General features: G+C 41.3%; 3 protein-coding genes across 6 annotated transcripts; all 3 read left to right on the top strand.

The window, feature by feature from the left end:
* The first annotated feature begins 2,506 nt into the window (after positions 1-2,506).
* Positions 2,507-30,389, top strand: LOC125295725. 4 transcript variants are annotated; one of them, XM_048245168.1, is made up of 20 exons: positions 2,507-3,003; positions 17,438-18,614; positions 19,436-19,497; positions 19,648-19,689; positions 19,936-20,279; positions 20,488-20,874; positions 21,043-21,077; positions 21,190-21,309; positions 21,615-21,734; positions 23,505-23,546; positions 23,657-23,791; positions 24,579-24,698; positions 24,829-24,854; positions 24,972-25,455; positions 27,837-28,127; positions 28,253-28,304; positions 28,905-29,099; positions 29,238-29,366; positions 29,678-29,799; positions 30,159-30,389. In XM_048245168.1, the coding sequence occupies exons 1-20, from the start codon at positions 2,891-2,893 to the stop codon at positions 30,216-30,218; spliced, it is 4,056 nt and encodes a 1,351-aa protein (XP_048101125.1). In that variant the 5' UTR covers positions 2,507-2,890; the 3' UTR covers positions 30,219-30,389. The 4 variants fall into 4 exon arrangements, with proteins under 4 accessions (XP_048101125.1, XP_048101106.1, XP_048101095.1 ...); XM_048245149.1 differs by having other exon boundaries at positions 2,508-3,003; positions 19,939-20,279; positions 28,253-28,346; XM_048245138.1 differs by having other exon boundaries at positions 2,508-3,003; positions 28,253-28,346.
* A 7,594-nt stretch (positions 30,390-37,983) lies between these two features.
* paip2b (poly(A) binding protein interacting protein 2B) lies at positions 37,984-41,578 on the top strand. Its single transcript, XM_048245126.1, has 4 exons — positions 37,984-38,106; positions 39,404-39,561; positions 40,607-40,780; positions 40,902-41,578. The coding sequence occupies exons 1-4, from the start codon at positions 38,100-38,102 to the stop codon at positions 40,956-40,958; spliced, it is 396 nt and encodes a 131-aa protein (XP_048101083.1). The 5' UTR covers positions 37,984-38,099; the 3' UTR covers positions 40,959-41,578.
* Positions 41,579-42,924: 1,346 nt separating this feature from the next.
* On the top strand, positions 42,925-47,287 carry dok1a (docking protein 1a). Its single transcript, XM_048245111.1, has 5 exons — positions 42,925-43,148; positions 44,394-44,702; positions 44,932-45,010; positions 45,242-45,414; positions 45,932-47,287. Exons 1-5 carry the CDS (start codon positions 43,092-43,094, stop codon positions 46,775-46,777), a joined length of 1,464 nt encoding a protein of 487 aa, XP_048101068.1. The 5' UTR covers positions 42,925-43,091; the 3' UTR covers positions 46,778-47,287.
* The last annotated feature ends 13,661 nt before the right edge of the window (positions 47,288-60,948 follow it).

The raw sequence follows: 60,948 nt of genomic DNA, 5'->3' as shown, positions 1-60,948 counted from the left end.
CAACTCCAGGTGCGCACAATGTCCAACAGAGGGGGAAAAAAGGAGTCGCTCCTCGAAACAGAAAAATGCAATAATCCAATAGTCCCGTAATCAAAAATCCACAAACATAAACTGTAGGCCTACAGCGTAGGAAAAATAAACACCGCGGGCTCACCACACCTAAGGCCTGAATGTTCGAAATGTCCCGCCGCTTCTCCGTTTCCCAGAGAGTAGCCACTCCAGCGGGAGAAGCGTCATTCATCGTCATTCATCATTTTTTCGCACGAAATGTGCCGAGAATAACCTGCATGCAGCGTCTATTTCATTAATCTCTGGTAAACGTTTACTCTCCCAAAAAAGCAATTCCCGTCTGGTCTTCCCGCTACCCTTTTAAAACCTCCATCCCCTCAGGAATAGGCCAGGTGCACATCTCACGTGACCTCTCTACGTACAGGTACCAGGTAGCCAAAACAAAATACATTTTCATTTTAAACAAATATTTCATTACAGTTCAGTTCAGTTCTGTGTAATATTCATAAAACTCGAAGTGAAAGCTCTTATCAACATCATATCAGGCAGGAAATTAAATAAACATTTCAGTTATTACCCTATCTTATACATTATTCAATTCATAGGACAATAAACATACAGGTTACACCTATACAGCAGAAAGCCCATATGGATTTCCATGGGGTCTAAAGGGCAGCTCTATCTACAGCCTGGTATAAAAATTTTAAACTGCTTTAGACTATCCTGATTATGTTTCTGTTTCTCATCAGTAAGCCTGCACATGCAGCTTTTGTGTTTGTTTGAGTGGGCACACATCTCATTGATATTGCAGCTGGATTTGAAATGTTATGTGTGTCTTTAAGTCATATAATATGAACCTCCACAGAGGCAGTCTGTCTCAAGTCCCATTCATCCATGTATTTAATTTATTCATTTATTTGCTTAAATCATGCACATATGCAAATATGGGTCAGCACATTGTTTAGTGCAGGTGTGTTGAGAAGATGAGCAGAATTTCTATGTAAGTTCTAAATCCTTCAAATTCCACGCCATTTCTGTGACACTTCTAAAACACTCTCAGAGCCATCTCCAATTTAAAGTCAACCTCCAGTTCTTTATGCTCTATCCAGTCCTTTATGTTCTATCTATTGCGGGCAGCCGTGGCCTACTGGTTAGCGCTTCAGACTTGTTACCGGAGGGTTGCCGGTTCGAACCCCGGCCAGTACGCACGGCTGAAGTGCCCTTGAGCAAGGCACCTAGCCCCTCACTGCTCCCCGAGGGCTGCTGTTGTTGCAGGCAGCTCACTGCTTTGGGATTAGTGTGTGCTTCACCTCACTGTGTGCTCACTGTGTGCTGAGTGTGTTTCACGGATTGGGATAATTGCAGAGACTAAATTTCCCTCAATGGAGGGAAAAGAGTATATATACTTATACTTAGATGTTAACAAAGGCCTTGCACCAAAGCCATTTATGCTGGCTTGTGCTGCTCTGATAATGCTCTGTCAGTCATTATCACCACTTGTTCTTTCTGTATAGTTGCCACAGCACTAAAGCATGTTTATGTTATGTGTTATGGCAGGAGATCCAGTATGTGTGCCATTCCAGAAGCACTTGTGGAATGTAATGGACACAGGTAAATGGTGAAATCAGTTTCCAAATCAATAAAGAACATTTTCATAATATCAAGATTTCCAAGAGCATATTACCTACTGAACTAGCACTGCAAGCACGGTCAAAAAACTGTGATCGGTTCTCTAATCCTTCCATCTGACAGTTCATCTCTTCCAATGCGTGTTTACACATGGATTTACACAAATCTATATCAAAAATCCCAAATTTCACATTAGTATCAACTTAACTTCCATGCAATAATAGAGACATAAAAACTTAAACATTCATACAGAAATAAACAAATATCAAATATTATCTATGGCTCTAATATTGTACATATTCTATAGTCCAGTCAGGACAAAGTGCCAACTCCACAAATCTTCTGAAAGGAAACATATTCTCCGCTGGCTAAAGTCATGTTATGACACTGGACCAACCTATAGGTCTTGTACCTCTTCATCAGCCTACTACAGTAAGCTGAGCTCTTGATTTAACACCCTCTTGTTGTCCTGATGCTGCGCGGAATGCCATGGGGCAACACCACCCTTGTCCCCTTACCATCGACTGCTTCTGACCACTAGATTGTTGCAAAGTTGTCTGCTCATGTCTTTTTCATTTACATGTAGCGCGTCTCCGCAAAGAAAAATATATTATGGCTGACGACTAAGCTAATGTAGTCTTTCATATACCATAGTGACTACTAGTATACTGCCAAAAGACTGTTGACATGACTGGCACTTTGATAATTGTGTACACTGTCGAGTTGATGATATATTAGGTTGTGGAAGGTCCTGCTAAATCTGATACCACATGCCTGGGGGAGGGGGCTGACAAGGGAGGGTAGCTAGGGGTGGGGGGGTGACAAGGGAGGCTAGGGGTGGCAACACCCGCACAGGGTGTGATATCATGTCTGCTGCCTCTGCCCTGTACAGCTGAGGAGCTGGCATGGGGGACCAGAGTCAGGAGCGTAGGGTGACGTGGTAACTGGGGGTTCTGTGGGGGAGTGCAAGGGGTAAATGCGTGACTAAAGATGACTTGGACGAACAGACAGCCTGACAGGATAATAAATGTGACCATTGGAGAGAGAGACAGCGAGAGATTCCTAAACAGAGCCCTTGGTGAAAAGAAGCTGACGCGACTACACAGAGACTAGCTGCGGATAATGGCTCAATAAATGTGGAATTCATTGTGGTTTTGGAAAAGAGGCGTTAACAATTAGTTTTCTTTTTCTCTTTTTTTTTCTATCAGTAATTGATTACTTTTTTTGGTGTGGACTGCTGGGATAGTTTTTTATGCTTCCGTTGCCTTTGGAGACCATGAAGTCACATAAAAAATCCAGAGGTCAAGCTCTGGGTCAGGAGAGCAACAACACCTACTGCAAAGCTGTGACCAAGACAGGAAATCGGTGAGTGGGCTCAGACACATGGTGATGGGAGATTAAAAAAAAACAATCCTCATCATTTTGTCACTGTTCAAAGAATAATTTTTTCAATGTTCTTGTTTTTATTACAATGAGCTGAAGTCAAGTTTGATACTATATTACTAGTGCTAGGCCTAAATCTAAATGGAACTATTTTACATGCAGTATAGAATATGATAAGTCATTGCACAAAATGAGACTTGTTCGAAGCACATGGCTCTGCACTGAGAATTTCACATCCTTGAAAAATACTTTTACAGAGAAAATTGAATTGTTATGCTGTTCAAATGATCAAGCTTGTGCAACAAGCTTTCTATGTTATGTTATGTAAAATAGGACTTAGCGTGTCAGCAGGCCTACACTAGTTCTATTATAGAACTACAACACATTTTTCAAGGATCCAAAGTGACATGATTGACAAAATCAACAACAATTTCCTTTTGATAGATTTTACAGATGTTATAATTTTACTAATTTAGAAAGAGCTATCTTTCATGTCATAATTATAAATGAGATGTCAGAGAGATATGATCGATCCGACTGCAGTCAACTTGTATAGAGGTGTATAGAGGTCAAATTCAGGATACACTGTTGACAGAGAGGGAAAAAAAACAATATATTCTGACAAAAGTGTACAAAACCAATACCTGTGGTTATGGTGGCTTACAATATGTCAATTTTGTATAACAATGTATTGCTAAAATGCACTCATTACGTACAACATTATAAGTAATTTTGGCCATTTCGGAGTCTACACAAGAAACATGGACCTGTCAGAACATGTGTATTTAAGAGTCCTTTATGACAGGTTACGGAACACTATGCACCATGTCAGAAACACATGACATGCCTCTGTGCTTGCGTCGCCTTACAAAAATTTGGACAACTCGTTTCACTATACAAGTACTTGTGTTTTATGCATTTGCACCCTATGACACCCTATGAATTGACCCTTATAACTAAAGTATCATATTGTGTAGTAAAGCTTCTGTGGTTATGGCAGTGACATCAATGATGACATCTTGAATACAGTTTCTTTTAGTTGCGATTATATAAATATTTATAGATTTATGTCGATCATTATGAGGCTTTAAAAATACTTTATAATCTTTTTATAATGTGTTTCCAATGCCTCATATAGGCAGCAAGTATGTGTGAATAACTATGAATGGATCAACACATGCATATTCAGTTTTATACAAAAGTCAAAGAAAGTGATGTCATGATCCAAAACACCCATTGACAGCAATAAAGTGCATGTGTTGCTGAAATACCATGAACATCTGTATTCAGAATTAAACTGAAAGATAAACATTTTGGGGTGTTGTATCAAACACTATACACTTTCAGTTCTGCACTAATTCCAAATGTCAGACAAAAAATGACATTTAATTACATGTTATTATTAAAATGACATTCGCACTGATATGTAGGATAATATATACACAATGAAAAACAAAACTTGTGCTCATCTAGAATATTTCTAATATTTGTTTTTCTGTTGCATATTCTAATCGAGTTTGCTATCCTGTGTAAGCTCCCATCACATCTGTGTATCAACATGATTTGGCTGAATTAAGGCGTCATGTTAGAAACTTTCAGAGACTAGTTTTTCCTGAATAATTTATAGCCTTGGTTGCTGGGTTATCTGGTTATCTTTAGGGAGGGCACAAGGTTGGTGGTGTCAGAGGCGGTGGGTTACAAATCACTAGTTTTATGATGTGGGCCATAGCAGTGGCATGGGTTACACAGTCACCCATGGGCGGATTATGAACTTTCGGGCCCCTGGGCCTAGATGTATTAAGGGCCCCCCACTTATTGTCGTATATGTGGGAGGGGGGGGTTTGGGGGTCCTCCCCCAGAATTTTTTAAAACATTTTTTGATGTGATTTCCTTTATTCTGGTGCATTTTGGGGATGGCCAATACTAAATTCAATCAGATTCATAGCCTACATCCTGATTTGTTGATATTGAGGCAATGATTCCATGCAAAGGCTTGGGCTTCAGGGCCCCCTGACCGCTTGGGCCCCTGGGCCTGGGCCCGGTAGGCCCGTGCAGTAATCCATCCCTGCAGTCGCCTGCTCAATTCCCGTTTTAAATACCACGCTTCGGTAAGCAGTCATCTGTGGCCTTGAGCCGGTTGATCTGAACAATGTCCTTTTTCTAGTCAGACATTTAGAAAATTTAGAATGGTGTGTGATACAGGTTGCCGAATGCAGGGAAACAGGTGAAAGGCTGCAGGAGGTCTTCAGCGGCTTGTAAATTCCACGTGTGGTTTATAAACATCGAAGTTCAGGTCAAGCTATTTCCACAAGCTTGGGGGCAATAAAAGAGAATAAATCATCAATCATTTTTGTGTGACTCATGCAGCACAGGGAGATAAATCAATTGGATCTCAATGGGGAGGTGTGTGTACATACACATGCCTACAGTATATGTACAGCCACAAAATATGACCTTTGCTTCATTACTTCATAAAATGACCATATGATTGCGAGAAAAAGGAAGATTAATTTCAAGGAGCCCTACTGAGGTTCTCTGAATGGAACATTTGTTGTGGTTTCCTTTCCTTTCAGGTGCTGTTTTCATTCCCTTTTATGGCCAATTTCAATTGAACCAAACATCTAAAAGCTAACTATTATTTTCTCAAACTGAGAAGAAGTTTTTAGAACATCTATACGTCTATTAAACTTATTTAGAATAACGTGCACTTTCAAGAAGTGTCTGCAATGTTATACAAAAAAGAACCTTTTAGAGCTTGTCTGGGTGTCCTACAGTATCTTGCCAGGCTCACCCCCTATCCCCTGCGCTTATAAACATTGCCCTTTTCTGTAGGTATGTTTTCACAGACAGAACATCATGGGGTCTTCTCACTAAGGACGTCATGTCCTCCAGAGATGGGAATCGCCAAATCACGTCTGTTGGCAGTAATCAAACCTTGACACAACCTCAGACATCCCCCCCTGAAACTAAGCCTTGGTGGCATTTAGGCGAGCCATCTTCATATTACTCTGAGACCGGTGTAGGCCCTCGATGGTGTTATATCCATCAAAATAAATCAAATCTATTCCAGGAGCTTAACACCAGGTTGTGTGGTCACAGGGCCCAAGAGGGCTCGCGGACTATGCAGCTAATATGGCCCATCATCACGTTCCTGACCAGTTTTATTTGGTGGATTGCCCTTCGTTCTAATGTCACATGGCGCAGCACTACATTGCACGATCAAGGAATGCCCTCCGTCTTCCAAGAGTGGACGTAAATCACTTTGATTCACTGGTGTAATGAGGGCATCTCTCCAGCATGCCTGGCATAGTTATTAGCTGCACTTATAATCTGTTTATAACACTTGGGTTTAGCCAGTAAGCCTGTTAAAAAGATTTAATCCATTGTTCGACAACTCTTGGCTCTGTTAGCATAAACACTCAAAGACCACTGTTCCCCTGTCCAGTGCCTGTTTGGCCACAGCTGGCCTGAGGAGTAATATGAATGTGTAGCATTGCATCTTTTGGGTGAACCTTATGCTTCCTTCGGCGTGTGATAGGCTAAAAATAAGAGTCTCCTAAAAAAGATTTACGGCCTCAGCTATACAGGCAGACACCCGAGAGACAGGCATAGCTTATGCCTGGCATAGGAAATAGAATGAGTTGGAGTTGATAGAGAGAGAGAGAGAGAGAGAAAGAGAGAGAGAGAGAGAATCATTAAGCACTTTGATTTAAAGGCCTTTTCGACATTTGGACATACAAAGCTCATTTTTACAAATGACTCTATGACCTGTTGAGGTGGTGATCGGTTGGTGAGTGTTAACGTTTTAGAATGAGTCATGGTGTGTTACCATTCCTCTAATTTACACCCTTGTCCAACACGTGCCACTGAGCTGGCTACACCTGTTGGATGCTAAAATGTAGCTTTAGGAGGGGGCAAAAGAGTGTGGGGCAGATGGGGTTTCTAGATCACGGCTCCCATGTTGAATTCACAGGGCCAAGTTATGTAAGGTAAATTAATGTAAGGTAAATGTGCAATTCTTACTGGAAAATTAATTCCTTGAACACTACTTCTATGTCAGCCTACTTTGTGATACAATGCCCCTTCCTACAGAGCGTGGAACATGGTAAATGACCATTACCAGTTCAACACCAGATGGGAGCCTGATAGGCAGTGTTTGCCCTGCTGCTGCTTGTTTGGCTAAACCAGGTGGAGGAACCCAGACCCCACGCTGTGATGTTTGTCCCCGTTTGCCTGTGGTGTGGTTTTCAGCCCGTCTTCACCACATCACTTCAAAGAGTCTCCCCATGTCATACAGTATATTCAAACGCCTTGAAATTCACCTCTCCAAGTCATAGACAGCATCTTGACACCCATAGAAAAACAATGACAAATTGAGTTACATCATGTGTTTGATATGGCCTACCACGTTACAGTTAATGTTAATGCAACTTTAAAACAAATAACTTTATGTTAGGTAATATATCTGCACTCAATTTTTATTTTGGTCTCTGTTGATGCTTGGGAAAAGAAAATTGCTGGAAAAAAATATTTTGGAATCCAAATTATACACTATTATCTTAGACCTACAGTGCATACGGAAAGTACAGCGCTTCACTTTTTCCATATTTCGTTATATTACAGCCTTATTCCAAAATGGATTCAATTATTTTTTTCCCTCAAAATTCTACACACAATACCCCATAATGACAACAAAGAACAAAAATATGTACAGTATTCACAGCCTTTGCTCAATACTTTGTTGTGGCACCTTTGGCAGCAATTACAGCCTCAAGTCTTTTGGAATATGAAGCCACAAGCCTGGCACACCTTTCTTTGGCCAGTTTCGCCCATTCCTCTTCACAGAACCTCTTGAGCTTCATCAGGTTGGATGGGAAGCGTCGGTGCACAGCCATATTCAGATCCCTCCAGAGATGTTCAATGGGATTCAAGTCTGGGTTCTGGCTGGGCCACTCTAGGACATTCACAGAGTTGTCCTGAAGCCACTCCTTCGATATCTTGGCTGTATGCTTAGGGTCGTTGTCCTGTTGAAAGATAACACAGTCTGACACCTGACACAGTCAGACCAGAGATTTTTTTTTTCTGGACACCTCCCTCACTAAAGCCCTTCTCCCCCAGTCACTCAGTTTAGAGAGATGGCCAGCTCTAGGAAGAGTCCTGGTGGTTCCAAACTTCTTCCATTTACGAATGATGCAGGGACTGTGCTCATTGGGACTTTTAAAGCAGCAGAATTCTTTCTGTACCCTTTCCCAATCCTGTCTCGGAGGTCTATGGACAATTCCTTCGACTTCATGCTTGTTTTGTGGTTTGACATGCACTGTTAACTGTGGGACCTTATATAGACAGGTGTGTGCCTTTCCAAATCATGTCCAAATCAACTGAATCTACCACAGGTGGACTCTAATTAAGCTGTAGAAACATCTCAAGGATGATCAGTGGAAACAGAATGTACCTAAGGCTAATACTTATGTACAAGTGATTTCTTCATTTTTTGTTTTTAATACATTTTCAAAAATCTCAAACAAACTTTTTAAAGTTGTTATTATGAGGTATTATGTGTAGAACAAAATATATATATATAAATTAAATAAATAAATAAAACATAAATTTAATCCATTTTGGAATAAAGCTGTAACATAACAAAATTTGGGAAAAGTGAAGCACTGTGAATACTTTCCGTATGCACTGTATGTTATCTTTTTATTTTTTATTTATTCATTCATTTATCTATGCTGGTTGGCTAGCAACATAAATTGAGCACAACTGTCTTATGCTTGGATCAGGGTTTGTAGCTGTTTTTTCATGGAGAGTTACACTTCAGATGCCATGTATAAGATATATGACACTTGACAACAAGGTGAAGGATTTACATTCTGTCATGTCAGGGATACAGAAACACAAATTATTGGCTGTGCAGGGTGCATTCTGGAAGAACTCACTTCCAATGTACCTTTTGGCTGTTTCTCCAGAGGTAGGCTGCAGGTCATCTCTTGGCTTCTTTTCTGAAAAGGCCTGTCCTTTTTTGAGGATAGGTGGCATAAGAGGGTAAGGCCTGAAGACGTGTCCCTGGATGAGGGAAGATTCTGATCTGAATCAGATTGTTATCCAATGTACTTTGTCAGCAGACCTGTAACCCAGCACAGATATCAAGTTCATTGGCCAGACCTACATTGGCCAACAGTTGAAACATAGACACATAATTTGATGTCAAGTCCATGGGCAATGGGCTGTGATGACTCCCCTGGCGTGAACGTCTAAGTTAAAAGATAATAACATGACAACACAGCCTTCTTTCATTCCCCCATATACAGACAAGTGAGCCATTATTGGTTAAATAACAATCTCCATAATGATCCAATAGCACCACATGAAGCTTACTATTCTACTAACATCTGCCAGCTAATCCACAAATCAAAATCCACATTGTGGTAGTTGGATTAATTATAACCATGTCACAGTGATGTTACAGGACACGTTTACTGCTTTGATGTCAAGCAGCTGAATGAAAGAATGAGAGGCCAAACAATGACAATTTTCAAATGCACAGAATGACACTGATTGTCAGAGGCGGACAGAGTACACAGCTTCATTACTTGAGTAAAAGTACAGATACCCTTTGCTAAATTTTACTCAAGTACAAGTAAAAGTACAACAGTCAGATGTCTACTTAAGTAAAAGTACTGAAGTACTTGTTTTTAGTAAAATTACTTGAGTATGAAGAGTACAAGAGTAGCCTACAGTACATTTTCTAAATATTGCATTACTACTGCCACAGTGCTTACATTTATGTACAGAAACGTCCTATGGAGTTATGAAAAATGTTAATGTTAATACCTTGGAGAATGTAAAATGAATTGGAAGTAAAATCAAGTAATTTTAATCTTTTTACCATGTTGCCAGGGATGGACAGTATTTCTAATACATGTATTTAAAATACACATTTCAAATACAAAATACAATTTTGTAATTGAAACACTTGAAGCGAAAACTATCATTAACTTGTTCAGAAAATTGAAATAGTCTGGCGAGGTGGGGCCACAGGTTGGCACATTCCCGGGATGGACCTGCTGCGTCTTCATCCATTGTTTCGTCCATGGTTTCATCTCTTATCTAAATCTGACCATGGAGTTGATTTTGGCGGAAAGCTGAAGGTGATTGCTGATAGGCTGTCCAATCAGTGGCGCCTGCACAATCCAATCACATTTGAAAGGGGAAACAACAAATTGAGGGTTTCTGAGATTTTTATTTTTTCCTTCTTTTTTAGAAATAGTAACGGGTACTAACGGTTATGGATAAAAATGTAGTGGAGTAAATAGTACAATATTTGCCTCTCAAATGTACTTGAGTAAAGTCATGAGTACTCCCCAAAAATGATACTCGAGTAAAGTACAGATCCCTCAAAATTGTACTCAAGTACTGTACTCAAGTAAATGTACTCAGTTACTGTCCGGCTCTGCTGATTGTAATTCACCCATCTGATATGCACAAAAATGTTTTTAGTTTAGCCTACGTTTAAAGAAATCAACAAGCTGTATTCTCATGGATAGGTGTTTGAATTACGTCTTTCTCTGCCTAATGAATATCCATGGGCACAGCATATCAGAGGCCATGGTGAGATAGCAGCAGGTCTCAGGGCTTAAGAGAGGTTTAATTTATACTGGACAAGTATGTTTTTCACCTCGTTGATCATGGTGCTAGGAGAGATGCCAAATGGTAGGGAACAGGTGTCAGGGAGTGGGCGCTGTAAGACTGAAAGACAACCCCATGGCATGTACTGAAATCAACACAGCTCAAAAGGACAGGGCTGGTGGAAAGGAAGGGCGTAGAAAAGCTGATAGGCTAGTGTTACAAATGTCCGTGTTGGCCAAACAAGCAGTCGACATAAACAGACATTAAATTCACAGTGGCAACTAAAATATATTATATCAGTACTTGCAACATAAGACATTTTGACGCATCTAATTCAGTTGAGACTCCAAACTGATCTCTTCATTTAATAAACCATACATGCATTTTCCCTTGTTATAAACCATGCTAAAAGAGAGAGTACAGTAGAAATAAAATCCCAAAACATTTAAGCCAATCAAAGGACCAATCATGTAAAGGTTGTTTCAATGAATGAAACATGTATAATCCAAAATGTTGTGAACTGACTAGATTTCTTGGAATTGTTAACGTTAAATATAAAACACATAGGCTAGGCTACATAGAAAAATGAGCAGAATGTCTTTGATTTTAAAGCGATGGTTCGGAGTAATTTCACTCTAGGGTCCTTTGCACCATGACCCCGAGCCAAACACCCTCCCAGAACCTGTTTTCCCTTGGTCGAACCCTGATCGAGTAACGCTGTCAGAAACGAATGACTTTCTGCAGGCATAATGGAACCAACTTAGTATCTCGTAAATTACCCCACTAATAATGCCCTGAATGGTACGAAACTTCTACAGTAGTACAACTATGTTCTTTACTCATAAAACGAGGCATTGAAAAGTTTGTAAGTACACCAGGAGTTTATTTAAATAACACTTGCCTGATGGATGCTACTATCTGCTACTATCTACCGCTGCGTTGACGTTACTTCCGTGATTTGGGAAAAGCCTGTAAAAGTCCTGGCAGGAAGCATGCATAATGATGTAGATCCAGGAATGCACTAATATTTTGTTCGTAGTACCAGTTTGCAACAATTATTAGTTAACACAAAGTTGCAAACACTTCGAAAAAAAATATTAAAAACTGGATATACCAAAAAACTTTAATGTATCGCTTCCTGCCAGGACTTTTAACTTTAATGTATCGCTTCCTGCCAGGACTTGTATCATAAATAAATGTGAGGAGGTTGCTAACTTTAAAGATTGCATCTACAATCGAAACTATCTACATGCAAATTGAATGGCCTTATGTCCGGTCTAGGCCTATAGATGTCTGCTTTAGTTGACAGCATGGTCACTAGATTTTAATCGGTAAAGTTATCTGTGGTATCTGATGGTATCTGTTAATGTTCGTGCAAATAGGCAGATTCATGTCCCTTGTAGTTTGCAACTGCGAGGTACATGGCAGGCGCCCCACAGAACGGTTTCATTTTGAGAGGTGTATATCCATACACCCCCTCTGCGATACCGAGGTTAGTTTAATTTGATATTCGGACAGATATAAAAAAAAAAATGTATGCAGCCAATTTCACCCCGTGTTTGCAGACAATGTACAAACAGATGACCTGTCTACTTGCTCCCAGCCGACCTTAGGGACCGTCTAAAAAGTACCTTCTGAATTACCTTCATAGTCTTTTTTGTCAATAGCTTTGACATCATGTGACCTAGTGACTCCAAACCAATTAAAAATAGTTATCCTATATGGGACTCATCAGACACACCTATTTTTATAGTTACTGTATGCACATAGTATTTTATATATTCTTTTTTTTTATTTATTTTTTTTTATTTGCAAACATCATTGACATTACAGAAAATGCAACACTACGACATGCACATGAATACTACATCGACAAACAGGCGTACATTACATAAACACATACTGTAACTTAACAAGACATCACATTGACTTGGCTTCCACAAACATAACACAACATAACATTAATAACAGAAAGGCTAAGGATGATTTTCGTCCAGGATGATTACAGATATGATTATCAGGGATGAAATTGATGACGGAATGAAAAGAAGGGGGGATGGGGGTGCGGATGGTAGCTCTAAGAGTGTGAATGAGGTGGTGTTGGGATGGGGGTGGGGATGGGGGGTGAGGGGTAGTGAGTATGTGAGGATGTATGTGTGTGTGTGTGTGTGTGTGCGATATGTATAAGGCTGGTTTGCTGTTGGGCCAGGAGGAGAGAAGCTGGAACATAGAGGGGAGAGAGGGAGGGTTTCAGAGGAGAGGAGTTGTAATTATTCTATTAATGATAAGTATAATAATAGGAATAACTGATTGCCTGGTTGATTGCCTGACTGATTGCCAACCTGGGCACCCATTAATGGCCACAGTTCCACCCAGCCCCTGCAGTTATACTGCGACGAAGCTGACAGAGGGGAGGACCTGCGTGCCACCCATCGCCCCAGGCCCCAGCATATGCACACATCACCCACTACCACGACCAACCACACCTCGCCCCCCAGACCTTCACCCAACACGCCACTCTTGACCTAAATATGTACAGTATGTGAATGGCTAGATTGAGGGGTCTATCTAGAGTGTAGCATTAAAAGAAGTGGGCATGCATGGTGAATATCTGTCAGGATTTCCCCATGCACACCACACTTACCCTGTGTAAGATGTATGCCTCAACAATGTGTGCATTAAAATAAGTGAGGCATGCAGATAGACACCTGATGAGGCATCTACCTGCACTCCACTCTTACCCTAGCCTGTTTTGTAGTTTTTGTTTATGTATGTCACCTAACATGTAGTGCGATTAAAAGAGAGTAAAGCGTGCTCTGTGCTTCCAGGACAAGGCGTGTGCATGAGCGTATGAGGAGGGTGCACACCGGGGGCCCAGGGCCAATAGATAACCCACAGGACCCAACCAATGCCAAAACCACACAGCGACCCGCCAGGACCGAAGTCTCAAGCCATCCAATGGGGCCCCGCAGAATAACGATGGGAGAGGCAGAGAGAAAGAGTGAAATTAGTAAAGTTATCAGAGAATGTAAATAAAAGGGGGAGGGAAAGAAGGGGATGCTATTTATATTACTACTACTACTACTACTACTACTACTACTAATAATAATAATAATAATAACAATAATAGTTCCAGCTACCCTCCCCTGCCTAGTGTTCGATGATATGTGTATCTGTTGATGAAGTGTGTTATGATCGTGTGGAGATGGAACTCAGGCAAAGAGGGTCAGGACTGTAAGTAGGTGATAAAGGGGTACCAAGGAGAGGTTGTATCCTGAGTATGGATTAAGTTTGTAGTTGATAGGTTTTCTAATGATATATAATCTGTTAACAAGTTTTTCCAATGAGTGATGTGAGCTTTTTTCTTAGATTTCCAGTTCATGAGGATTGTTTTCTTGGCGATAGTCAGCGCTACCAGCAGTGTTTTATTGCAGGAGTTGCTTAAATTGACTGTGGATGTATCACCAAGTATGCATAAGGAAGGGGATGCTGGGATGTGACAGCCAAAGATGGAAGAGAGAGATTTTGTGACACTCACCCAGAAGTGGTTGATTGGAGTGCAATGCCAAACCGCATGAATGTATGTATCTGGGTTATTTTGTGTGCAGTGAGTGCAAAGATCCGAGCCAAACCCCATTTTTGCCAATTTATGTGCAGTGAAGTGGAATCTGTGAAGAACCTTGTATTGTATTAGTTGTAGATTACTATTCTTTGTCATGAGGTAGATGTTTTTGCACATTTTGGTCCAGAAGTCGGCACCGGGAGTAATTGATAAGTCTGATTCCCATTTGTGATATGGCAGGCCAATTGTTATATAATTTTTAAATTTAGGATAGATGAGCTCTTTAATTTCTGGATGTTAATTTTTTGATAGATGATTTAATTTGCAGGTATTGTAAGAAGTGTTTACTCTCGATGCGTGCTTCTGGACCAAACAGGAAAATGAGGCCAGATTATTGTCTTGAAGAATGTGTTGAAGGTGAGTGATGCCCTTTCCCATCCATGTGTGAAAGTTAAGTGTTTTTTATTGACGGTGAAATCTGGGTTATTCCAAATCGGGTGCTAATTGATGGTGCTATAGGTGAATCAGTGATGTGGTAGAATCTCCACCAGGCTGTCAGAGTAGCTGAAATTGTTGGGGCTTTGAAGGATGGATGTTTTTTGACCGACTGACTGCAGAGAGGGAGATCTGAGATTTTAATTTCTTTACAGATTGGTTGTTCTAGGTCTAACCAGGTGTTGTCTGAGGGGGTGGGGGTGTAGCCATTTGTGGATGAAGTGGAGCTGGTTGGCCAGGGCATAGTGCTGGAAGTGTGGGGCCTCTAGTCCTCCCATTGCTTTTGGTTTTGGAGAGTGGCGAGTTTGATCCTTGGGGTCTTATCTTTCCAGTAGAATTTAGTGATTAATGAATCGAGAGACTTAAACCAGAGGGTGGTGGGCTGGGTTGGAATCATAGAGAATAGATAGTTTATTTTGGGCAGTATTGTCATTTTGATTACTGAGATTCTGCCCATGATGGATAATGGGAGGTTCTTCCAGCGTTGAAGGTCATCATCTATTGAAGTGAGTAGAGGGGAATAATTTAGGCTAAATAAGTCTGACAGCCTGGGGGAGACTTTTATCCCTAAGTAAGTGATATAGTTAGTGCAGAGTGGGATAGGTGAAGAGTTGGCTGTCACATCCCAGCTGTTGGGATGTAATGGGAGAACTGCAGATTTATTCCAATTGATTGAGTATTCAGAAATTTTAGAGAATGTGTCAATGAGTTTGATGGTTTCTTGCAGAATAGTTATCCTATATGGGACTCATCAGACACACCTCTTTTTATAGCGACTGTATGCACACTGTGTTTTATATGAATATTTTAAAGAAAATACATTATTTCCCATAAGGAATGGTCTCCTTTTTTTCAATACCTCCCAAGTCATGTGACCTAGGGACTCCAAACCAATATAGAATAATTATCCTATGATTCCAAACCAGTGCAGAATAGTTATCCTATATGGGACTAATCAGACACACCTCAAATTAATATGATTTTTGCACTATTCCTAATGGGAAATCATGTATTTTCTTTAAAACATTCATAGAAAATACAGTGTGCATAAAGTGACTATAAAAGGAGGTGTGTCTGATGAGTCCCATATAGGATAACTATTCTGCATTGGTTTGGAGTCACTAGGCCACATGATTTGGGAGATATTGAAAAAAGAGGACCATTCATATAGGAAATAATGTTGTTTTTTTTTTACAAAATATTCATATAAAATACAGTGTGCATACAGTGACTATAAAAAAGAGGTGTGCCTGATGAGTCCCATATAGGATAACTATTCTGCATTGGTTTGGAGTCACTAGGTCACATGGCTTGGGAGGTATTGAAAAAAGGAGACTGTTTCTTATATGAAATAATGTATTGTCTTTAAAATATTAATGTAAAATACAGTGTGCACAAAGTGGCTATAAGAAGAGGTGTGTCTGATGAGTCCCATATAGGATAACTATTCTGCATTGGTTTGGAGTCACTAGGTCACATGGCTTGGGAGGTATTGAAAAAAGGAGACAATTCCTTATGGGGAATTGGTTTGGAGTCACTAGGTCACATGATGTCAAAGCTATTGACAAAAAAGACTATGAAGGTAATTCAGAAGGTACTTTTTAGACGGTCCCTAAGGTTGGCTGGGAGCAAGTAGACAGGTCATCTGTTTGTATATTGTCTGCAAAGACGGGGTGAAACCGGCCGCATAATATTTTTTTTTGAATATCTGTTCGAATATCCGAATATCAAATATCAAACTAACTTCACCTCGGTTCGTCACCCAGTTTCATGCGCCAGTTTCATGAGCTTTTATGACAAAACCGTGACTGTGGTAGTTAATAAAAACTACATCGTAATAGAAAACTGTTAGCTTTCCTGGTATTAAATGACAAATGGTATCAGTTAGGCGTATAACACAAGATAAATTGTGCTGGCGACCCAAATAAAATCTCCAGACTTTGGGAAACACTGGCTTACTTAGATCGTGTTTTCGTTGATCATTTAATCGAGTCTGAGACTTCACAGAGAATGTCGATGCGTGCCGTGCAGCCACTGGTTAAGGTTAGTGCTAAACAAAACCAGAAATAACGGCGATATTCACACGGCGTTGTCAATAACAACATTTATCAAATGTGTCTATGTCAAAAATTGTGAAATAAAAAATATTGTAGAAGGTAAGAACGATAATAATATATCCGAGTCTCAGAAACGTGTTCGTTCGTTAAAGGCATTTTAGTCTGTTCCATCACAACATCGAAAATGGCTATGATATGCCATGTTAGGCTAACGTTAGCGAGATAGCTACCATTTACAATTTTACAAGTTAGCTTGAAAGTGAAGTCTTGAGGAACATCTAAGGAAGTTCTTTCCTAATTATTCACTTAAGCTGCGTTCATGTGTGGTGATCATAAGGTGATGATCGTGACATGTTCTCTGGCATGTCCACCTCTTCATGCAAGCCAACTTCAGATAACGTTGACGTTAATAGTTTAAGTCAGCTAACTGATAAAAACATCTCGTGTCTGGGAGCATAAGTAAACATGATCACTATGGCATATGACAATAACGTTATGCCTTGCGATGAAAAGTTAATTTGTTTGTGTCTTCGCATGTTTGGACGTCTGGTCGTAATGTCTAACGTTAACGTTACTTCAACAATAACTCGGTTTGGACAGGAAAGGAAAAAGCAATAGTATGCTATATTCTCTGCTCATTATGCTGTGCCATGATTTGCTCTCTCCTCTTTAGACTCTCATTGCAGACACACACACACTCTCAGCTGGTGGGCTCTCCCCAATTCGGCAGTGGTTTGTTGAACAACCCGCTTGTCTTTGCTCCTACCGGAGCCGCCGTGCTCCAACTGGCGCAGATTGAGGCTCAGCTCGCCCTCAACCAGCTCAGTGCCCTCAGCATCAGCAGCCAGCACAGTAACAACCCGGTGGCCCTGCTCGGCCTGCTGCGAGCGGCAGCTGCCTCGGCCTGCCCCTCTGCCGTCTCCATGTATCGGCAGCCCCAGGGGGCTGACTTCGCTCGGCCTCGGCACCTGATGCCGGTGGCTGTCAACCAGGACAATCACTCTATCTCGCAGGACTACCAACGGTCGGCCTTTCCACCCGCCATTCCTGAGGACCTGGAGGTTGCCAAGTACCAGAGGATTAATACTGGCTTTAGACAAAATGCCCCGGCTGTGCAGGACATGTGCTTCCCGCCCAGGCCCACACAAAACCTGGGGAAGCCAGGTGGTGAGGACTGGGCCCAGTACAAAGCCCCAAGCTCACAGCATGCTTCCTCTACAGTGATGGACCAATCAGGGAGCTCCTCCTGGAACACGTCGCGGTCAGCTGGGGAAAAGTCTACCTCTGACTCTGTGGGCAACTTGCTGGCCAGTTTTGGTCTCTCTAGCAAGGATCTGGAGCTTCTCAGTCGCTACCCTGACAGCCAGCTCACACCAGAGTCCCTGCCTCTTATACTGCAGGACCTCAAGGGCCGCAAAGCCGGCAGGAACGCACCAGTGTCTCCGCCTCACTCACAGCTCTCCATGCTTCCTCCTCACCACAGCCCGAAACCAGACCCAACCCCGGGCACTGCTGCCCACGTGCCCAGTTACCTGAGCATGGCCACACAGGTCCCAGGGAAGGTCATCGAGTACGGCCATGCCAGCCAGGAGAGCTTCAAGCGCGTGCCGTTACCCCCCTCTCCCACCAAGCACAAGCCAGAGGCCACGGTCAACACACAAGAGGCAAGGAACTATCTGCAACACCACAGGAAGCCCAGCCCCGGCTTAAGGTCGCACACACGAACCTCCCGCAGCCCACCGTCCGTGAAAGGTCCGACACCCACTATGGTCAACGACTACATGGCGGCCCAGCCCAGAGTTTATCCCCACACATGCTCACTGTGCGTGGTGCAGTGTGAAGACGCCAAGGTGAGCAGCTGAATTCATCAGTATGAGACGACATCATACCGGGACAGAGACTTATTCCAAGTGGCATGAAACATGATGTTGTGGTCTGTCATTAAAGGGAAATTCCGGTATTTAGCACTTTGAGTCCCTTTTCTGGTTTGTTTTGGATGAACTAGAGTGGTGGACACGAATTTTGACAATTGGTCCTGTCTCGACTTTTCTTTTTCGTTTTGAATCGCTTTTGACTAAAGGTGGCCCCTACAGGCATGCTCAAACATGTCCTAAAACAACCCTTAACGTTAGTTTTTCAAAACTGTGCAACTCACCGAGTGGTTAGTGGTGTTCGTTGATTATTAAAATCATATATCGGCGCAATATATTTCAGACACCTCACAACCGCGTATAAACTTCCGCTCAATATTTGAGCCTGAAGCATAGACGGTGGCGCAGTAATATCAACGTGCAATGAGTCTTCCAACAGAAATCAATGGGATTTTACAAAATGCCATAAAACACGACAGTAATTGTATTTTGCTACGCTACTTGTTTTGGAACATCAACGAACACCACTAACCATTCGGTGAGTTGCACAGTTTTGAGGGTTGTTTTAGGACATGTTTGAGCATGCCTGTAGGCAGCCATTCTGACTAGTCAAAGGCGATTCAAAACGAGTCCGAAAAGTCGAGACAGGACCAATTGTCAAAATTTCGGTGTCCACCACTCTAGTTCATCCTAAATAAAAACAGAAAAGGGACTCAAAGTGCTAAATACCGGGATTTTCCTTTAAGCATAATGTTGCGGTCTGTCATAAATAGTGCCTCTCTGTTGTCTCTGTCTACTAGGATTGGCACAACCACATTAACACGGTGGTCCACACAGCAGGGTGCAAAGACCTCAGGAATCAGTAAGATCATATGAATGTTTCTATTTCCATGCCGTCACAGTAGAATCTCAAGCAGCTTCCTAAGCTCTAGCCTCAGTGACGTTGTGAACTGCCTCAGCTATATGTTTCAGAGTTGACACTAGTGACTTATTTGGCTCCTCTCCCTCCCAGGTATCCTGACTGGAGACCCCCTGGCTCCAGTTTGTGGCCCAGGTGAGTGATTTATTCACTGCACTGGATGCACATTAGATTCATCACAGATGTACTAGACGTTTGACTAGGTGGCCAGGCTACACTGATAACTCAACTGAAGCGGAGCACACCCGCTGCTCTCACGCCTGGTCAATGCCAGTCCCATTGGTTGTCGTGAAAGCTGCAGCATATGCTCCACAAACGTTCCACTTGAGTTGCACCCGTACCTTAGAACCTGTCTGTTCTTCTGTTAATTTTGTGTCAAAGCAGAGATCGTTCCCCTTCTCCGGACGGTTGGTCTGGGCGCCACGGGAACCGTTCGGCCTCACGCTCGGCCTCGCGTTCCCTGTCGTCCTGCTCCTCGCCGGGCCATTCCCCGACGCGCCACGGCCACAGCAGCAGAGGCGCCGCGTCCAGAGGCCAGCGGTGGAGATCTCCTGACCGCCAAACCCCATACAGACACGCCCACTCCCATTCTCCACCCTCTCACCACCAACACCACCACCTCCCCCAGCACCAGCACCAGCACGCACCCCCTCACCGCGGCCGGCATGGGTCCCCTTACAGCCGACGGAGCCACCCATGCCACAGTTCCGGTCACATTCCTACAGGTAGACTCTTATTGTGGATATTGTGTGTGTTTGGAAGAATGAGAAAACTTTTTTTTTTTTATCAAATAATCTACAGAAGGCGAGCGTTCAGCTGATGCTAACTAACAGATTCTGTAAGATTATTGTGTGGTAAGATGACTGTATAGTGCTCAGTAAATGGCGTATTCTGCATGAGAGTTATGCTGTACTGTATTCCATCATTCCACAGACGGTGCGTCAGCACGACATCTCCCCCATGACCGGCCCAGAGGCCCTCATGAGGTGTCCCGTCGGCGCGCAGCAGCAGGACCTCCATCGTCCTCCTCCCCCTGCTCCTCCCTGTCCTCGTCCTCGTCCTCCAGGAACAATAAGAGGCAGCCGTCCACCTCTCCTGGGGGCGACAAAGCCAAAGTGCCGGAGAGGCGACGGGCCTCTCGCTCCTCCTCCACACAGGGCAAGTCACCAGCATCCACCTCCAAATCCTCATCCACCAAAATTGACCATCCCCCCATGTCTCCTGCATCTAAGTCTGACCCGAAGGTAGCGGCTTCAGATCCCAAGCCAATTGTGGAACCAGTGGAGAGCAAAAAGGCCGACACTGTTTTCAGACAGACAGGTAACGGCTATCTTGGGAAGAAAACAAGACAGAATAACAGAATGATAATTATGACAGAACTAGAATAACAATGCCGTCTAGCCATTGTGTGCAGCTCTGTAATCTTTAGTTGGAAAGCTGTGGACCTTTGAGGACTGATTGCTCTCTGTGTTGGCTTTGTTTTCGTAGAAACTACAGAGAAAGTGAAGTGGACAACAGATGAGGTGAGATACTAAAGTGGACACCAGAAAGTTTGGAGCAGATTAGAGCCCTCTATCCGGACAGCCCACAGATACACCATTAGCTGATGTGTAACCTTTGTTTCTTGTGCTACAGAGGGGCATCGTGCTGATGTCTGGACTTCCTGACAGTGGGTACACTGAGAGTGACATCGTGAAACTGGTTACTCCCTATGGAGATCCAACACAGGTCATCATCGCCACTGCAGAGGGCAAGGTACTCTCAACCTGACTCCATAATCTACTTTAATTTATCAGTGAATGCTTGTGTTTGTACTTCTGGCATACTTTTTAAATGAGCCTTGTTTCAGAATCTTGCTGTATATGTGCTGTTTTGCTCATTGAGTGGTGTGCAAAGGACACTGTCCAACACCACTATACAGATTATCATGATGCATTGGGAAATCTAAAATGGTAGCTGCTAGAAGGCTCTATAATGCAGATGATCCACGTGGTAACAGGCCCTGAAAGCCAGCCTTTACTATAGCCCTCCTCCTCACAGGTGTGTATGTCTATCTCTAGGCCGTGGTGGTTCTACCTGACAAGAGCTCGGCTCAGGAGATGGTGAATGCACCTGCCTGCATCTGTGACTGTCAGCTCATTCTGGAACAGCTATCAGTGTCAGTGGACCTGAGCAGGCCGGTAAGCACCCTCACCCTGCTTATACTGAGACTATGTTAAAGTGTAACTCTCGCCAAAATGCAACCTAGGGTCTTTTTGTCAATGTACCCGAGTCAAACTGGTAACACTTAAAATTAACACACCCAGATTCATCATTAATTAGCCAGTAACTAACATAATTGTTAGTAAGATATTATCCCTTAATTAAAGCAGTTATCACTCATTAATTAATCATTTACAAGCCATGACCATATTACACCCTTAATAGACCAATAACTAAGACTTACGTAGATATTACTTCCTAACCACTGATTATTAATGGTAAATTAGGAGGCAATAAGACGCGAATTATGGTCATAACAGGCAATTTATAGTTCTGGCCTTATTATGTAGCAGTTCCAAATATAAATAAATTACTGTATATGAAGAGCCTTTCATTAGGAATCTAGATAGTTAGGCCTATTCAAATACATAATGCCCTACCTTGATTAGAACCTTGTTATGGGAGAACATTTTTACATGTTACATTTTTTTTAATTAAAAATGACTATCGGCTGATATATCGGTTAACAGTTTTTTAATAATTCAAATATCAAAATCGGTAGGTTATCAGCCTTCAAAATCCCATATTGGTCAGGCTCTATAGGAGATGAAGACAAATTGACATACACACACCAAATGCGCACACACACACACATCCACACCCACACATCCTCACAATTAGACACACACACACACACACACACACACACACACATACACACGCACGCACACTGGCACACACACACACACAGGCACACACACACAGGCATGCACATACAAGCATAAACAAAAGTTGCAAGAGTAGGCGGTGGAGTAGAAGATGGAGACAAATTGGCAAGCGTGACGAGCGGGAGAGGATGAACAGGACTGAGCGACCATATTGTGTACCGCTATGCGGTACATCTAGTTATACATTGTTTTAGAAAATAAAGAACTGCTTTGGACTATATTTTATTGTTGTTTTATTGTTTCACTCATTGTGAAGAAGTCCCATTAGATTGTTAATACTAGTTACTAATACTAGTTGGTAAACTACTCATGATTAAATATGAAAAGCACTCCACTTTAACAGGGAACATATTCTCACTTATACCGGAACCGGATTCATTCATATGTATTTAGGCAGTATTAACAGTTGTAGGTTTGCATTTCATTCCACAAGAACAGACCATGCTATTTGGGTGTTGTTAATGGAGAACGACTGTTCTTTTGGAACTGCTACATAATAAGGCTAGAACTATAAATTGCCTGTTATGACCATAATTCACGTCCTATTGCCTCCTAATTTACCAGTAATAATCAGTGGTTAGGAAGTAATATCTGCTTAAGTCTTAGTTATTGGTCTGTTCATCTACGTTCATTTAAAAGCATAATTATCGGAAGCGCCACTTTTAAGATTGACCGTATTGTCGTTTTCGGGTCAAATGGCCTTTTAAATGAGAGTGGTAGGGGCACTACTATTTTGATGCGTGATCGCATCAAAATCGCTATTTTTCAAACACTAAGAAGGCTCAACACAACATGAAACTTTGATTGAAGTATCACCAGGGTCTCTACACATGAACTCGAGGCCATTTGACCCGAAAACGACAATACGGTCAAGCTTAAAATTGGCGCTTTTAAACGAAAGTTTGACTAGGTTGCATTCTGGTGAGAGTTACGCTTTAAACAATATTTGCTGAGTGACCTCATGCACTCATGTGAGCCCTCCATAGTTTTGTCATCGTAATTCAAATCTTTCTGCTGCAGGTGACACTATTCCATGTGATGATGGGGCCTGACAAACCTTGTGTGAGTCCCTTTTACATCTTTGACTTGTTACATATCATTGTTGTGTTAGTGGTGCTCAAATCTGGGTGAAATAAAAGTGACTGTCAGCCTTGTGACTGCGTCTTTGTTAGGGAGCGTTAACGGCTTGGAACAGGCTGCTGGTGGTGAAGAATGTTCCAGACACACCAAATGGACCCAGAGAGGTGCAGCAGCTCATACAACGGTTCGGCAATGTCTGCAGAAGTCTGGTGCTCAACCACAACAAGGTGGGACTGTGTGTGTGTGTGTGTGTGTGTCTGTGTGTGATTCTGCGTCTCAGTCTGATTTTGAATGTGTTGCATGTTATTCAATATGACTTGAGTTATTATAACTGCTGCAGCTGCTACCATGCACGCAGGCACACACACACACACACACAAACCCACACAGAGAAGCACACATATACACAAAAACACACACACACACACACACACACACACACACACACACACTTTGGGGGCAGCCGTGGCCTACTGGTTAGTACTTCGGACTTGAAACCGGAGGGTTGTCGGTTCGAACCCCGATCAGTAGGCACGGCTGAAGTGCCCTTGAGCAAGGCACCTAATCCTTCACTGCTCCCCGAGCGCCGCTGTTGTTGCAGGCAGCTCACTGCACCGGGATTAGTATGTGCTTCACCTCACTGTGTGCTGAGTGTGTTTCACTAATTCACGGATTGGGATAAATGCAGAGACCAAATTTCCCTCACGGGATCAAAAGAGTATATACACTGTATATATACTTATATATATATATATATATACACTATGCACACACTCATTTACATACACAAAAGTCGCAAGAGTAGGGGCTGGAGTAGGAGATCGAGACAAATTGACAAGCGTGATTTATTTTTGTGGAAAGAATGTGCAGGACTGAGCGGTGGTTTTTTGCGGTTCATCCACTTTGCGGTACATCTAGTTTTGAGTTGTGGTGGGTCCTGGTTCAGAAAAGGCAAAGATTATCCTAAACTCCTTCTCTCTTTAATTCGTAAACTCCTCTCTTAAACCTCTGCAGATAATCTTCGAAATGGAAACGGCTGCCATTGCCCAGGTCGTCTACAAACGTTTCCAGAAGTTTCCATGCATTGTGCAAAACAACCCCTTATCCTTCTCCATGAAGCCAGATGTCATGTTGGTAGGTGTGACATTCAGATTCAGAAATACTTTACTTAGGTTAATCAGAAACCATAATAAATATTTCCATCACAGTAAATAATATTACAGTACCAGGACTAGTGGTAAACACTGCATTTCACCCTTTCCAGGTCAAGAAAAATGAAGAAGCTAAAAGGTACTTTGCTTATATGAATCTGTCCAAGAGATGTTTAATGTTTCTTCATGAACAAGATCCACTACAGACAGATATCTGAGCTGTCACTGTCATGTATATGACTTTCCTTTTCTGCAGCAATCCATCAACCTCCACTTCATCTGATTGCAAAGCATCAGACCCGGCAGCTTCGTCAGACCCCTCTCCAGCGGCCGCTGGAGGCCAGGAAGCCTTGTCCAGCGAGGCCATCGCAGCCGAGCAGACAGACAGCGCCACCACGGAAGCGGATGCAGGGAAACTGCCAGACTCGTGCCCAGCAGGGAAGGACACCTCCACGTCCCAGGTGCCTGTGGCAGTGGCGGTGAATGGTGACGGGGAGATTGCAGCAAAGGGAGGTGGAGGAGGAAGTGATGTAGAGGCAGTAGGGGAGAAGCTTGACCTGCCGAAGTTCACCCCCGCGCTCCTGCAAGCCCTCCTGCAAGAGTGCAAGTCCCGGTCAGCACTGAGGGCTTCCGCAGAGCCAAAGGGAGCTGATACAGAAGCTGCCCCAGGCTCACATGCTCCACCTGAAACAACTGCACCTAGAGACATAGGTGTTACACGGGATGAGGACCAAGAGATGGTATGTGACCGTAGGGTTCATTGATCTGTTCAAACTACTGGTATATTATGCCACTGTGTTTAGGAAAGCCAGGAGAGGACAGACAGTTCATTATTTCTACGTGTAATAAAGAGAGGAGCCTATGCTGCCTCTAACCCAGATCTAGGAGGCACAGGATAACAAACCTGTACACTGACAGCCACACCTAAGCAGCAGGCTTGTTGGTACAACAGTCAGAGCATGCTCAACAGTAGTGATAGCATTTGGTCACGCTGCCCTCTCCTGGCACTTCAGCAGACCTGCCAACCTGTATGCATTTTGCATAGCAGCCATGCATTTTCACATCAAAGTACGCGGGTACGATTTCTTACTTAACTATGCAAATACGAGCAGACATCCAACTTCTCCGGAAAGCTCGCTGGAATTAGAATCTCCCTCAAATCTATTTCATGCGAGGGTGATATGCAGAGAGAAAGTGACAAGTGAGAAATTGAATGATCTAGACAAAGGATACTGGCCACTTGTTATGCTATATTTTCTTCAGCCAACGGTGGGTTACACGAAAGACTTGATAAGGTGAGCTTAACAGGTGTTCACTTGGGAATTCTTGGGTGTTCACTCAGGAATTTGCGTTCCCCCTGATGTCATTTTGCGAAACTGAAAAATTTCAACTGAGTGCGATTGTGAATTCACCTAGGCCTAATAGTTTGATGTTGTCTTGAAAAGTTTTTACTTGTTCATCAGTTGTTTCAGTTAGCATTATACTTTCTATGTGTCGCTGATGGGTAACGTTTCATAACTAAAAGGCGCTCAGGGAGCGCAAACCCTTCCAAGGCCAAATGCAGCCATTAACAACGACTCTGAAAGTGGATCTAGGCTAAATATTTTGAGCTTCTCATTGATGGGAGCATATATGGATCATAGTTGTTCTGGTTTATTAGCACGAAAACAAGTGAGAACAGATAATAGGCTTCCAGACAGAGATTGCGTACTAATCGCTTTAGTTGGGATAATGTAATCATTGCAGGCCCAGATGGCAGAAAAGCAGTACAGTACTATCTGAAAGAAACTGAAAGCATGTGCAATTGCAATTCTTGATTTGTAATTTGCATTAGTCAGCAGGTAATAATTAATCCACATCAGTCCCTACATCAACAGTGTTTTTTCATAGGTCAGGATTATTGGGCTCTAAAATAGATTGTCAACATTATAGAGAGCTACTATAAAAGATTCAGTTTGCACGCATTGGATCAAATTTAGATAGATATCTGACATTAAAGATGGGTCGCTATACAAAATGTATCTTGTGTGCATTGTCTGTTTTTGGCTGCAAGAATAAAGGCCTACATGTGTAGAGCATTTATTTTTCTCTCGAGGTGCTACTAAAAAAGTTCTTCAAGGTTGGCAGGTCTGCTTCAGTTGTGCACATCCATTTCATGCACTCAGCCACATCCCGCTTATATACCCCCCACCTTCTGCCCCACCTTCTGCATGCACCCCACCACTTCTGCCCCACACATTAGTGCCTCCGCTATCTGTGCGGTCACTCACACAGCGATCAACCTGTCCTGGGGCTCTCTGATCTGGCTCTTCTGGGCGCACAGGGACACGCCTCCAGTGTCCCCGCGGTAAGCCACCCCACCTCTGGCCCCTATGTGATGAGTGGAGGTCCAGGAGTTGACAGAACAATGGGAACAGCCTGTTAAATAACATGCAGTCTCGAAAACTTTGAACAATTCAGCAGTATTTGTCACCGAAGGCCCCAGCCTTTTGTGCGGCAACAATTTGCCCCCTTTAGAGTCAGTCTGTTTAGTGGGCAGCCGTGGCCTACTGGTTAGCGCTTGCCCTTGAGCAAGGCACCTAACCCCTCACTGCTCCCCAAGCGCCGCTGTAGCAGGCAGCTCACTGCGTCAGGATTAGTGTATGCTTCACCTCACTGTGTGTTCACTGTGTGCTGAGTGTGTTTAACTAATTCACGGATTGGGATAAATGCAGAGACCAAATTTCCCTCACAGAGTGAGGCTACTTATACTAGATGTCAGCTGAAGTCAGCAACATACGCCATGTCTTGGTCTTTACATCAAGTATAGGATGACTGCAGTGCATATAAGACTTGTGTACCATTGGGAGTCTTATTTATTTACATTAGCGGAAATATAGGGTTCAAAATATCAACTGTTTCCTGTTTTCAGTTCAAGTCCTGTAGCAGGCATCACACTCCGCCTCAAACGCGGAATAGACACCTGCACCGTAAACCTGCCCACCATGCCCAAGAGCCATTCCCTGTATGGCAGTCTGAGCACATACTCCACTGTATTGACGAACGCTGCGACAAACTCTGATTGAATGTAAACCCTATTCTGATCACCGCCCTCACCTCTCGATTTTTCCCTGTGTATTAGGGAGGCGACCTGGAGGACGACCTCGTACCTTGTGTGATGGATGACTTTGTGACGGTAGATGAGGTAGGGGACTTTGCTGGGGAACCCAGCCAGCCATTAGAGGAGGCACTGGCGGTCACTGCAGAGGGAGTCAGTGCGGAGGGGTCACTGCACTCGGAGACCGCGAGCCTCGTCCCAGAAAACACGGGCGCAGACACCAGGGAGGAAGACGAGAGGGTGGAGAGCACAGCACCTGGTGGAAGAATCAACCAGAATCTGATGGAGGAAAATGTGGAGGACCATACACAACAGGTTTTTTATTTTTTTTTACTTTTCCTTATTGTTTTGTTATAACAAATTGTCAAAGTTGTCACTCCACAAGTCTGTTTTCCTTCATCTCACCTTTACTGTGTCTTCCAACTCTTTCTGAACTTTAGAACGTGGAGAGTGAAAGCTGCACTGGTAGCATTGCCGTGGGTAACCAGCAAGGTGAGAAGGAAAAGGAGGAGGTCATCACCCCAGGTCCCATAAGTGAGTGTGGTGGTCACTTCAATAATTTCAATTCCGATAGATAGATAATGTAGATAGATAGATAGATAGATAGATAGATAGATAGATAGATAGATAGATATACTGTATTGCCACACAACAATGTTGGTGGTAATTGCTGTTACAGGAAGAGGTAGCTCAATCCAGTAAAGGAGAAAAGAAAGAAGAACAAAACAAAAACAAACAAGTAAATAAACAAATTGTTGACATCAATTTTGTGGTGTTCAGGAGTCTGATTGCTGAAGGGAAGAAGCTATTTTTGAACTGGTTTTCATGGACCTCTAGCATCTTCTAGAGGGGAGAAGCTAGAACAAGTGGTGGTTTGGATGAGAGGGGTCTTTGATTATTCTGGAGGCACGGTTTAAGGTGTGCTTAGAGTACAGAGTGTGGACTGGAAGGTCACAACCAATCATGTCAGAGGCTTTGGTGACAACCCTCTCTAATTTCCTTTTAGTGCGACTGTCTGAACTCTTATACCAGACAGTGATGGATGAAAATAGTTGCTTATTAATGGATACTCTCCCTATTGGCAATGGTTAGGTTCACAAGCGGAAACTGGTTCATCGTCAGATTGTACAGATCCATTGGAGGAGGACGGTCCACACCGGGTCGTTCAGATGGACAGTTGTGCCACTATGGACGCTGTGGTCACAACGGGGGAAAAGGAGGAGGAATCAGATTACAAAACACAGGACGAGACTTCCATAACCACTTCACCCACATTAGAACTCAGAGGTGAGACTGCAGCTTCAATTCATGTTGGTGATCTAGTATAAGAGTGACATATTTGTTTCGTTTTACGCTGACCTGATGGAATTGTGTGTGATGACGTTTGTTTTGTTTTACACTGTCCTGATGGAATTGTGTGTGAAGTGATTTCAGAGGGGCCCAAGCGCCGGAGATCTCCAGATCAGCCTGAGGTGGTCACAAAGAGGATCCGTAAGGAACCAATCTTCGCTAAAGACTACAGCCTGCCTCCCTTTGGCTCTGATCGTCCTGTAGGTGAGTAAGGAGGTGAAGTTGCCACTGATATGAGTTATATATAGATATTTCAGTCTGATATTGCCTTTCGCACACCAGCAATATGACACTGTCAAAGGTGGTAAACCTGTATGCCGAGTAAGCATTGTATATTGGCATTGGCAGTATGGTTGGAAAACCAACGACTGTTGACCCTCACATACAAAATGTGTGATCACTTTTGTGAAATGTATCTTCCAGATGACAACTACAGGACAAATAACATGACGGTGCGTTGCAAATTTATGTGTGTGCTCGGCTGTTGAATATCTTGAGGGTGTATTTGATGACAGGCATGGAGTTCCTGGAGCCAAGGACCGGCTTCTTCTGTCAGGTGTGTGCCAAGTTCTTCTGCGGAGACGAAGAAGCCAAGGAGAGTCACTGTCGCGGAGTGGAACACTATGAGAATCTAGAGGTAGGCTGCTGCCGGCTAGCACCCTACTGCCAAAACACATGCAAATAATTCTACTGCATGAACCTGATTTACATAATGTATGAAAATGACCAGGCATTTTCCCTCTGAGCACCGACGGTGAAACATTATTTTCCAAGGAAAACTGGCGATTTTTTTTTAACATGCAGTAGATTTATTTGCATGTGTTTGGCCATTTGGCATGGGGTTGGTCTGGCAATCGCCAGAATTCTCCTTGGCTTTAAGTGAAAACATAAAAAAAAATAGCTCCCGCATATGCATATCAAACAGCATCTTTCAACTTAAACTGTTATACTGTTCTCCTTATCTCTGCTTTTCACTTCTTCTTAACCTATATGCAGACCGCACTACAACACTGGAGACTGAAGCTCAGCAGTGGGCCCAATGGGGCCTCATTATGAAGCTCTGAGTCCGAGTTCTGCTCATTCCTACACCTCTTCGACCTGTGGGTCTTTTTATTTCACGGACACCAAACTCGTGCTATGTTGTACATGTAGTATGTTTGATCCATGCAACAAAAGAACTGTAAATACAAAAAGCAAATAAACTTTTTTTTTGTTTGTTTTGTTTTAGACATTTTACAAATGTGTCTTCTATGTGAGTCCATGCACAGTCCGTTTGGTTTGCAGCTCTTGGTCTTCACTGTGTGCGTATTTGTGTAGAAGGAGCTTTTATAGGGTTTTTTTTGTTGTTATTGTTCTCAGTGTTATCAGGCTCTTGCAACTGCTAATAAAAAAAAAAAACTGTGGTTTAGAAGGGAGCTGAGTACATGCTGACAAGTAGTCTCACCTTATTTCTTAGAATGTGACACAAACACAACATAGTTTCCCATACAGATGCTCTTAAAATAACCACTGCGATCAGCAGTACTGTAACTATCGCAACTCCGCAAAGACAAGTGCTTATGTCAGAGATGTGGTCACCCAGTGTCCCTTATATTGGTGCACTCAATAATTACAATGCTGCTGCGGTCATACACCGATCAAGATCACTTCTGTCCCTCAAATGAGGACATTCAAAAGCAAATTAGGACAGTCAAATGTGTCCCATTTGTGAACCACATACACACAGTACAGTGCACTATAAATCAGAGATTGGTCAGTGACTACATGCATCACTCAATGTGAAAGCTTTGACAGGGCAGTGGCAAGAGTGGATACCTGAGGACGGTACGTACTGCATTATCATCATTACACATTTTTGTTGTCCATTACAATTAATTACATTGGATCGGGTTCATAGTTATTTTGTGTGGGCTACCAGCAGGTGTTTCATTAAATATGGAAATGGAAACAGAATATCACTGTAAATCGTTCAGTGTTAGGACTTGATAAAGTACATAAAGAAAGCTTAATACAATGGAAAAACGTTTTTATTTATTAAAGAATTTTAAGTGTAATATCTGATATGTTTTAGAAATAATTTTGGAAGCATACTGGTTACAATATTAAATCTGTTTGTGTTCAGTATTTTTCCCCTCAAATGAAATTATCTATAAAATATCCCTATTTTGTCATGATTAAATAAGCAAATGTAATGATATAAAGGGAGTTGTTTTGTATTTACAATGAGTGCACAATCATGGTAATATAACAACAAAGCTATGGACTGCAGGGATATGACTTCATCCATGGTTTAACAGATAGTACAACAGTCATAGTTGAGTAAAGTAAGAAGTTGTTAGAAAAATAAATATTCCAGTAAAGTACAGATACCTGAAAATTCAATTTAGAATTTTCAGGTATCTGTACTTTACTGGAATATTTATTTTTCTAACAACTTTTTACTTTACTCCCCTACATTTTCCCAGACATATCTGTACATTCTATGCTTATTTCAAACTAAATTGATGGGGCAATAGTGATGTATCTGTACTACTACTTGAATATGGAAAGTAGCCTACTTTTACCACCTCTGTATGTAAGAGTCATTGCATGAGAAAACCAGGCAGAGGTCAGAAGATGGGGGTCAGCCAAATCGGCTCATACTTTGCATGTGTGATAGGTATGTGGAATTATGAACAGCCATATAATTAAAACCCTCCAGCTATTTTTCGTTTCTGAGTTCTGGGGCCCTCCTTGGAGACCCTCAGAAATCAGGTAATTTATGGCTGGAAATGACTGAAATTGCAATGGCTACCCTGATAATTCTGATAAAGATGAACATAACTTTTATATTTTCATAGAGCCTGGGTTCCCTAGTTTTACAGACCAAAAGTTGAAGATGAAGCATTGAAATTAAGAGGGTGTAAGGGGACCACTCAGAACCACTGAAAGCAGAATTGACATCTCTCTAAATTTTGGTCATTTTTATGAGGCATTATCTCACATGCGCAGTGGATGGTTTTACTGTTGCTGGAGAGAGGAACATCTACTGATTCAAAAACAATCGTCACATAATGTGAGCCGTGACAGGTGGGTCTTTATGGGTATTTTTTTGGCATCATACTCTGAAAAGCAATTTTTAAACAGCAATATCTGGAAAACTATCTCACCTGTAGCCTTCAAATTTTCTACAGTCAATATGTTACTAATAGCATCCAGACATGGAATGTCAGGGGTGTAGCTCAAGTATAACCTAGATACTTAAACTTCTTCTGAAATTTGGCTTGGTGAAATAAAATAGCACATTTGAAGAGTTGTTGAGCCCCCAGTTTTTCAGATAGAAGACTTACATGTTACTGTAAGCATCTCTGGTACCCGGTTAAACCCTGTACAAAATGTGGTCTCTCTTAGATGATTAGTTTCACAGATATTAAGGCTCAAAAAAAAAAAAAAAAAACATATTCGGCCAACTTCAGAGCCATATTCCAAAAAAACTGACAACAGGTATCAGGTCCAAACTGACTTTTTTGAATGATCAAAGTCTTGTTAAAATCATATAAAAAAAACTGGGAGGGTGTCCAGCCTCATTTTGTCAAAGTGAATTTTTAAAATCTTAGATTTGAGGGTGCTTTCAGGAAACAGCAGCCATTTGACAATGTGCCAATCCCAAAGTCCGAACTCACAGACTCACAGACTTTGGTGCTGACCAAACCCCATTACCTATCTGAGCCCATGTGATCTCACACACTCACTGACTTAGCACCTGAGATCAATTAAGTCTGTGAGTCTTCAGTCCTTAGTCCTCAGGGCTCACTTTGGGATTGGCCCAAAGTGTTTCTGATAAATTGTGCAAGATCACATATGGCTGTTCATAGTTCCACATACTTATCACACATACAAAGTATGAGTCGATTTGGCCGAGCTCCGTCTTCCGACCTCTGCCTGGTTTTGCCTGGTTTTTTCGTGCAATGACTCGTAAATACTTCCATTCAGTTGCTTTACATTTCTTCACTGTCTATAACTCCATTTATCTGTTAGTTGAGATTGTTTTATTGAATTTGTGCCTCCTCTCATTTGATTTTCAAAACTAAAAAGAAAGTTATACAATAATGATGTATAACTGGTGATATTATCTATAACATTTTAAGCAGGGTAATTATCAACCTTCCCACACAACAAAAGGTTAATTTATTCATGTATAATGAATCAAATTGAGCCTTGCCAGGCAGATCTCACCTGTTATTCTTTACTCACAATTTGCAGGTATTCCCCTGGTACTGCAGAAATGTGCTTCATCAACGAGAGCTCCCCTGAATCAGATATGGAGACATTATACCGCTGTGCAGGGGCCCATTATGTGAGATTATACCTTGTAGGTGAGAGCATGTACCTGCTCCTGGGCTCCCCACTTCACATCTATTTCATCTGGCTGGTGGTGACACAACATGCAACAATTTCCAAGTTCTACGCCATGAATGTGGCCCTGTGCGAGCTAGTCTTCTCTTTAACTGTCGTTGTTGGGAACTCGGCTTACTTGTCTACACGTCACCATTGCCTTCTCTATATGGTGTTGCCCTCCTACGCCTTCATTTTCTCTGCCTGTCCACTCTTCCAAAGTCTCATCTGTATGGAGCGGTATCTGGCAGTGGTGCATCCTCTAATCTATCTAAAGTACAAGACCCTGAGACACAAAATGACCTGTACTGCCCTGGTTGGTGTGGTTATAGGGGGATTTACTGCAGCAGAGATTGTTTATACACCCCACTTTCTGATACGTGAGTTTGCTATTCTGTTTGTCATCTTGCTGTCCATTGATGTATTCTGTAGTCTGTCTGTGCTATGGGCTCTGAAACGCCCCAGCCCTGGAGAAGGTGAGGGGCAGAAGGATTGCATGAACGTCATGAAGAAAAGTGCTTTCAAAACCATCATGGTCATTCAGGCTATTACTTTCTGTGACCATATCTTTGTCACTGTTATGGGTCTCTGTGGAGGCTTTTCTGAAGACGATTGGATTTGCACAGTCGACATAATTAACACATTTGTATTTGCTCTGTGTGGATTTGTCCAGCCTCTCTTGTACTTACAGAAAATGAGGAAACTGCCATGTGCAAAAGAAAGGCATGATGCAGAGTCTCGTGAATTGAGCTAAAAATGAATATTATATTGTAAATCTGGAAAAGTCAATTGATTTAACACAATCTCAAGTAAATGATTTGTATTAAGTATTTCTGGTCAAACTCAGTTATTGTGTCTTCAATGTTACCTTTTACATCATAAGATCATATGGGTCTTTTTTCAAACTATGTCTTTTTTGTTCACGACCCAGTGAGAAACCAGGCCTGGCATGCCCTGAAGAAAACTGTATGGTTGAAATGCGTTGGAATGTAGGCATTTTTAATAAAAGGTTTTTTTATATTTATCAATGCCTCATTTTTCTGTTTTTTCAATGTTAGCGTATAGGCACTTTTTGAAGAGCACCCTGGATTTTTTTTGACTATAACTAAGATTTTTCGACCCGAGAAGTGTTCCTTCTTCTTTTCTTTAAATTTTTAAAACTTTGTCACTGATTTAATGTCAATAGGCACTTAAAACCACTTTAGTTGTTTCTGATGCATTTGTGATTGATTAGCTAAAGAAGACACTTGTTTACTTTTACTTCTTGTTTGCCAGTATTTTTAAGTATATAGGCCAACTATCAAATTATTTTGACCACAAAATGTTCCTCTGCAGCAGCAGCGGCTCCGTATACGTGCAAACCAGCAGGAAGAATGACAAACATGCTTATAACATAATATTCAAAATGTTTCCAGCAGTACTTCGGAACATCACATGATATACAGACTGTGTCCAAGGCTGCTCAAGGTCTGTGCTGCTGAACTGGGGGAGCCACTGAAGCATTTTCAACCTGAGTCTCCGTCTCGGACGAGTTCCAACACTGTGGAAGACATCATGTCTTACCCCCGTCCCTAAGAAGCCACACCCAAGTGAGCTTAATGATTACAGGCCTGTCGCTCTAACATCACATGTGATGAAGACATTGGAGCGACTGGTCCTGCGCATACTCAGACCCCAGGTACGCCATGCACTAGACCCGCTACAGTTTGCATACCAGGAGAAATTGGGCGTGGACGATGCCATCACTTATCTCCTACACAGGACACATCCTTACCTAGACAAGGGCAAAAGTGCTGTGAGAATCATGTTCTTTGATTTCTCACCATCCAACCCCTTAGACTGAGAGACAAGCTCTTGCAGATGGGTGTGGACGCTGACCTGGTATCCTGGATCACAGATTACCTGATCGAGCGGCCACAGTTCGTGAGACTGAAGAACTGTTTCTCTGACACTGTGATCAGCAGCACCGGAGCTCCACAGGGAACTGTGCTCTCGCCAGTCCTGTTCACCCTGTACACATCTGACTTCTGTTACAACACCGAGTCATGCCATATACAAAAGTTCTCTGATGATACTGCAATTGTGGGGTGTATCAGCGACGAACAAGAGGAGGAATACAGGAGCCTGGTGGAGGACTTTGTGCAATGGTGCAAACGCAACCACCTTCGACTCAACACTTCAAAGGCCAAGGAGATGGTGGTGGATTTCCGCAGGTCAAAGCCCGCTCTGCTACCAGTCTCCATTGATGGGGTCAATGTGGAGGTGGTAAACATCTACAGGTATCTGGGCTTACAACTGGACAATAAACTGGACTGGTCAGCCAATACTGAAGCACTCTACAAGAAAGGGCAAAGCAGGCTGTACTTCCTGAGGAGGCTGCAGTCCTTCAATGTCTGCAGTAAGCTCCTCAGAATGTTTTACCAGCCTGTTGTTGCCAGCGTCCTCTTCTATGCTGTGGTATGCTGGGAAGAAAGCACAAAGAAGAAGGATGCTGGGCGACTAGATAGGCTGGTAAGGAAAGCTGGCTCTGTCGTGGGAGCCGAACTGGAGTGCATCACTTCAATATCAAACAAAAGGACCCTGAACAAACTGATATCTTGGACAATGAATGTCATCCACTCCATAGCACTATTGTAAAGCAGAAGAGCCTGATCAGCTGGAGACTTCGCTCACTGTCGTGGACACTGAGGAAGTCATTTGTCCCCAGGGCCATTGAACTGTTCAACGCTTCACTTAAGGGAGATAGACTTAGTATAGTCTGTTTACATGCTATATTAGCACATTTGCACAACCCCTCTCTCCCTCCTGGACTGTGGCCGGACTTGATGCTTAATACCTTATACTCAATACTTGACCAATGGCTGTAACCCTTGTACCTCAACCTATTCTTGCACTGACATAGTTTTGTTATATTATCTTGTCTACATTATACATTATTCTCTTATATGTCCATATTACTATCCCCACCCTTTCAACTGTATATTGGATCTTGCTTGTGTCTGTTGAGGGGTCCACGACCATGTCACCCTTGACAGGGACAACAAGGAAGCGATCATCCTCAGCTGCACTCTGAATTACAGGCTCAGTCCCTGCCCTGTCATGCTTGATCATCCTTAAGCATCCTTAAGCATACTATGTTGATATTTGACTTCGTTTTTATAGTATATTTAGTATTTAGTATCATGTTTATCTTCTACTCTGTAAGTGCATGTTGTGTGTGATGTCTGTATGCTACTGAGACTTGAATTTCCCGTTGGGGATCAATAAAGTATCTATATCTATCTCTATCTATCTATTTCATTAACTGCACTTTCAAGGTTGTGGTAACCAAACTACTCAATAAAAAAAGTTTTTTGTTCAATTTAAATATCTCCATTGCACATCATTTGATTAATTTCCCATCAGATATAGGTTAGAGTATAAGAAACAGATATCACTCAAGGAATCCCTGAAATAACACCTTAAACCTTTAGGGGCAGCCGTGGCCTACTGGTTAGCACTTCAGACTTGTAACCAGAGGATTGCCGGTACTGACCAGTAGGCAGTGGCTGAAGTACCCTTGAGCAAGGCACCAAACCCCTCACTGCTCCCTGAGCGCCGCTGTTGAGTGTGTGCTTCACCTCACTGTGTGCTGAGTGTGTTTCACTAATTCACAGATTGGGATAAATGCAAAGACCAAATTTCCCTCATGAGATCAAAAGAGTATATATATACTTATACTTATATACTTAAAATACAATTAAGATATACTTAAATTGTCCGTAATAACCCCCTTAATCACAACAATTAAAGGGAACCCCTGACTTGACACCTTAAATGTAGATTATGGGGTCACCATAAAGTGGCATTTTAAGGTAAAATTAAGTAGCCTGGAATAATCCAGACTCATTCATAAAGAGAACACTTGCAACCCGACAGATCTAACTTTGGTCCAGCCTTACCAATCACATCGATCCGAGATTCCTAACTCCTACTTTGCCTAAAATTTCCAGTCAGGAAACAATGTTTGCTGTATGCATTTCTGTATTTTTCCAACTGTATTTTTTTGCAGGTGTTGCTGCTTTTGTTTGCAGGTATTGCTGCTTCTGTTTATCACAATACGTTTTGGTTTTCGCCTTCTCCTCTCGTCGCTGATTGGCCTGACATTTTCCTTGTACGAGGGAAACGGTTTGAACTACAGTATGGTGTTTCAGACTAGATTTCCCTGAAAGAAAATATATGTGGGCCTGTTTTACAAATTAAGGGCCACTTCTGTCGGTTGGTTTTGGTATGTTTTCAGGGGTAACTTAGGGTACATTTGAATAGGCTACATAACGTAGTGAAATGAGTGGCTTCTGAGAGGCTGCATAGGCCTCCAGTATAGGCCTCATGACGTAGTTAGACGGGAGGTCAGAAGCTAGGGGGCGATCGCGCATTTGTCTGTTTAAACTAGCTGGTACATGACCGTCTCTAAATAACGTTAGCTGTGTGCGTGCGACACAAATAACAAAACGTCAGCTTGTGACACTTCACGGTGTGGAGATCATCTGTGGCAATTACGACATTTTAACTCGTATAAAGAAAATGCCAGGTAGGATGGTACATTGGTGCGTCATTGCATGCTTATATGCACTAACGTAGCAATTCATAGTTTTAGCTTGTTTCTGTGCAAGTGTGTCACACATGGTACCACATCACAGACTTACTAGCTAACATTAGCTTGCTAGCAAGCTATCGTGATTCCTAGCATCAATCGTTTTTGTGAGCTGTGGCTAAAGCATGGGCTTTGTCCATTTATTTTCATCTGGTAGTAGGTCCGCTGTACCGACGACGTTAGCTGACAAATTGATCCAGTTCTTTAAAGTAATCGCTGACAAAGATCCCTTTTGTTGTTTATAATTCCAACGTTAGTTCGAGCTATGTAGGAACCCACCAAGATCAATTGATAAGAGCTAATGTTGCTCCAGGTCTCTGAGCGCGTTATCGCTGGAAACAACAGAGCATGGTAGCTTGCTTGCTAACTTGTTTGCCAAAGTTGCTTGGAACGGGCATACTTTTTCTTTACAATGTCCCTTGTGGTTATCGCCAGCTGCTAACTAAGCAGGACTGTCCAAAAATCATTTGGGTTTTGTTTAAAACAACATTTTAGTGAGGCTTCTTACAGCTTCTACAACGACGTAAGATGCTTTCAATTGAATAGAATTGAATTGAATTGAATTTTATAATCATGGTACAAGGCGCTTTTGTCCAAAGCGACATACAACAACAATACACATTCCATTAACGTTATATATATATATATATATATATATAATAATGATAATGGAATAGAGTCAAATATCTTAGTACAAATACAAATGGTCATAGATTAAATCATTTAAGTAAACAGAACAATAATAATAGCAAATCCTCACAATAACCATATACAAACCATGAATAATTAATTAGTTACATACAAGGTAACCAGATGTGTCTCTTAAACGCTTTGTGAAAATCCCATATTCTCATCACTCATCAGAGTTGTGCCGTGGCTGAGGCCCAGAATGAGGGATTCGAAGTTAATTCTGGCATGCAATAGGAAGCCAATGAAGAGTAACAAATAGTGGAGTTACTGTGTCTTCTTTGGCTGATTAAGTTGTGTGGCATATTGTGTGATACAAGGTCTGTTCTTCCGAATATGGCATAAACAGACATCACTTTGTGTATGGTAGGAATGTTTGCACTGGCACCAAGTTTCCGATAGCACTAATGATAATAATGAATGAAATTCATGTCAACAGGCACACATTGATAGCATTAACACCAAATGTATGTATGTATTGTACGTATAGCATTACCTGTTTCTCAAATTATTAGTAGCCTAATCACAAATCTTTTATTGAACACAGAGCCTACCGATATGAACAGTCCTGAGGTGGCCAAGACGCCGCTAGGAGGTAGCACCACAGGGAAGAATGAAGGGGTTGTCAATGGCCACAAGGAAGGCGAGGCCAACCCCTTTGCTGAATATATGTGGATGGAGAACGAAGAGGAATATAATCGCCAGGTGGGTTTGAAGGCCTTGCAAACACTCCTACCAATAAAATGCTTTCTAAACTTTCTGATGTCAACACTTAAGAAATATATATATATATATATATATATATATATATATATATATATATATATAGGAATATATACCCATCAGAATTGTAACTCTATGAAAATGTAACATTGTGATTATAGTGACAGAAATGGTCACTGTTATCTGTATTATGTGCTGAAGTGAAAATGCTCCTAAATCCACCACCAATAATGAACAGAACTCATAACTGGCCAACCGTCTGTCTTCCATGGTACAGTAGCAATCAAACTAAGTCAACAAAATAGCATTCATAGGCTGTAACACAGTGTCTTTTTATAAGGGTAATGTGGTTCCTGTAAGAACAACTCAGTGTGAGAACGAGGGGGAGAGAGAGAAAACGCAGATGAATAACTCGAAGCTGTAAAAGGGAAGCTGGTGGCAGAAGCATAATTAGTGAAGCAGACTTGTGCATAGTTTGAATTGACAACATTAACAAACACACCATATTCAAATTAAGGTCCATATTCTGATTAAGGCATTATTCAGATTAAAATGTTAATATACACAGTAGAATCAGAGAGGGTTGAAGCGGAGACCTCGCTGCACTAATGTCAATGGGAGACTTGTGGAATTTCACCAATAAATTGGTCATTATGTCATATTGCTTGATCAGACATTTTTTTTGATTTTGTAACGTAAAGTGACACACCCACTTATGCAGACTGGAGCTGCCCCATTTTGCTCCCATAGAAACAAATTGTGTTGCTCTATCCTGTTAGTCATCAAGGATCTTTGGTAGAATGTTGACCTACATTAACCTTAATATTCCTGTTGACATGTGAATTGGCATATCCTGAATAAACCAGCAACATATAGTCGTGGTAGTAGCAGGATGGGGACGTCTCTTGACAGTGGAGTGTTGAGCTACGGTGGAATTCCTGTCGACATGTTAATTGGCATAATGCTGAATAAACTTACAGTAGTAGAAGCAGCATTGTGACGTTTCTTGCTGTCCGCTGTGCCCCAGGTGGAGGAGGAACTGCTGGAGCAGGAGTTCATTGAGCGCTGTTTCCAAGAGATGCTGGAGGAAGAGGACCAGGATTGGTTCATCCCAGCACGGGACCTCCCATCAGGGATTGGCCAGCTGCAGCAGCAACTTAATGGCCTGTCGGTCAATGATCGGAATGCAGAAGACATCGCAGTAAGTGAAAGATTGTGAAATTTGTTCCTTGATTGAAAAGAGTTGCATACTTCTGGCGAACATTACTGACGACTCTGTTCTTCTCCTGTCAACCCCCCCCACAACCTCTCTCGTTAAACAGCGGAAGAGCAGTTTGAACCCCGAGGCGAAGGAGTTTGTCCCAGGCATGAAATACTAGGGGCTCGTCCCTTGACCCCATAGAGACTCAGAGGATTCTGGCGGCCACACTTTCATACATTTCATACATCCACTCACCAAGTGGGGTGGGTTTTGATTGTTATACCGCTGGTATTTTTTCCGTCTTTATTTTTCTTAAGGGGAACAGGCGCCATGGACACTCTCCTGGAAGTTTTTTTTTTATTTTATTTTTATTTTTCCTTGTCAGAAATCAGTATAACTTTCCCAATGGATTTGTGCAAGAAGTGAATAGCTATCCAGGCAGTTATGTGTGGTATTTTCTTGATCACTGAGAAGCAATTATGTGGTATCCACCATTATGATCGTGTTATAGAAAGTTATTCCAGCTCAGTGTTTATATTTCCTGTTTTCCTCCTATTTAAGAGAGTCATACTTGATGAGATTATTCAGGTGAATGGGAGGTGAAAAGGTTTAATAACTCAAATAAAGCAGGTAGACCAGAGGACCTGACTGCAGTGGCCGGCAGCTTCAAAGGTTTTTTTTTTTTCCTTCTCTTTTTTGAGTCCTGTGTGTGTAGCGTAAAACAGTGTGTACAACTAGCAAAGACAAAATATGTATGAGAAAGTATATGTAAATAAAGAAAAGAGCAGGTTCCCTCTTCATGAGTGTTTCAGGCTCTTTGTGACAAAATGTCTGGTGCTCTGCCGTGGGTGGGGAAGAGAGTGACTCAATGTTTTAAGAAACAAACTCTAAAGTTTAGTTTACACATACTGTATTAACAACCATGTTGGTTCATGTCACATGTACTCATAATCTGTATCAACCGTGCCGAGGGAGGCAGCACTGTGACTAATATCTTGGTTTAGATATTAGGTGTGTTTTTACTAACGGCTCCCACACACAGCTGCGTGCATCGCGTTGCTGGAGACGCATCTCATTCACTTTAAATGGGCTCACGTGATCCGTTGCCGAACTGAATTGTGGGTCCGTCGCGTCGCGTTTCTCCCGCCGCTCGCGTTGAGGAGTTCAGCTGTTGCTGCACCGACAGACGGCACTGGCCAATCAAGCCAATCTACGGACGGCACCAACCAATCACATTACGGTTTTACTTCAAGTCATTTGCATAGCTACCGTCGGGAACACCCACTGGCATGCGTTGACGGAACGCAGCTGTGTGTGGGAGCCGTAAGGGAAAGGCACATTTGCCTGGTATGACGCATAGGTGTGTTGAGAGCATGTATTCTGTTGCTGGTTTGATGATGCTGAGGCTGTGGGACAGCAACCAAGGAAACGACAAAACAGAACCAAGTAAATAATACGTATTAATATGTGTGTGTCTGCCACTTGGAATGAGATGAAGGTAAGGACTGCTTGGTGTCCGGGAGTGGTCTACACCAACATATAGCCAATAGGCTACATAAGAATCAAATGTAAAATGCACAGCAATATATAGCACTTTTTTTTTTTTTTATCTAAAGGAGCTTCAGGATAGCATCTAAACCCAAAAGCATTTTTCTTAACCACTCCTTACAATACCTTTAATCATACATCATGCCGCCATGTCAAGTTCATGTTGGGGGGCGCAGCGGAGCGGCAGGCTGCAGCGCCCGTACGGGTCCGAGTGCCCAGGGGACCCAGGTTCGAATCCGACCTGCGGTCATTTCCCAATCCCACCCCGTCTCTCTCTCCCACTTGCTTCCTGTCACTCCACTGTCCTGTCCAAATGAAAGGCTAAAAAGTCCAAAAAATATACAAAAAAAAAGTTCATATTGTTCCTCTTTCTGGTTTCGATGGAGCCCACTCGTGATCATTCATTCACACGAGAGACAATTCACAAATGCACCCACGCTCACGAGTCACGACCTATAGCACTTTGGCAATATCATTGAAGTGTTGAGTAATTTTAATTGACGTAATCTACTTTTGGGACAACTTCCTCTGAAGTTGTGACATCATGGCGAAGAGGCGTGTGTCCGTCGGGTTGGGCGCACACGTAACTTCTCAGGTGTTGCACAAATTCGTTTCTATTCGATGTGAGATCCCTACATTTCATGACAACACGTTCGAACGATAGATAGACTTCTAGTTACGGAGTTATGGCCATCATTTGCCAGCGATATCATTGAAAGTAGGCTACAGAGGTTCTTCTGTGATCCAGGTAAACATAAGTTTAATGGACACGCACGTAAAACGAGGAGAAGTGTACTTACAGCACCAGAAACATGACGAGGTAAATTTTATGTCTACCGTTGTTGTTGTTGTATAAAACGTGTTATTAGCCTACTTGTTGTTATTATTATTATTAGTAGTAGGCTAGTATAGGCATATTTGACCCATTGCCTACTGAAGATGAGGTTATGATTTTGCAGAATAGCTTAGTGTTAAGCAAGCTGTATTGTAACATTTAGATTTTTGTCAGATAACTTTTCCAACATTGAAAGATTTAGAAGTAAATTATTTACCACAGTTAAATAAGTTATTGTTTTTTTAGTTATTATTTATTAGCAAGAACCTATAGGTAAGATGTTTACTTGAAAATCTCTCAGCCTTTCTATTTGCCTTGGCATGTCAAATGTTCCTGGTGTAAAAGATATCTGCAGAGTCCTTCTGCATGTTTGGGCAGGACCTCACTCAGGGTTGCAGTACTACACACATTCCAAGGCTCCCAACCCCTCCCTACCTCTCTCACAAACACACATGCAAGGCCAGGCATTCAGTACTGTTTGAATAATGTTTATTCTGCAACATAATACATTTAGTAGACCAGTAGGTTATTTTAGACCATGGAGGTGCTTAGGCCCAGTAGGTCATTTTAGACCATGGAGGTGCATAGGCCCAGTAGGTTATTTTAGACCATGGAGGTGCATAGGCACAGTAGGTCATTTTAGAGGTAGACAATAGTGTGCCTCCAACAGCATCAGTGAAAGAGCACCTTGGAGAAGTGAATGTTATAGCATACACTGTACCTTTTGCAACTAGTACAGAGCAAATACAATACATTTCTCTGTGAATATAATGTTTTTGAAGTAAGGACAGCACTCATCATTCAGCATTTTAAAATCTTTTGAATTGCCCCACAGACGTGAAATTGCTGTAGAGATTTAAAACAAATTAAAAGTACCGATGAGTGCTGTCCTTGATTCTATGGATCCTTCAAAGGGACATGATGGGAATTTAGTGATTGAGGTTGGAATTTATATTCTTGAACTCCTATTGAGTTCCCTCGCAATAGTTTTGCATTCTATTACAATGTTTCTGCGTTCCCTCGCAATAAGTTTTACATTCCCACACAAAGTCAAAAGTTGGCTATTGCGTGGGAATTCAAAAGGAGTTCTAAAAATATATTTCCACCTCTAAAAAATAATTCCCATCATGGCCTCCGTAGGATTCAGCATCCAGTCCAGTCTAAATTAAAGTGATAAGCGTGTTATTCTTGTATTTTTTTTAATTTCTCTGTCTTTATGTATACCTGTAGAAGTGGAGGAGGATGTGGCTGGTGCTGTACCCCTCCAGCCGGCGGGGTGTGGCCCGACTGGAGATGTCGGACGCGGACAGTGGTGGCGATAAGCTGTTGGTGGTGGTGCGCTCCAGGCACCCAGAGCGGCGCGTGGTGCGGCTGGCAGACTGTGTGAGCGTGGTACAGCTGCCCCCCCATGCCGAGGCATGTCCCGGAGACAACATGGCTGCCTTCTGTGTGGAGACATTGGAGCGCCGGCTGGTGTTTGCCACTGAGAGGGACAGCTGTGCTGACTGGGTGGAGAGGATGTGCCAAATCGCCTTCCCGGTGAGTCCAAGCAGATGTGTGTGGGGGGTGAAACTGTGAATCACTGCTTATTTCTCAATCAGATGCCTCACTTTCCTAAAGACAAGGCCTCATGTTGATACATGAATTTGAGTGCTTGGTCCTCCCTTATCTATCATACAGGTAAAATACCTTTTTGTTATAATATTATCCTACTACCTGTAATCTCATGATCTCTCTTTCTCTCTCTCTCTCTCTCTCTCTCTCTCAGATGGACACTGGAAATGGAGATGTCCAAAAGCAGAAACTTCAGATGGAAGAGAATCAAATATACGTTTCCAGAAATGAGAGTGAGTGTCTGTTCCGGTGTCCTAACTTTAGCAGCATTCTGTATTTTACCCTGATTTCATTTTAGAAGCACTCTGAGTAACCAAAGCAAACTTAGAGTGCTAAGACGATGGTAGTGGCTAAAGAACTGGGCCAATAGCTTCCAGTAGCCAATTGTTGGTTCAATTCCCAGATTAATTACAATATTATCACATAGCAATAATAGCGTAACTATGCCTATGTTGTTCCCTCAGTACCTGAGTTCAGAGTGAACGTCCAGACAACTGAGGCATCTACTCGCTGTGGCCTAAAGGGGGCGTACTGGCTCCAGGCTGGTGCAGAGTGTCTGCTGCTCAAGGATCTGGAGAGCCACAGGACAGTGCTGGAGTGGCCCTATAACCTGCTGCGCCGTTACGGTAGAGACAAGGTCAGCAAAACAGGATGAGGTCGTTAGTTAGTTTATTAGTTGTCCCCTCAGGGAAATTCTTTTTCACATATTCCATATTGCTTTTCATCTTACATGGTCACAAGCACAGGATGGCACATACATGGTCACAGACATAGGGATGACACATACAGACATACACATATCATATACACATTTCATACACATAAAATGACATACACGTGAAATGACATACACATTTCATATCAATAGCTTTTGGGAGTCATATTGTTGGAATCAAAGGGATAGCCATTCAGGATGTCTTTGTTGAGGACAGTATTATTGAGTCTTACCTTTTAGGTGATGAAATCCAGACTTTGGGTGATCATATTATTATTCCAAAAAATAATATTAATGTTAAGTTAATGTTTCATTTTATTAATAATTTTGGAGTTATATGTGCAGGATTTGCATCTCTGTGTTTTATTTAAAATGTGTTAAACAGTGGAGCACATTCAGTACATATTTGACCCATATTTCTGTTGGTCTCTGTGTTCAGCTGGTCTTCTTAATAGAAGCTGGCCGACGCTGTGAGTCCGGTCCTGGAGCGTTCACCTTTGAGACCCAGCAGGGAGATGATATCTTCAGCCGCATTGAGACAGCAGTGCAGGAGCAGAGCTCCAGTGCTTTGGCAGGAGTCAAACGTAGGCCCAACTCACCCCTACCCAGCATACCCAACAGCGCCGCCCTGGCTGGGGTGTCAAGTGACTCCAGCTCCAGGGTCGTTTCAGATTTAATTAACAGTGTTGGTGCGGGTAAGCCAATTTATACAGATCCAGCCAGCGTGATCAGCTTCTCCAAGCCCATGTTGTCAAATGTCTTAGACCCCCCTGACTCACCTGAGATAGTGTATGCTGAGCCAATGGATGCCATCAGAACTCCTTACCGCATGAGAGCAGACCAACCCTCCGCCCCACCTCCCACCATTGGCCTCAGCGAGAGTTCTGAGCCGGTGTACTCCAGCCCTGTGAACTGTGTGTGCCCGCGCCTGGACCCTGATCGCTGTGATGACGCTGAGCCAGTGTACTCTGAGGTTTACAGTGAGATGCCTGACATTGCATTACCACTCCACAGCCAGCAGGAGGCAGTGTACAGCGAGCCACACAGGGCTGCAAACCCAGAAACAGATCTGTCACAAAGTGATGTCAGAGGCGGAGTGACAGAGGACAAGCCAATGGATGACCCTTCGGCCTTGTACAGCAAAGTCAATAAACCCCCCAAACTGCCCAAGAACCTTAGTACCCAGATTAACAAACCACCCAAACTCTCCCAAACCAGACATAGACTACCCCACCATGGACAATCTACTCCAGATGTTGTCTGCGAGGACCTGGGGGTTATTTGAAATCATATTAGCTTTTCAGCCAAATCTAATACACCTGATGATGACCCATGCCTTTCAACATTTCACCTGTCCTTAATAAGTGTGTGGACCATTTCAAACATGTGTGGGGCACTTGCTATGCAGAAAATACTATTTACATTGTTGACAAAACCAGTGCACATGAAACACATTGGGCTCATACTATTGCACACAGTGTTAGATAGCACAGTAGCCCAAATTATTCTCTGACATAATACATACAAAATTGCTCCTTAACCCTTAAGAACGTAGCAATTTTGTATGTATTATGTCAGAGAATCATGTGACAGGAAATTACAGTATGTCATAGAGAAAGACCCTTCAAGACCCCAACTGCTATGAGTCAAGGTTAGCAACTCTCTTAAAGTAACATAATAGTGTTTTTAGGTCATGGCCAGGCAAGCTTAGGTTACATGTCAAATTGTATGACCTTTTAAAAATGTTGATAAATCATAATAATCATAAAATATTCAATTTAATGTAAAAACTGTGTTTGATTATTCACATAAAGGTGAAGTGTGTACATAGTTGTCCATAATAATGCCTGCAAATTTTGCTTTTAAATAGAAATGTCAAATGGTGTAACCGGTTACACCATTTGACTCTTTTCTGTTTGAGACCAGTTTGATCAGATTCAGGGCCAAGAGTATGTAACTTTAGGTGCCAATAATATTATTTTTATAATATTTTTATAATTTAAAAGTGACTAACTGTTTAGCATTAACAATAGCTTTAAAAGGGTTTAATTAGATTGCAATTTAAGCGATTTTTGAAATTTCAAAGCTTTTCATTTTAAATTTAAACTTCCAAATATTATTTTTTTATATTTTATTATGATGTATGTAAACAGTATGTTCAAATTATAAATAAATAATATAAATACATTTATTATATTTAAAATGTACCTCTTGTCCCCCAATGGATGCCACTTACAAGCAAGAAAAACTTGTCTCGCCACAGAGTGCATGTGAACGCAGATCCTGCTGTTGGTTGGTTGGTTAAGAAATTATCATACCCACTCTTTCACTCACTCTTATTCTCTCTCACACACACTTTGGGCCCTAATTTAGCAATATAAAATGCATGGTCACTAGCAAATAGCGTAAATACATTTAGGGGTTTGTCCAGTCCACATTCGGGTTGGTTTTGTTATCAAATGTCAGGTGCCTGGCTCAAAAAGGTGGCTCTTATGTTTCTTAATCAGTCATGGGTGTGTGGGCTTTGGGCTTAACATCCTTTAAACCAATGAGGAGGACATCTGTCATTCCCTTTAACAGCAAGCAGGGCAACTTCAAACAGCGCATCAGTATTTTGATAGTCAGCGGTGTATTTGAAGGAATCTGCTTGTACGCAAGACCGTATGGAACAGGTATTCCACTAAGCCAATCTTTACTAAAACCGAGTAGAGTATAGGCTACACACATCTGCACTTGTCTATTAATTGAACATATAGGCAAAGTGAAACTAACTTCACTGTGGTGTCATAGTCAACAACAAAACAGCTATACACAGTTCATTACTTTCAATATTGACTGACAATGGGTTACCAGCAAAAACATAGCCTGAAAAAAGCAAAACTTCCCCCTATAATGTTCGAATGACTGAATAAATAACCTAAGGACATTTATTCTGCAGAGGAATTGCTGCTTACATCTCGTGACAGTGCGTCTTCAGCTGTGTTTCATATGCGCCTTTCGCTATAGACCAGGCTTTTCTTGGTCAGTGGCATAATGCTTTTTGGACGGTATAAGATAGCGATTTTTAGATCATGTGCCAGACCACACCTTATGTTGGTAATTGCCACACCCCTGGGTGCATTATTTAATAAAATTGAAGTGTAAGATAGGAAAAAACTTTGCGTCAGAATAATAATACGCTTTGCGCCAGGTTTTGCATCGTGAAAATAGGGCCCTTTATCTCACTCTCTTTGAAAATAATGGGTATAGACTGAAATTGTATGAGAACTGAATTGAAATCAAATAGAATACAAGTTTCTACATTAATGTTATGAAATTATATTTGATATGGAATATGATGAATGACATGAATACATATCAAAATATCCAATTCAGTTTACCTTGATGCCTATTTTCTGTGTTAATTTCTTGTCCTATTGCTATAAACGTTTTATGGTCAAATGGTGTAATCGATTTATGTCAATTGGTGTAACCAGTATTTTGTCTAAAATACTAATAATGTACAAAAAAATTAATATGGATAATGATTTAATACTCTACTTTACTGTAATAATGGTTGTTTAAACCATTTTTACTCAAATGGTCAAAGAATAGACAGAAAACAAGATGTTTACAGCATATGGTCTTGCTCAGTACAATAAAAAACCCATTTAATTTAAATGTAGAAATAAATATAATAAAACATATTCTCATAGGATATTACAAAATAAACTAATAATTTCATGTGAGCAATTGCATGAACTCTAGGAGGTGTGAAATATTAGATATTTGTCATTTTTGTGGTTATACCATTTGACAATTTAACAGGCTGTTAGTTCTATCTTTTGTTAAAAAATAGCATACACGTCATATTAAATAATATGAATACAACAGAAATACAAAGTATACACTTTAGCAAACCTCAGGCATGTTTTGTTTTAAAGGTTTAAGCATATTTTTAATTTTCTCATCTTACCAACCCTTATCTGTCACTGACCCATAACAAATGTACCTGTTTATGTTAATTTGCTACTGAGACAGTATTCATAAAGCGCATTAGAATAGAAAAGATATATAGGTGCATCTCAAAACATTCATCATCATCATTGAAAAGCATTTTTCCGTAATTTATATCAAAAAGTAAAACTTTCTAGATAAATTAAAGTGAAATATTTCAAACTTTAGTTTTTGTATTAATCTAATGATTACGATTTACAGCTCATGGATATCAAAAATCCAGAATCTCTGAATAAAGAATTTATAATATAGAAATGTCGACCTGATCAGCTATCATCAGAATGCTGCTAGTCAAAAGTCAAAACACCAGCAGTGGTTTCCTGAGAACTTTATCTCTCAGTCTGGGCAGGGTAATGGACTTTTCCATGATATTTATTTTTTTTGAGATGCACTTGTATAAAATATGATATAAAAGTATATAGGAACCAATATGCTATATTACTAAAATGTTCTTGTTGAGGTCTGCTGTCCACTTTCAAGAGTAGAAACTGACATTGTGTTTTTCTTCCAGTTTTGCTGAAATTGGCTCACATATCCAGAGTTGTTGATAGGTTCAGAGTTCAGAGAGTACAGTTTAACACAGGTTTCTTGTGTACCTGGACAAGTGTGCAGCCTGAAGCTCAACATGTGAAACAGAGTTTATAATACATTTACATTTTTTTTTATAATACATGGTTTTACAGCTCCATCATTTTTTCAGTCCAAAATAAACTTATGCAGACCTCGGACTGTGAATGATATTTGTTCATTTATTTATTCACTTCATTGCAGAAGTGCCAATAAAAGCCATTGACCTTGTAAAGTATACACAAACCGTCCCAGTTATGTTGCTTGTTGTGAAGTATGGGCCTCATGCAGCAACAATTTAATTTTCCAGTCAGTACTGCCACGTAGCTCTATTTAACACACTTCATGATATAGACCAATGTATTCTGAAAATATACAGTGGGCCTACATACCATTGTTGTAGCCACCATGATCAGTATCAGAATATGGGCCCTCATTGTTACAGAAGCTGATTTAATCTATAAACCTGCCAAGAGAGACGGGCAAAAAATACTTTTCATTTCAAATATCTACCAGCACTAAGAATTTAAGTGATCACCACCACCACCACAACAACAACAATACTACTACTATTATTATTATTATGATGGTTGTTAAGAATGATAATTATTATGAATGAATGATAACTGTAACAATATTAATAGTTCCTTGAATATAACCTGAGCACTCCACATACGAACAATAACCAGATATTGATTATGATGTCTTATCACAAGTTTTTCAACAAGGTACTTACATGCCCAATGTCTGTATGTCCATTTATCTAAGTGTCTTCACACAAAGACACACATACACACACAAACGTACACACACACACACACAAACATGCAAAGACAGAGGGGGATGGAGGAGGAGGGGGGTGGTGACCACATTTGATTTCCATCTTTGTATCTTTGTTGCACCACCACTTCTTCTGTCTTTCTCATACTGCATTCTCATCATATTATATGTATTTTTTAAACTGTTATATAGTATACCAAACTGGGCAAGTGTATAGGGCTGAGCCACGAGGTTCAACTCAACGTAGGTTACATTGGTGCTGTAACCTGGATCAGGCGAGAGATTTAGAGGGTTGAGTGTAACAATAGCCAGCTGGTCCTATTTGTACCATAGACAGTAAAAGAAATGGACAGAGCCGACATCATTTTAGCATTGATTGGAGGAGGCATTTTTCTTGACGTTTCAGTCAATTCACACACACAATTCAATGGGATGGAAAGCTTTCTGACCCTGTTATGTGTGCACATTTTCCTTGCAAGGCTGGTTTTCCACTAGGAGACGGTAGGGGGAGCAGGGAAAGTCGTCATTCTCGCCACAACAGGTCATTTAACCATCGTAATGATTTTTAAACTGTTTTATTAAGTTGGAAATGTTGTATAGGGGGTGTTAAAGGCATCAGGAAGGAGGTTTACACAAAGTACATAGATCTCTGAATTAATTAAGATCTCTGAAGTTCGCCTACAATAGAGAGCCGAAGTCACGCCCCTTCCGTTGGGCAACCATGGGACCTATCTTTCAAAAAATTATGAACGGCAGTCGATGGCGAAAGAGAAATTATTTTCTGGTCCCGATCGACTTGCGCCTTAAATTACCCATGATGTTCGTCAATTTTAAAGACAATTTTTCCATGTAAAGACATTTTCAGTTTGTTTCGTAATCGTAATTCCAACGACTCAGTCGCGCTAGTGACGTTAGCCCATTCACAGCCACACCGGATTGTACAAGCATACAGTGTTTCCCATACGTTGACTAATTTGTGGCGGGGCGCCATGAAATCAAAACCGACCGCCACACATTGATATATTGCTATGTTGTACTATTTAAATTAAAGATACGATAAAATCCTAAGGTCTTATAGAGAAGACTAAACTAAGTTAAGTTATGCAATCAAGCAGTATCTCAAAGCTAACGTTAAAATACTGTTTGGATGTCGATGTACAGCTTGCATGCTTACAGCTGCTTGTCAATTTTGTTACTCATTTTATTGAATCTGACACTGAATGTTTGCAAAATCCCGATGTAAATGGAAAAGTGTTTTCCAAGACTCAAAAGTGCTTGTCCCAAGGTGAAGTACGAACCTTTATTTTAACTAACCAAGTAGAAAACATTATGAATTGCATCCACACATCAGCAGCCTTTTAACTGTGTTACAATTGCAAGGGTTCCCTCACGAACGTCTTAAAGTGACAGGCACTCAATTAAACCTATACACTACCAAGACAATCTTAACCCTCCCCTTCCGTTGTCCCGCCACAAATTCAATCAAATTCTGTGGGAAACACTGAGCATACCAGCAACAGGTCTTCCTTGAGCTTCCCTTGCCGATTAAAATACCATGAGTCAGAGGATTAAACACATCAGGTAAGTTGTATTCGTCCATACTGTACATAAAGTACTGTTAAGTGACATAGCTGGCACTAAGATGTAACCTTCAACTAGCATAACAGCTAGTCGTATCGTTTCATTATGTTGGTGACGTACATTGTTCAAGTCGAGAGATGTAGTCCACTGAGCGTATTCGCACAAAACTAACATAATTTTTAAAGTCTATCAAACAACAGTACTTTTTTGACGTGAAAAATTATCTTTTAAATTCACACACATATGTGAAATTAATGGCACAATTCGAACGGGACCAAAACATAATTGTTATTTCTCCATTGACTTCCGTTCATATTTTTTGGTAAAAATAGGTTCCATGCACCGGAAGTAGAAGGGCGTGACTTCGGCTTTCTATAATTACCTAGAGCTGCCATATTTGCCCATATAAGGAGATCTGGGTGTTAATGGAAGCTAACTACCAATGGCAAGTTGCACTGCACGTTCGCTCTGGAGTAGCAAAAAACAAAGTTAGTCATCTTAACATAACGAAGATCACAGAACACACTCGAAGGCAGATAACAAAAGTGTGTAGGGCAAAACGTCTTCATTTCATACTTCCTCGTTCCTATGGGCAAAGTTGGTAGCTTTTTTGTAGGCAAACTTGAGGTCCAATGACCCCTTCACGGTCTACGTCAAAGGAAAATGCACGCACATTGAATTGTGTGTGTGAATTCACTGAAACGTTGAGAAAAATGCTTCCTTGGGGTACGTTCAGACTAAGCGTCTTTTTCTCAGCTGCCGGCGTCCGTTTTACATTATAACCCTATGGAGTAGACCGTGTTTTCAAAAAAAGTTGTTGGCTTCTTTTAAAACGTGACTGCATCCGTCTTTTTCTGCAGCTCAGAAGTTGAGAAATGTTCAACTTCTAGCGGAAAAACGCGATACGTCATGCTGTCTTTTTTACAGATGACCAATCACAAGCAGATTACCGAGACCTTTGGCTTCCCATGACAACTTCACCAAAAAATGGAGAAGGTGACAGAACCCCAGTTGAAAGACTCGTTCTAGTGTCTGAGGCTATTCACCCCTTGCAAGTGACGTCACGTTTTGTTCGCGCCACAGCAAAATAGCCTAGTGGACGGCAAGAACACAAATCAAATCAATGGGTTGTAATGGGACATATCGCACAGCTAGGAGATTATAGTGAGATTTAACCGTAGTAATGCCCTTCCACGACTGTTGGCTTATTGTTTGGAATACAACAACATCCCATGTTCTTGCATAGATATATTTTGGTTTGTTTTCTTTGTGTTTCGGGAGTATTTCAACCACAATTGCATGCTTATCTCCTCAGTGTATGAAGCACAGCAGCGGTTGCTATAGCAACCATAGACTCTGAACAGGACGGCAGATAGCACTTAGGCAAAGTCTTTGGCAAGATTGGAATGTAAACAGATAATACCGTTCAAGTTTTTTTTTAAATTTCCTATTTCTTTCTATTCTTTAACTTAAGACATGTATGAAGTAAGTTTATTCGCTGGGCAATGTACAAACTGACGAGTTACATTAGCCCTAGCACTATGAGCTACGATAAACGTTAGCTAGAATAGCTAGCTTCTAAGTGTGGCAGCTAGTTATTATTTCATGTTCTGATATGACATTCTTAACGTTTTGACTATGTTACAACTGATAAAAGCAAGACAAATAAAGTAACCAAATCTCTTTGCAATATTTTAGTCCAGAAATACTTATGGGTGTTCATTTACCATAATGTTAATTACAGTAGCCTAACGTAACGTTATCTCCCCTTGCTGTTACCACCAGTTTTAATAACTTTACATTTGCGATCATGACCCATTTCATCTAACAACACCACTGGCATCTTCTTTGACTATCAGACCCCAAACAGCAATACATTGAACTACAAAGATGTTATAGTAATGGTGTTCAGTTCATCATAATCTTTATGACATAATGTAATTTGCCGTCCGTCTCCCATCTTTTTGCCGTCCAGCATGGAGCCGTCACGTGACTTAAGTCACGTGTCTGCAAGGGGTGAATAGAGCTGCACAGCCGATGCCGGATGTAAAAATTCAATGCTATTTCTCCATTGACAATTGCGGTATAAGCCATAAAAACTTAACTGCACGTGGTAGACTTAAAACCAGCTACGGCTGTACTAAGCGATTGTATATGCTCCTATAGACACCAAGAGTTCATGGGGCACTAAACTTGTTTTGAGATAAATGCCTTTTATTCGCGATCTCTTGGATAAGTACTTCATTACCCACAATCCTGAACAATCCCACAGTGATGCCTCTGATTGGTGTAAAGGCCGTTATGGTCATAGCAGAGCCCATTCTCTGGTCATAGTTTGAAACTTTCTCAGCGAAAAATATTGACAAAGATGGCGGAGTCTTTTACTGCCTATGGCGAAAATCTTAATGTGATTAAAAACTTTCTTGACGAATATTGGTACTTGTATCAACAAGGATTGGGGTTTATACATCACACGAACTTAGTCAGGGCCAATACACTATCAAATAGACCACTGTAAATGTTAGTTTAAACACTCACTTTTCAGGTAGCCGACAGGCTAACCTTTAGCATTTTGTGTGTTTTAGTAAGTGTCCAAAGGGGTGAAAGCCACTTTAAATAGGATCACATTATTGACTGTTGTGTGTCCGAGAGTCAGTTTGTGGGTTTTGTATGGGCCAGCATGAGGGACAAGACCTACAAAGTTGTGGTGAGTTAAGCAGGGAGGTTGGTAACGTTAATGCTGCTAGCAGTGCTAGTTAACATTAGCTAGGCTACTGTAGCCTTCATACTGTATGATTCATATCAATCATTAAACTAGGAATACTTTGTGCATTTAATGAACATTTTGTGTAATAATTCACGGCAAATTAATAAACTGAATATGGTGGTCCAAGAGCAGACCATGCACCAGTCCATGCATCAGCCCGACTGAGCAGTGATGACAGCATAGGATGAGTCAGGTAACATTACGAAAGTCAAAAGTCAAAACTGCCGTTAACGTTAACCGAAATTACTTTCACTATCACACACAATATAAAATACACCAATGATAAATATAAAATTCAATATCAAAACACTATTATTTACGATTACTCAAATACTGAAATAACTGCTATTAACTGCACAATCACTATATAAAAATCACTGTTTGGATAAAAGGGTTCGCTATTATTTGATTGTCCTGCGGTTGGAAATGGCAAAAATAAATCGCGCCGATTTTGCCTAAATTATTCAGTGAGGCACGGTGGTTACATCCGGCACCTAACTGCATTTTGGCTGTGTGCGGGACTGTGCAGCTCTATAGAGCTGGTAAGTCCCGCCCATCCATAAACCCCAGTGGACCTCTAGATTGAAAAAATGCAAGTGAATGTGAGAAAAATAATTATTTTCTGGTCCCGTTTGAATTGTGCCATGAATGTGAACATATGTTGTCTGTGAATTTTTAATATAATTTTTCATGTTACGAGTTTGACAGTATATTATATGATTCTTCGGCTATCAGTTGTGGAAAAGACATAATGAGAAAGACTACATGTAAGCCTGTGGCGTGAGCTAGCTCTAATCGCTAACATTAACTGAGATGCTAGTTTTGTAACGGCAGGAATAAACACACATGGTAACAAAAATATTCGAAACATGTCTAGCTTCACTCAACACATTAACACTATGATAGTGTGATTGTAAAGTTGTATGGTTCACTGTGTTCAAAGTCAATCTTAATAACCCTCTACATCTCGACCAACTGATGGTTGTTATGGGAAACTAGTTAGCTGTCGTCTAGCGGAAAGTTGTAGTCCACAAAGTGCTCTCACACAAAGTTTAACCGCATCAAACTTCTACCCGCTCAATTGTAGCAATCTTTACACGAAAATTTATATTAAAAATTCACAGACAACATATGTTCACATTCATGGCAAAATTCAAATGGGACCAGAAAATAATTATTTTCTCACATTCACTTGCATTAACGATTTTTCAGTCCAGCGGGGATAGCGGAAAGGGCGGGACTTACCAGCTCTATAGGGAATTGTTTGACATGACTTCACAACTTTACCATAACATACCAAAAGCAATAGCCAACCCCAATTTTTTCTTCCGCGATATTTTGTATCCACACGTAACCAGTGTTGTATAAAGTACTAGAAAGCAATACTTGAGTAAAAGTACAAGTATCGTACTAGAAAAAGACTTTGGTAGAAGTGAAAGTTACCTTTTAGAATATTACTTAAGTAAAAGTCTTAAAGTATCTGATATATACTGTACTTAAGTATCAAAAGTAATTTTCTGATATTTAATGTACTTAAGTATTTGAAGTAAAAGTAAAAAGCAAGCGGTTTTATTTTGAACTTTTATTGTGAACTTTCTTTTGGCTTTCTTATAGTAAAGCATAAAGCATATTCAGGGTTCCCATGTCTTCTTAATCTCACTCATCAAATCAAAATCACATTCTTTTCTAGGACTTTTCAGGCACAATTCTCTTAAGTTCAAAGAACAAACAGCATATTTTTAGAGCTGACATCAAAGAAAAAAACAGAAACAGAAATGTCACTTTTGTATGAAGTTCAGGTAAAAATGAAAAATAAATAACTTATTTCTTTCAAAAACATAAATGACCTGCTTGTAGGGAGAACAGTTTGGTCATGTGGTATGAGCATTTCTAGGGCTTACTTACTCCCCAGGTCACTATCTCACTCTCTCTCTCTCTCTCTCTCTCTCACACACACACACAGGCCACCTATGTCCAGCAGCTACCAGTCATTAGTTGAAACTGAAAAGGCGTCTGTTCATCTTCAAAATAATCTGGTTTTCAAAGTTGTAGCTTATCCCACGCTTCCACAAAGAGGACCATTGAACTAATGTTTAGGCTACATGTTTTTTGCATGGGTAGGCTATATTGTTGTTTGGTGATTTAGCCTACTCCTTTACTACACCCTCTTCTGACCAAACAAGGCATATAGGTTTATCATGTAGGGTAATTGCTCTTTCTTACATTAAATAACTTTAATTTATCCTCTTTACTTGTCCCTGTAGTCATGGCCTCCTCATCACTAATTTCGGGCTCATCATTTTCAGTGGTGGATTGGTTGATCTGCTGCTCAGTCTCTCCTGGCCTCTTCCTACCATCCATCCTTCCTGACGCTAGTGTTTAGGGCCGGTGTTCCAGTTTAGATGGTGCAGTTTAACTTGTGATATTTGCATAAAATCCGTGAATATTCAACAACACTCTGCCTCCGCCCCTCGAGTGCCAGGAGATTCACATTTTCACAAGCCCACAGTGAGACAGAATACAAAGAAAGATCTTGCCGAAAACACGCGGAAATCACCGGTTCATGTATACAGTAATGCATGTCCGCTTAAGCATTATCCACACAAAATGCTCTGCAAACTGCAAAGTGTCAAAGTAAAACAACGAAGGTTTTGTTGGGTTTCGAACATGAGTCTCGCGGAGGCAAAATGTACATTGCATCAGCACTACCACACCACAGAAAGACGAGCAGTCATTTCAATGCCATCATCAATGATCATTAATCTATAGTGCTAGTCTACTAGCTAGCTACCTAGCTACTGATATCCTGTCCATGTTAACTGGTGACATGACACCGAATGCAAGCCTTGAATAATGCAGATTAATTTTGCCTCACATACCAAAACAGTTACAACAAACTGCATGCATGACCCCACTTCAAATGGCAAGCTAGCAGTAGGCCACCCTGCTAACCAGTTGCACCACTGGTTATTTTGCATCTCTATGCTAGCATGGTGTTCCCATTAAATGAATGGGTACGCCTATGTTGTCTTGTAACAGTTTATTTGTCAATCGATCAAGATATTTATTATAGCAAACACATGTAGGCTACGTGAATGTTTCGCAACAGGCTGCTGAACGAGCAGTAGGTTAAACTATTTTCTAATTGAGGCTATGTGGGAATCTGAAACAGCATCATCTGTCATCAAACTCTCTCGGTAGCTACATCAAAGTTTTGTAATCCATAAATATGCTACCATGATGACCATTTTCTGTCGTCAAATTAGGACCAACAAATTAAATAATATAAGTCTAACTCAGAATTTTTTTTTTCATATGATAACAGGGCTGCCAACTTTTCAAAAAACCTTGAGTGAGATTTGGTGGGGCCAACCCAAATTTTGCTGCGGAAATTTTTGTTTGGCTCATTCAGCATTATACCGTACAGTAAAAAAAACATACATCAGTGGTTCTCAGGTGTAGGGACCAGGCATTGACGGATTATGAACTTTCGGCCCCTGGGCCCACATGTATTAAGGGCTCCCCACTAATTTCGCGTGATATGTGGAAGGGGGGTTGGGGGTCCTCCCCCAGAATTTTAAAAAATTTGTTTGATGTGATTTCCTGTATTCTGGTGCATTTTGGGGATGGCCAATACTAAATTCAATCAAATTCATAGCCTACATCCTGATGTGTTGATATTGAGGCAATGATTCCATGCAAAGGCTTGGGCTTCAGGGCCCCCTGACACCTTGGGCCCCTGGGTCTGGGCCCGGAAGGCCCGTACAGTAATCCATCCCTGGGACCAGGGTCCCAGAGTTAAATTAACATTGGTATCTAAGGGATCTAGCCTACTAGTAGGACCATGGGCGTCGGAGGCATTCTGAAAGTGGGTGGGACATTTTAGCAGGGGGTGTGGGGGTCCTCCCCCAGAAATTTGTTTTTGGACTAGATGCAATTTCCTGAATTCTGGTACATTTAACAGGTTATTTAGATACTTCTATATAACAAAATGAAGCCAGCCTACGAAATTAATAAAGAGGAAATCATGCATAATTAAAAAATAACTCAATATATAGGCTACTTGGCTACATAATAAGGTTTCCATTATAGCAATCATGGACCTTCAATGAACGCATGAAAGGTTTGTTTGAAATCCCAACACTCTTTCAACTACAGAGGCGTAATAGTGATCATCAAATACCTCCCAGATTTCAGTGCCCATCAGTCCCAACATTTAACAATATAATCAAACAGTCCAAAAGTAAATTAAATATCAAACTAAACCTAAAAATTTCATGCTTTTGAAGGCCTACCAGTATGCCGCTCCAAGAAACGCATGTCTCAAAATAAAACTTCGATAAGAAATAAAAGGGCTGTCTCAATACAATCCTGCCCCTAAAGGCCTGTACTTTGTCTTAAGACCCCGCCATAATTTGAGGATTTACGGTATCTAAGTAGACAAACTGGCTTCAGATATCCAACAGAGTAATTACTTAGATTGTGCAGTCGCTGTGGTTAGTGACGTGATGCTGTTAATGGGGAGTTTTACATAGGCTAGCGTAAACCTATAGGTTATTATTTATTTGGCATACCTATAAGGCTTTTGACCTTATCAAAAGTGAGGGGGATGACTGATCTCTTCAACACTTGGGGGATTTGGCTTGTCACTGTGTGTGTGACAGAAGAGGAATGGGAGAATGCGTGTAACAAAAAAAAAAGTTTATGAGTGATTTACAGCGCAAATGGGAGAATCAATGAAAAAAATGACAATGAAGCACTAAACAGATGCTGAAAACAGCACTGGTATTTCACACGGCAAAAGTGGGGTGTCCAAACTAACAATTTTAAAAAGTGTGTGGGTGTTTTGTAAGAATTTAAGAGATGTTTGTATATTTTAACTTTTAAATGCATCAATCAGGTGCACTTTCAAAATAAATTCAGAGGTCAGACTTGCTTATTTTTATGGAAATATTTGTGCTATAGCCTAAGCTATTTTGCACTTCAGAATTATAACCATGCACACACAGGTGGAATAGTTATGGTGATATTGCAATAAGTTCACAACCAAAAAACATATGGTACATTTCACAGTTCAGAAATGTTAAAAAATGTGTGTACATTTCAGCACTTCATGAAATTATGCAGAAGTGGTCACCTGTGTTATTCAGCTAGTTCATTTAAGATAATATATTGGTCATTGTAATGGCCATAGCCTATAGCCTACAGGCTATTCCTTTTTCAGGATGGACCCATATCTGCATGATGTGAATGTTTGCATATGGCTTATGTCAGGCTTTATATCAATATTTGTGTCTCCTTATTTGATTTTCTTCATATTTTTGCATTAATGTCACTAGAAAGCATGCCAATATAAATATATTCATTTATCTGTGTAAGTGGGATTGGCTGGAACCTGACAATATAAGAACCATGATAGTGGGATAATCTATGGCTGAGCAATTTACAAAAATGTATGTAGGCCTACTGACAAATAGTTTAGATTAGAATACATTATAATTTCGCCCCAATGAGGCTATGTAGAAATGTGTTGCAATTTCCAAAACAAAGGCATACTTTATATCCTCGTATTCGGTAAGGTTTGCTGTTTATTGTGATATTAGGTTTGCCACGTGTTGTGTGAAGGGTTAGTGAGATATTAAACCGAGAGTAATGGGTGTGCACTGTGTGCAAAATGCAAATATGATTAGCCTAAATTGCACGTCGGTTCAATGATAATTTTCTCGCGAACCATTTATCACAGCAACTGGCGCTAATATCATTGG

Source organism: Alosa alosa, chromosome 1 (genome assembly GCF_017589495.1).
Source record: "Alosa alosa isolate M-15738 ecotype Scorff River chromosome 1, AALO_Geno_1.1, whole genome shotgun sequence".
Lineage (NCBI taxonomy): Eukaryota > Metazoa > Chordata > Actinopteri > Clupeiformes > Clupeidae > Alosa > Alosa alosa.
This window is presented reverse-complemented; position numbering and strand designations above follow the sequence as displayed.

Excerpts from the sequence above, each read along its gene's own strand:
- LOC125295725 (XM_048245138.1), top strand. The coding sequence starts at position 2,891 with ATGCTTCCGTTGCCTTTGGAGACCATGAAGTCACATAAAAAATCCAGA. Across the intron at positions 21,078-21,189 it reads TGAAGTGGACAACAGATGAG|AGGGGCATCGTGCTGATGTC; the intron begins GTGAGATACTAA and ends CTTGTGCTACAG. Across the intron at positions 28,347-28,904 it reads CATCACCCCAGGTCCCATAA|GTTCACAAGCGGAAACTGGT; the intron begins GTGAGTGTGGTG and ends GGCAATGGTTAG.
- paip2b (XM_048245126.1), top strand. Across the intron at positions 39,562-40,606 it reads AAGAGGAATATAATCGCCAG|GTGGAGGAGGAACTGCTGGA; the intron begins GTGGGTTTGAAG and ends GCTGTGCCCCAG. Across the intron at positions 40,781-40,901 it reads GGAATGCAGAAGACATCGCA|CGGAAGAGCAGTTTGAACCC; the intron begins GTAAGTGAAAGA and ends CTCGTTAAACAG.
- dok1a (XM_048245111.1), top strand. The coding sequence starts at position 43,092 with ATGGACACGCACGTAAAACGAGGAGAAGTGTACTTACAGCACCAGAAA. Across the intron at positions 43,149-44,393 it reads AGCACCAGAAACATGACGAG|AAGTGGAGGAGGATGTGGCT; the intron begins GTAAATTTTATG and ends GTATACCTGTAG. Across the intron at positions 44,703-44,931 it reads TGTGCCAAATCGCCTTCCCG|ATGGACACTGGAAATGGAGA; the intron begins GTGAGTCCAAGC and ends TCTCTCTCTCAG.